We start from the raw sequence: 72089 nt of genomic DNA, 5'->3' as shown, positions 1-72089 counted from the left end.
TTAAATATAAACTAGCTCACCTAGAAATTATTTGGGAGCAAATGTACAGGAATTGTCAACTTTACATGAGAATAATGACAGTCTTCGACCTTTTTTAGCCTTCCCTACTGGCTCTCCAGAGTCTTCATTACTTATCTTTCGATTCCTAATGTTACTGATTCCCAGGTCAATCTAGATTAAGTGCACCAAGTAATCAGCAAATGCATTTGACATCTTTCAAATTGGCATCTCAACTTGGGTGTGGCAGCCTTTGATTCCCACAAACCGTGCTGCATGTTCTGGTTACTGGTGTGTTTGGCCAATGGTGCCATATTGAACATCTTTCACTGCTTGCCCACTGAGCTAAGGGAGAAAGGAATATCGACAAAGTAAGACAATATAATCATTTATTTTGAAGAGAAAGCTGGCTGTACGGAGAGGCTGTGTTGTAAAATTCAGTTTTTTTTTCAGTGTAAGTTAATATCAGCAGTTGAGCCAGCCATCATGGGATTCCCCATGTTCAGCTTGATCCTTGAATCACTTTATATTACTATATATCACAGTTCAATAGTCTGTCCCCCCCTTTAAGATTAACAGGTTTAATAATATTTTAAGCTTTTCATCGTCATAAATTGTCAACATGCAGTCATACATAATCTACATGTAATCTCCTTAGTTATTGTTAAGAATGGGGCACTCAGCTCTATATCAACAATTGCAAAATACAATCCTGAACTTAATTTTCATCTAGCATTGTCCCTGTTTTTCATTTTATACTTCCTATTGGAGGATTCCCTTCAATAAACTTTTGAAAACCCTGCCTTTATCGAGCATGCAAATCACTTCATCCTCCCCACTCTGGTGTGTTAACTTGACATTGAATTGACAATGTCGAGTCCAGTTGCAGCAGGCAGGAGCCCCCAAGGCAAACCAGCTGTAGTACACAATCTGCAGATTCCGTTTGCTGCTCCTGCTGGGTGTCATCTGTCTCCACCGTCTCACAGTGGATAATTCCTGTTCCTCTGACATCATTTGCTTGAACAGCTTCTGCCTCAGGCCTTGTCTGTCCAAGTTCACCATCAAACATTGGAGCCACATACTTGATTGGACTCGGCACGCCTCCAAATGCTGGTGCCTCAGGTCTTCTTTCTACCAGCATCAAGATCGGACCCCACCATTGCATAACCGTCATGACTGTGGCCTCGGCTTTCCATGGCAAATACCGCCCATGGACCTATTTTGCTCAAGCAAAGTGTGCCCCATGCTCTAAAGTTGTCATTCACATTACTCCTATCGCTGATGAAGTCTGCCTCAACAGGTTTGGATTTCCCCGCCTGTTGCAAGCAGCTGACCTGGACACAGCCATTTGGATGACAAAATCCTGCAGTAGATGATCATCGTTACATCGCCTGTGGGTAAACGTGACAAGACTCTGCAAATGAGTATAGGGAGATTTCTAAATAAAATGTCCTGCACACTAATCCTAAATGACACAATAGTTTCTGGAGGACAAGACGCTGTATGTTGAAAGGAGGAGAAAAGTGACAGAATTTGCTGTGGATATCTTTTGTTCTTTAAAAAATGATGATGACCACATATGCTGATATATACGCTCTAAGCAACTGAGACTACCATAATTCTTTATGCATAGATGAATTTTTAATACCACGTGACCAGTAGAGCTTCAAGAACATTTTGTTTTGGACTTATCTAGTCTGTTTTTATAGGGTTTGTTGAAAATAACCTACAATATTATGACATTTACACAATTGTTTTCTCAATAATTTTTGACCCATTGCAATAGCATTTGATTTACAGCATTAAGTCTGTGATTCAGTTTGGAACTAACGTCCTTTCCTTCTTCGTGGAAAAATTGATTACCTGCAAGTCAAATCCCATAATTATTACAACCAAATGCAAAGATGCAGACCTGTGTTATCAGAGTACAAATGCAGTCTGCTTACATTCACTTAAGAAAGGTAACCATGCTATTCTGTAAATAGCAGTGAAGCTAATGAAGGTTAATAATTACAGATAATGTCACCACAGCACTGAAATTGGACCACGACTTTGCAGTAAACATTTTATTAGGATATTGGAGAAATCGTCGCTTTTCTCTCCGGTAATTTTAGTTCCTTGCTGACTAATTCTGTCTTTCAGAAATGGTTCCAATAGTTACTGTACAATTGAGGTTAGACGAACTGGGTTGTAGTTTTCGGGTATACCAGAAAACTACAGCCCAGTTCATCTAACCTCAATTGTACGGAAACTATTGGAACCATTTCTGAAAGACAGAATTAATCTGCACTTGGACAGGCAGAGATCAATCAAGAATAGTCAGCAAGGTTTGGTTATGGGCAGATCATGCCTGACCAACTTGATTGAATTGTTCAAAGAGGTTTGTGAGAAACATTTGTGAGAAGGAAATTGAGAAACAAATTTGTCAGGAGATCATGTCTCACAAACTTGATATTGAGTTTTTTGAAGAAGTAGCAAAGAGGATTGATGAAGACAGAACAGGGGACGTGATCTATATGGACTTCAGTAAGGCATTCGACAAGGTTCCCCATGGGAGTCTGGTTAGCAAGGTTAGATATCATGGAATACAGGGATAACTAGCCATTTGGACACAGAACTGGCTCGAAGGTAGAAGATAGAGGGTGGGGTGGAGGGTTGTTTTTCAGACTGGAGGCCTGTGACCAGTGGAATGCCACAAGGAAAGGTGCTGTGTCCACTATTTTTCATCTTTTATATAAATGATTTGGATGTGAGCATAAGAGGTATACTTAGTAAGTTTGCAGATGACACCAAAATTGGAGGTATGTGGACTGCAAAGAAAGTTATCTCAGATTACAACGGGATCTTGATGAGATGGGCCAATGTGCTGAGAAGTGGCAGATGGAGTTTAATTTAGATAAATGTGAGGTGCTGTATTTTGGGAAAGCAAATCTTAGCAGGACTTATACACTTAATGGTAAGTTCCTGGGGAGTGTTGCTGAACAAAGAGACCTTGGAGTGCAGGTTCATAGCTTCTTGAAAGTGGAGTTGTAGGTAGATAGGATAGTGAAGAAGGTGTTTGGTATGCTTTCCTTTATTGGTCAGAGTATTGAGTACAGGAGTTGGGAGGTCATGTTGTGGCTGTACAGGACATTGGTTAGGCCACTTTTGGAATATTGCATGCAATTCTGGTCTCCTTCCAATCGGAAAGATGTTGTGAAACTTGAAAGGGTTCAGAAAAGATTTGCAAGAATGTTGCCAGGGTTGGAGGATTTGAGCTATAGGAATAGGCTGGGGCTGTTTTCCCTGGAGCATCAGAGGCTGAGGGGTGACCATATAAAAGGTTTATAAAACCATTAGGGGCATGGATAGAGTAAATAGACAAAGTCTTTTTCCTGGGGTAGGGGAGTCCAGAACTAGAGAGCATAGGTTTAGGGTAAGAGGGGAAAGATATAAAAGAGACCTAAGGGGCAATCTTTTCACACAAAGGGTGGTACGCGGATGGAATGAGCTGACATAGGAAGTGGTGGAGGCTTGTACAATTGCAACATTTAAAAGGCATTTGGATGGGTATATGAATAGGAGGGGTTTGAAGGGATATGGGCCAGGTGCTGGCAGGTGGGACTAGATTGGGTTCAGATATCTGGTCGGCATGGATGAGTTGGACCGAAGGGTCTGTTTCTGTGCTGTACATTTCTATGACTCTAGGTGACCAGGTGGGCAGATGAAGGCAATACTTTTGATGTCGTCTGCTTGGATTTCAGCAAGATTTTTGATAAAGTCCAACATGGGCGACTGTTAACAAACAACTGTTAACAGTCTATTGTCAAAACAAATTTAGCAAATTGGATCCAGTATTGGCTGAATGACAGGAAGCAGAGGATGCTGGTTAATGGGTTTTTTTCTGATTGCAGGTCTGTGGCCAATGGGATCCCACAAGGAGCAGTTTTGGGGCCCTTGCTGTTTGCGGTTTATTTAAATTATGTGAATTTGAATGTAGGAAGGTTGATCGGTAAGTTTACAGATGATACAAAAATTGGTGGTGTGGGAAATAGTGAGAGGGATGGTCTTAGATTACAGGAAGATATAGACTGGCTGGTAAGATGGACTGATCAATGGCAAATGGAATTCAATCTGGATAAATGTGAGGTGATGCACTTGGGCAGGACAAACAATGCTTGGGAATACTTGATGAATGATAGGACCCTGGGAAGCACCAAAGATCACATTATCCTTGGTGTGCATGTACGCTGGTTCCTTAGCATATTTGGACAGGTGGATGAAGTTTTTAAGAAGGTATACATGCCTTTATTAGTTGAAGCATGGAGTTTAAGGGCAGGGAGCTTCTGCTGGAACTGCATAAAATGTTTGTTAGACCACAGCAAGAGAATTGTGTGCAGTTCTGGAATCTACATTCCAGGAGGAACATGATGACACTGGAAAGGGTGCAGAAGAGATTTATAGAATGTTGCCTGGGCTGGCTAGTTTTAATTATGAAGAGAAATTGCACAGACTGAGGTTGTTTCCCTTAGAGCAGTGGAGATTGAAAGGCGGCATTATTGACATATATATAATGATGAGATGGCCCAGATAAGCTAGAGAGAAATAAACATTTTCCCTGTTGGAGGGAGCAGTGACCAGATTTAAGGTTAGAAGCAGAAGGTTTAGAGGGGATATGAGGAAAAGCCTTTTCACCCAGAGCATGGTAGGAATCTGGAACTCACTGCCCAGAGGGAGGTAGACAAGCAGTAGGCTGGAAGAACACAGCAAGCCAGGCAGCATCAGGAGGTGGAGAAGTTAACATTTCGGGTATAATCCTTAAGCAGAAATTCTCATAACATTTAAGAAATATTTATATGTGCGCTTCTGATGGCAAGGCATACAAGGTTATGGCCAAGTGCTCGGATTGGAATAGGTAGGTGGTTGTTTCTGACCAGTTTGGACATATGGGCCAAAGTGCCATTTTTCTGTGCTATAGATCGTTATGACTCTTTGAAGTCTCCTGAAAATAGCCTCATCTGTTTCTGCAATCACTTGTGTTTACATTTCCAATAGTCAATGGTCAATGCTTTACAACTCAAAATTGGAGTGCCTTTGATTTATGCACGTGCTCCAAGACATTAATCAGGCACGGGGCCACGCAGAGATTACAGCAGAAACCAAAGGTCTGCTCATTAAGACCATATAAACCAGGAACAGGAGTAGGCAATTCAGCCCCTTGAGCCCCTTGAACGATGAAGAGCTTATGCCTGAAACGTTGACTCTCCTGCTCCTCGGATGCTGCCTGACCTGCTTTGCTTTTCCAGCACCACACTCTCGATTCTGTCATTTGATATGATCACGGCTGACCACATCCTGACTTTGACTCCACTTTACTGGCCATCTTCAAAATTATTGAATCCATTATTAATTTAAAAATCTACCTATCTCCTCCTTAGAGATGATAGGTTTTCAGGACTGTCTGAAAGGAGAAGAGAGAGAGAGTCAGAAAATCCAATGGCCACCAATGGTGCAGCAATGAAAATGAGGGATGTTGGAGAGATCAGAATGGGAGTATCTCAGAGGATGGAGGGAACTGTTTTTGAAAACTGAAATAGAAAGAAAAGCTGACACTTTTACTGGCATGTTTAAGGGAGGGTGGAGGGTGAAGGGGGCAGTGTGAATCAGGATTTGAGAAGGTAGAGTGTTAGATAATCTGAAGCTTACAGGATATTAAAATGGGCGGCCGACCAAGAGAACACTGCAGTAATCAAGGAACAAGAACATGGACAAGGGTTTCCACAACAACAAACTTTGGTTATGCACTATAGAATGGTTAAAGAAGTGGGCATCAACCTTGGGGATGAAGTTTAATGGGTCGGTTATTCACTTTGGTTCTAAGATTAGAGAAACAGTCTTGTTAAAATGTTACAATGTGGAAAACTTGCAGAAGTTTAATTTCAGAGGATGTTTCATGTGTTTGCACAGAAACCACAAAGTTGGCATGTAGGTACAAAATGCAGCTAAGAAGGAAAATGGCATGTTGGTAATCATAATGGAATTGGAGTACAAGAACAAAGAAGTTTTGCTGCAAATGCACACAGCTTTGGTGGAGACCACATTTGGAATATTGTGTGTACTTTTAGTCTCTTTATTTAAGGAAGGAAATACTTCCATTGCAGATGGTACAGCAAATGGTCCCAAAAGTGAAATGATGAGATTCTGGGTACATTGGGTCTACCTTCCCTGTGGTTCAGAAAAATGAGAAGTGATCTAATTTAACTGTATACGATTCTGAAGGAACTTGACAAGGTAGACACTGAAATGTTTCCCCTGACTGAGGAATCAATCATTTAGGACTGAGATAATGAGATTTTTTTTCAGTCAAAAGACCATGAATCTTTTGAGTTCACTCTACAAGACAGTTACCACAATCCAGGAAGCTGTAAATTCTCACGACTGAACCCATCCTCAGTGACTACTCAGTACTCCTTGAAGTTTCTATTTTATATCTGTTATCACTCAATCCTAATCTCTTTCATGGGGAAGATGACGGTGTATTGCTAATTAATGAATTGTTACAGTGCAGAAAGATCACATTTGGTCCATCATATCTACACAGGCTTTCAAGCATTTTGACTTAGTGCCAATCTCCTGCCTTTTCTCTTGTGACCATCACCATACTCTCTTGAATGACTGAATTGAACCTACCTCCATCACACTTCCAGGCAGTGCACACCAGTCTGGAATATATGTGCTATACTTGCTATGTGAATAGGTTATTTACTCATCTTGCATTTGCTTCTTTTGAAATGTCACTGGAATGGTAGTCCAGAGGCTCTGGGAATTTGGGCTGAAATGTGATACCAGCAGCTAAGAACTTTAAATTCAATTAGTAAATTAGAATATAAAGTTGGTCTTAGTAATGTGACTGGGACAACTATCACTCATTCTTGTAAAGATCTATCTTGTTCATTAATATCATTTAGGAAAGGAAATCTGCTATCCTTATCTGTAGGTGACTCCACACCCATTGAGCTACAATCATATGGCCGACTCTTTAAGGTCACCTTAAATGATTGAACAAACTCCTCAGGTTAAGAACAATTAAGGATGGACAATGACTGCTGACCTGAACAGCAATACCTACATCCCATGAAACAATGATATTTAAAAATCATTTGAACAGCTGTATTTTGGTCTTCCTTTCGCATGGCTGCTCATCTTTGCTTCCATCACCATCCACACCACCTGACATAAATTCATTGCCAAGAACCAAGAAAGTCAGGATGCCTGTAGGGATTGTAACTTCACAGAATGTGAGTGCCCTTATTGGGGCTGTTAACCTGGTTCAATGGAGGGAGCACTGGCTGACAGATATAAACAGGAGTGTTAGACGCTGTGTTCACTCTGAGAGTTAGATCAGTATCAAGGACTCTGCACATTTCAATAAAGCGTGACTCAATGACAGAATACCGGCCTCTGTGGAGTTATTTCAGGAATGGTGTATTGTAGTTCTGAATCTCTTGCTGAATGAGGTTGAGATCACAACTTTAAAGTAGCAGAGTGCTACCTGTCAGCTCTACATGTTGGCCCTCAGGAAGGGCCTGTGCCCGAAACGTCGAATCTCCTGTTCCCTGGATGCTGCCTGACCTGCTGTGCTGTTCCAGCAATAAAGTTTCAACTTTGATCTCCAGCATCTGCAGACCTCACTTTCTCCTCGAATACATCACAATTCACAAGGCAAAAAATATATAGATACAGGAGTGTCAGAGGTTCTGTTCACTCTGAGATCTGGCTCTGAGAAAGCCAGACCCGTGTTGAGTACGAAACATATATAAATAAAGAGTGGCTTGCTGATGGACTCTAAGGAGGTATTTCAGTTGCAACGAGAGAGAAAAAATGCTCCTGAAGAAATCCACTCGCAACAGTCGTTCTTAAGTTGGGGTAAGCATTTCTGGCATCGTGCTGTTATTTGGGAATCTTGATTTGTTTGATCCTGCCTTCGAAGACTGGGCCCAGTTTGCGGAAAGATACTTTCCACTTGACATTGACATTGGCAAATGACATTGGAGCAGATGAAAAGCAAGAGTAGTTTTCCTGACAACTTGTGGACCCACAGCTTTTTCAGTTATTAGGAGTCTAACATTTCATGAAGCACCAGATACTAAAACCTTCCAAGAACTAAATTCCTTACTTAGTTAAGAAATATTATGACACCCAAGTCTCTAATTCTGAGATGCTATTGGTTTTACTCGGCAGTTCGAGAACAAGGGAAACCGTGTTGAGATTTTTGATGGGGTAAAGACCATTGGGAGAAGTATGTCATTTTGGTTTAACCTTAAGTGAGATGCTGAGAAAACATTTGGTATGTGGGATTAGTGATGTGACCATGCAAAAGCACCCACTAGATGAAGCCCAAAAGGATTTCAAACAGGCACTACAATTGCCTTCAACATTAGAAAATGCAGCAATCAGAGCAGATGAGTTACATGGTATGCCAACTGAAGTGGATACACTTGCCATGACTGAAGGCAATTACATACCTTTACTGAAGACATATCCTGAACAGATGGACTCTGGGTCAGCCCACAACAAAACTCAAAACAAAGCCAAGCTGCGGCCAAACAATTAAAAGTTTCTTCAGGATCCAGGTTGGCAAGCCATATTTGCTGCCAGTATGCAGACTTGAGACAGCAAAAGTGTCCCACTTAATCTAAACTGAGTAAGAGAACACATAGGCTGGTATCCAGAAGAGTGCACACCCTAGAAACTCCACCTACATCTGGTTTGGAACAGCTCAATTGCTCAGCAACATCCAAATCAGAACTAATCAAAATAAACGTCTGGTTTATTGGTCACCAGGTTCTAATGGCGATTGAAATCTAGCTAGCTGTATCAGCAATTGTAGAATCAGTTTTCAACAAAACTCGCTCTGGACTACAGTTTGCGTAGACCTTGGCTACACTAAGAACTTACACCAGGGAACCTTTACAGATTAAAGGTACAATGTCCATTCCAGTGTCGTACTAGAAGCAGCTGGTTCAGTTACAACAGATTGTAATAAAAGGCTTGGGGTCAAAATGGGTGGCACTGGGAAAGCAGAGCCAGTCAGGCAGCATCTGAGGAGCAGGAGAGTTGACATTTCGAATATAAGCTCTTCAGCAGGAATGTGGGATGGGGGGGGGGGCAAGGAGGCTGAGAGATAAATTAGAGGGCAGTGGGGCTAGGGGGTGATGGTAGCTAGGAATGGGATAGGTAGATGAAGGTCGGGTGTGATGGTGATAGGTTGGAGTGGAGGGTGGAGCAGATAGGTGAAAAGAAAGATGGACGGGATATGGTCCTCTACATTGGAGAGACAGGATGCCAACTGTGGAACGCTTCAGAGAACAACGCCGGGACACAAGCACCAATCAACCCCGCTGTCCTGTAGCCGAACACTTCAACTCCCCCCTCCCACTACACCGAGGACATGCAAGTCCTGGGCCTCCTCCAGTCAAATCCTAGCCACCCAACGCCTGGAGGAAGAATACCTCATCTTCTACCTTGGGACTCTCTAACCACATGGAATCAATGTCGATTTCACCAGTTTCCTCATCTCCCCTCCACCTACCTTATCCCAGATCCAACCCTCCAACTCGGCATCGCCCTCTTGAACTGTCCTACCTGTCCATCTTCCTTCCCAACAATCCGCTCGACACTCCCCTCTGACCCATCACCATCACTCTCCAACTTCATCTACCTATATTCCTAGCTGCCTTCCCACAGCCCCACCATCCTCCCATTTATCTGTCAGGCCCCTTGGGCCCCCTCCCCCCACATTCCTGATGAAAAGCTTATGCTCGAAACGTCAATTCTCCTGCTCCTTGGATGCTGCTTGACCAGCTATGCTTTTCCAGCACCATGCTTTTTGACTCTGATCTCCAGCATCTGTAGCCCTCACTTTCTCCCAGTAAAACCCAGTAACACACAAAAACCCACTTGCACACATATACATATATGTTTGTGGAGTGAATTTGTACTTGCAGAATTACATTATACTTTGCTCAAAAACTGCATGAATCCATGTAAGACTCTGTTAACTTACTTTTTAGATTAGAATCAGTCTAAACATTATGGCAGTAAAAGGCTTAGGCCCAAGCCTGATGGAGCAAAATTGGTTGAGATTCATTTGATTTGGCCCAACATTTTTTGATTAGAAATTAGCTGCCTAAGTGAAATCCTAATTAAATACCTGGGGTTTTTCAGGAAGGTCTAGAGACTATCAAAGGAGCCAAAGACACCTTGCATGCTGACCAGGAAGCAATTCCACGATTCTGCAAGGCCCACCTAGTACCATTTGCTTTATGGGCAAAAGTAGAGGCAGAAATCAGGAGGCTGGAAAGTAAAGGAATCATCAAACTGGCCCAGTTTGTGGAACATGGATCACCAGTCTTGCTGCTTATGAAACCCCACAGGTCAGTTCACTTGTGGGGATTTTAAATAAACTGTAAATGACTTTTTGCAGCTGGATAAATAACCAATACAGGAGTTATATGCAAAGCAGGGGGGAGCTGTCCTTCATGAAGCTGGACATGAGTCATGTGTACCTGCAATTGTGGTTGGACGAGGATTCCCAGACGCATGCTATAATTAACACTCATAAAAGTTTGTACCTATATACGAGACTGCCATTTGGGTATCGTTAGCCTGTGTCATTATTCAACAGACAATGGAGAAAATTTTACAAGATCTAACTTAGGTCTCCATTTGTCTAGATGACATGCTACTAATAGGGAATGATTTAGAGATGCCAGTGTTGGACTGGGATGGACAAAGTTAAAAATCACACAACACCAGGTTATAGTTCAACAGGTTTAATTGGAAGCACTAGCTTTCGGAGCGCCGCTCCTTCATCAGGTGGTTGTGGAGGACACAATTGTAAAACACAGAATTTATAGCAAAAGTTTACAGTGTTTTTTTTTTAAAAAGTTACATTCTCAGGTTAACTGTAACAATTGGTGTCAGCGCAGATATGATGTTGAGATATTGGAGGTGTTAGCCCCCTGTGTTCCCTGTCTATGCCATAATGTTTAGACTAATCTAAAAAGTGTTAACAGAGTCTTACATGGATTCATGCAGTTTTTCAGCAAAGTATAACGTAACTCTACAAATACAAATTCACTCCACAAACATATGTGTATGTGTGCATGTGGGTTTTTGTGCGTGTGTCTGTCTGGGGTGGAGGTTTGTCAGTGTCTGTGAGAGAGAGTGTATATGTGTGTCTGTGAGTGTAAAGTGCTCTAAGTCTGTGAGAGGGTGCATGTGTGAGTGTGGGAGTGTGTGGGGTTGTGAGTGCCTGTGACAGAGAGTGTATACGTGTGTGAGTGTAAAGTGTCTAAGTCTGTGAGAGGGTGCATGTGTGAGTGTGGAAGTGTGTGTGTCTGTCAGAGTGTATGTGAGTGTCTGTCTGTGAGTCTGTGTAAAGGAGTGCCTGTGTGTCTGTGTCTCTGTGTGTGTATAGTGCAATGGTGGTCACCTGTAGTGTGACATGAACCCAAGGTCCCGGTTGAGGCCCTCCCTATGGATACCGAACTTATCTATCAGCCTCTGCTCAGCCACTTTTCGTTGCTGTCGGTCCCCAAGTCCATCTTGGATTTGGTCAGCCAAAGGTGTGGAGATAGATACCACCATTACGGGTGGGGACCCTTCCACTATGTACGTGGCATGTACTCATGCAACTCAGCCAACATTGTCTGTCTCATACGCTGCAGGCAAGGATGCCCTGAGGCATGGTACATTGGGGAAACTGAGCAAAGGCTACGGCAACGGGTGAATGGGCACTGCACAACAATCAACAGACAGGAGGGTTCCCTCCCAGTTGGAGAACACCTTTAGCAGTCCAGGATATTCGACCTCGGACCTTCGGGCGACCATCCTCCAAGGCAGACTTTGGGACAGACAGCAGCGAAAAGTGGCCGAGCAGAGGCTGATAGCTAAGTTCGGTACCCATAGGGAGGGCCTCAACCGGGTCCTTGGGTTCATGTCATACTAAAGGTGACCGCCATTGCCACTATATACAAACACACACAGACACTCCTATACACATACATGCTCACAGACACTCACACACATTCCTACACTCACATATGCACCCTCTCACAGACTTAGACACTTTACACTCACAGACACATATAGACTCTCTCTCACAGACACTCACAACCCCCCACCCCAGACACACACACACACACTCCGACACACACACTCCCACATGCATCCTCTCACAGACTTAGACACTTTACACTCACACACAATTATATACTCTCACAGACACTCACAACCCCCCACCCTAGACATACACACATACTCCTACATACACACACACTCCCACACTCACACATGCACTGTCCCACAGACTTAAACCACTTTACACTCACAGACACACATATACACTCTCTCTCAGACACTCACAAACCCCCACCCCAGAGACACACACACATGCACACATATACGTTTGTGGGGTGAATTTGTACTTGCAGAGTTACATTGTACTTTGCACATAAACTGCATGAATCCATGTAAGACTGTTAACTCACTTTTTAGATTAGAATCAGTCTAAACATTATGGCATAGACAGGGAACACAGGGGGCAACATCTCAACATCTTATCTGCGCTGACATCAATTGTTACAGTTAACTTGAGAATGTAACTTTTTAAAAAATGTTTTGTGATTTACATATGATGGAAGTGAAATTAACATGGTCATTCTAACAGATGAGAGACTTAACAAACAATCAAGGTATTTTTCAATGTATAATTTCAGTTACATCCACTGTAAAGTTTTGCCATAAATTCTGTGTCTTACAAACTCCATAATCACCTGATGAAGGAGCGGGGCTCCGAAAGCTAGTGTGCTTCCAATTAAACCTGTTGGACTATAACCTGGTGTTGTGTGATTTTTAACTGTTGGACTATAACCTGATGAATTTTTAACCATTAACAGAGAAGACCAGTAAAGAACACTTGGAGACCTTGGAAATAGACCTTGTATGTTTCCTGAAGGTGGGTGTATGCCTTAGAAGGAAAAATGTATCAGACCCCAAAATGACCTACTTGAGATAAAGAGTCAAAAAGACTGGGTTACACCCTTAAGACGCGAGGGCAATCAAAGGTGCCTCAGTTCACACATCTGTACCAGAAATTGGGTCTTTCCTTGGATTGGTGAATTTATTACAGAAAGTTTATATGTTACCTGGCCTCCATCCTGGTATTCTTACATCTAGAAAAAGGATCAGTCTTGCAAATGATCTCATAGCCAAAATGTAACCTTTAGGGAAGTGAGGAAGCAGCTATCATTAGCTGCTAAAGTATTAGCACACTATTATCCCAAGCGAGATCTGGTGCTCACATGCAATAGCTCCTCGTACGGTATTGAAGTAGTGTTGGATCACAGATGCTAAAAGGAGAGGAATGCCTAATAGAATATGGTTGCATGACTTTGGCTGATGTGGTGCGCAAATATGCCCAGATACAGAAGGAAGGTTTGGCAGTCATATTTGGTATAAAGAAGTTCCACTAATACCTTTACAGATGTAAATTTATAATAGTAACAGACCACAAACCCCAACCAGAGCTATTGAAAGAGGACAAGGCCATGTCACCCATTGCTTCAGGTTGAATTCAGTGGTGGACTCTCATTCTAAGTACATACAATTACAAGTTTGAATACTATCTGGGTGGCCATGTAGTAAATGCAGATGCCTTGAGCTGCCTCCCACTGGCAGATACACCGCCATTGGTGCCGCCACGGGAAGAATCCATTCTGGTTTTAAAATTTCTGGTCACCTTCCAGTCAACGATGACAATGTCAGACTGTGGCAGCAAACAGATCCAGTCTTGGCAAAACTAAAACAGTTGGCGGTGATGAGGGAAACAAAAGGGCTATCACAACTCAAATTGAAACCTTTCTGGACTCGGTGAGACCAGATCAACATACAGCACCGCATATTATTGGGGAGCAAGAGTGATTGTCCTGAGCAAATATCGCCACCAGATACTGGTTGAACTCCAACAGGGTCATCCAGGGATTTCCAAAATGAAATATTGGCGAGAAGTTATGTCTGGTGGCCAAGATTGATGTGGACATAGCCGCATTGGTGGAGTAGTGTCCAGAGTGCCAACAAAGACAAACGTTACTGCCAGCAGTTACCCCACATTCATGGGAATGGTCAGGTAAACCATGGACTCAATAAAATGTCAACAATTAGAGTCATAGAGATGTACAGCACGGAAACAGATCCTTCGGTCCAATCTGTCCATGCCGACCAGATATTCCAACCCAATCTAGTCTCACCAGCCAACACATGGCCCATATCACTCCAAACCCTTCCTATTCATATAGCCAGCCAAATGCCTTTTAAATGTTGCAATTCTACAGCCTCCACCACTTCCTCTTGCAGCTTATTCCATACATGTACCAATCTCTGTGTGAAAAAGTGTGCCTCTTAGGTCTCTTTTATATCTTTCCCCTCTCACCCTAAACCTATGCCCTCTACTTCTGGATTCCCCCACCCCAGGGAAAAGACTTTGTCTATTTATCCTATTCATGCCCCTCATAATTTTGTAAACCTCTATAAGGTCACCCCTCAGCCTCTAGCTCTACAGGGAAATCAGCCCCAGCCTGTTCAGCCTCTCCAACCCTGGCAACATCCTTGTAAATCTTTTCTGAACCCTTTCAAGTTTCACAACATCTTTCCAATAGGAAGGAGACCAGAATTGCACGCAATATTCCAACAGTGGCCAAACCAATGTCCTTTACAGCCGCAACATAACCTACCAACTCCTGTACTCAATACTCTGACCAATAAAGGAAAGCATACCAAACACCTTCTTCACTATCCTATCTACCTGCGACTCCACTTTCAAGGAGCTATGAACCTGCACTCCAAGGTCTCTTTGTTCAACAACACTCCCAGGACCTTACCATCAACTGTATAAGTCCTGCTAAGATTTGCTTTCCCAAAATGCAACACCTCACATTTTCTGAATTAAACTCCATCTGCCACTTCTCAGCCGATTAGCCCATCTGATCAAGATCCTGTTGTAATCTGAGGTAACCTTCTTCACTTCCACTACACTTCCAATTTTGGTGTAATCTGCAAACTTACTAAGTATACTTCTTATGCTCACATCCAAATCATTTATATAAATGACGAAAAGTAGTGCACCCAGCGCCAATCCTTGTGGCACTCCACTGGTCACAGGCCTCCAGTCTGAAAAACAACCCTCCACTATCACCCTCTTCCTAGTCATGTGGACGCCCATTCAAAGTGGTTGAACGTTCATTGAGTTAATTCATCAAACACTGGTAAGATGATAGAAACAGCTGAAAGCATTGATTACAATACTCAGACGTATTGATAACAGATAACTGGCCATCATTCACCAGCAAGGAATTTGAGTACTTCCTAAGTCAAATATCATTTGACATACAATGACAGCTCCAAACCATCCATTGTCGAATGGTCTGGCAGAAAGAGCATTCCAAACTTTGAAGACAGGCTTAAAGAAACAACTCATCAATATCATCAACTGATACCAAACTGTCCCATTTCCTATTTGATTATTGGTTCATGCAACTACAGGGATAGCTCCAGCAGATTTGTTAATGCACCAGGTCAAATCTGATCTTCCCAGACCTGGGGAGGAGTGAGTGAAATGGCATCTGGAACTCTAATGCCAGACACACTCTTCTAAGCAAGACAGTCAGGTTACTTCAGGGGACTAAGTGTGGTGTTGAAACCAAGAGATGCCCCTGCATGGGTAAGAGGCATTGTTGATGCGAGGTCAGGTCCCCTTGCCACACAAAGTTTGAGTAGGTGAGGCTGTCCTGAACAAGCACATGTACCTCATGAAAGCTGCAAAATTGTAAACTGGATGTGAGCAAAACGTGTGCCTGGTCCCTCAGAACAGCCGATAAGGCTATCGGAACCTGTGGGTTCACTCTCTCTGTCTAGCGTCAAAGAAACCTCAGAGTCTGAGATCGACACAGTGAATGTTGCAGGTTCGACACCTTTACCACCTGTAGAAGAGAATGAATTTCTTCCAAATTGCTCCAGTTGAAAAAGGCAGGCTATGTTCCAGTACACACTGCCAGAATCCGAGGCTAAGTCGGAGCAACCGGACCTGGTGCGAAAACTCCCGTAGGAGAGGCTACAAGAAAAAGAATTGGCTTACATCCCTGGACTTAAAAGGGTAGAGTTGTAGCAATTGTAAAGAAGTCAGCCCATGAACCTCTTGAAATATGAGTTCCCTGTTTTGAGTTGTTAGTCTGATGTTTACCATGTGTAAATGAAAGGTGACTTGCTGATGCGATACCAGCCTCTGTGGCTCTATTTCAATACCCATGTGGCAGAAAAAAATCATTTGACTGCCATTAGGTTCATGCCCAAGTATTCAGTTACCACCTCTGATTGCATAAATTCCTGTAAGTGTCACCAAATGATGCCTTGTCCTGTCTGCCTTTGTTGCAAGGGGAACAGCGGGGAATTTTTCTTTGCAAATTAGTGGAAGACTTCAAACAAGTTTTGATAGGTATGGGTTAATTTTTATTTTCCCTGTGGTTTTTCTCCCTTTGTTCCTCACAGCCATGTCATGGAGCTGAATCTTGAATTCCTGCTAACTTTAGGTGAAACCTGGAGCCAGGGAAGTGGTCAAGTCTGAGGATAAATTGTTGTAGTCACCATGGGCAGAGGTTGGAATCTATCACCCAGTACGAGTAGCTCTGGCTGAGTTGTTTGTGCTGGGCCAATTCTGAGCATGATTAAGCATCAAGCATGGACCAGTCTGGTCAAGGATGACAGATTTCATTCCTTGAAGGACAATGTGACCAGCATTGTGGTATGATATGGAGATGCCGGTGTTGGATTGGAGTGTACAAAGTTAAAAATCACACAACATAGGGGTGGCACAGTGGTTAGTACTGCTGCCTCACAGCGCTAGAGACCTGGGTTCAATTCCCGCCTCGGGCTCCCTGTGTCTTATGGGTTTCCTCCTGGTGCTCCGGTGTCCTCGCACAGTCCAAAGATGTACAGGTTAGGTGAATTGTAGTGTTAGGTGAAGGGGTAAATGTAGGGGAATGGGTCTGGGTTGCTCTTTGGAGGGTTGGTGTGGACTTGTTGGGCTGAAGGGCCTGTTTCCACACTGTAAATAATCTAATCTAATATACCAGGTTATAGTCCAATAGGTTTAATTGGAAGCACTAGCTCCTTCATAGGTGGTTGTGGGGGACACAATTGTAAGACACAGAATTTATAGCAAAAATTTACAAAGTGATGTAACTGAAATTATACATTGAAAAATACCTTGATTCTTTGTTGAGTCTTTCATCTGTTAGAATACCATGATAGTTTCACTTCTTTCATATGTGAATCACAAAACTGTTTTTTTTTAAAGTTACGTTCTCAGGTTAACTGTAACAATTGGTGTCAGCCCAGATAAGATGTTGAAGGTGTTAGCCCCCTGTGTTCTCTCTGTGCCATTATGTTTAGACTGATTCTAATCTAAAAAGTGAGTTAACAGAGTCTTACATGGATTCATGCAGTTTTTGAGCAAAGTAACTCTGCCAGTACAAATTCACCCCACAAATGTTTGGCCTGATATAATTCAGGCGCTCGAATAGAAACAGGAACACAACTTGAGTACTTGGTAAAAACAATGACTGCAGATGCTGGAAACCGGATTCTGGATTAGTGGTGCTGGAAGAGCACAGCAGTTCAGGCAGCATCCGAGGAGCTTCGAAATCGATGTTTCGGGCAAAACCCCTTCATCAGGAATAAAGGCAGAGAGCCTGAAGGGTGGAGAGATAAGCTAGAGGAGGGTGGGGGTGGGGAGAAAGTAGCATAGAGTACAATAGGTGAGTGGGGGAGGGGGTGGAGTGGAAAAGATGATAGGCAGGTAGGACAGGTCATGGGGACAGTGCTGAGCTGGAAGTTTGGAACTACACAACTTGAGTACCTTGAGTATCCCGCCTCCCCCTATCGGCAATGCATTCCCACTGCAGGGATGGGGAGACTGCATCAGCCAATCACAAAGCTTCTATTTGTACCTGGCACAACAACCAATCGGAAACCGCCTTCTATCCAGGCTGTCCACCAATCAACATCGGAGGAACTATTATTGTCCATATCTAGGGAGGAGGGGGTGGTGTTGTGGACGATTTAAAATGTTTGAATGAACTGGGAGCACGTTTCACTTGTTCTGACTCTGACTTTTTTTTTCCCCGCCCTACCCCCTCCAATTTGCGGTCAGTGTTAATTGGCGCTGAGTGAGGTTTCCCCTCGGGACCGTGTTGAACACTCTCCCTCTGCACCTCCCCGCGGCTGGGCCGGTGGTTCTGGCTACTAGAGCAGCGGATCGGCGGAGCCGGAATGGAGCGCGCGAGGAGAGGTCAGAGTTCATCTCGGGGTTTGGGAGTGGGAGTGGGAGTGGGAGTGGGAGTGGGAGTGGGAGTGGGAGTGGGAGTGGGAGGGAGAGTGGGAGTGGGAGTGAGTGGGTGTGAGTGGGTGTGAGCAGCTGTGGGCACTTGGACTTCCCAAATGGAGGCTGGAGATGTTCAAATCGAGGTGTCTATCCCCAGGACAGAGAACAGCAACACAGCCCCGAGAAAGTGACGGTAAACCCAGATGGATCCTTACCACACGGAACATTCCATACGGTTGGAGATGGGAATATTGCTCCTGGGACCAATCCTGCTCTCAGAGCACGGCTTTGGGGATTTTTACAGAACCATGAAGACAGCGATGATCCTGGAATTCCTGACCTGGTCGGTGAGGCTCTGGTCGGTGAGGCTCTGGTCGGTGAGGCTCTGGTCGGTGAGGCTCTGGTCGGTGAGGCTCTGGTCGGTGAGGCTCTGGTCGGTGAGGCTCTGGTCGGTGAGGCTCTGGTCGGTGAGGCTCTGGTCGGTGAGGCTCTGGTCGGTGAGGCTCTGGTCGGTGAGGCTCTGGTCGGTGAGGCTCTGGTCGGTGAGGCTCTGGTCGGTGAGGCTCTGGTCGGTGAGGCTCTGGTCGGTGAGGCTCTGGTCGGTGAGGCTCTGGTCGGTGAGGCTCTGGTCGGTGAGGCTCTGGTCGGTGAGGCTCTGGTCGGTGAGGCTCTGGTCGGTGAGGCTCTGGTCGGTGAGGCTCTGGTCGGTGAGGCTCTGGTCGGTGAGGCTCTGGTCGGTGAGGCTCTGGTCGGTGAGGCTCTGGTCGGTGAGGCTCTGGTCGGTGAGGCTCTGGTCGGTGAGGCTCTGGTCGGTGAGGCTCTGGTCGGTGAGGCTCTGGTCGGTGAGGCTCTGGTCGGTGAGGCTCTGGTCGGTGAGGCTCTGGTCGGTGAGGCTCTGGTCGGTGAGGCTCTGGTCGGTGAGGCTCTGGTCGGTGAGGCTCTGGTCGGTGAGGCTCTGGTCGGTGAGGCTCTGGTCGGTGAGGCTCTGGTCGGTGAGGCTCTGGTCGGTGAGGCTCTGGTCGGTGAGGCTCTGGTCGGTGAGGCTCTGGTCGGTGAGGCTCTGGTCGGTGAGGCTCTGGTCGGTGAGGCTCTGGTCGGTGAGGCTCTGGTCGGTGAGGCTCTGGTCGGTGAGGCTCTGGTCGGTGAGGCTCTGGTCGGTGAGGCTCTGGTCGGTGAGGCTCTGGTCGGTGAGGCTCTGGTCGGTGAGGCTCTGGTCGGTGAGGCTCTGGTCGGTGAGGCTCTGGTCGGTGAGGCTCTGGTCGGTGAGGCTCTGGTCGGTGAGGCTCTGGTCGGTGAGGCTCTGGTCGGTGAGGCTCTGGTCGGTGAGGCTCTGGTCGGTGAGGCTCTGGTCGGTGAGGCTCTGGTCGGTGAGGCTCTGGTCGGTGAGGCTCTGGTCGGTGAGGCTCTGGTCGGTGAGGCTCTGGTCGGTGAGGCTCTGGTCGGTGAGGCTCTGGTCGGTGAGGCTCTGGTCGGTGAGGCTCTGGTCGGTGAGGCTCTGGTCGGTGAGGCTCTGGTCGGTGAGGCTCTGGTCGGTGAGGCTCTGGTCGGTGAGGCTCTGGTCGGTGAGGCTCTGGTCGGTGAGGCTCTGGTCGGTGAGGCTCTGGTCGGTGAGGCTCTGGTCGGTGAGGCTCTGGTCGGTGAGGCTCTGGTCGGTGAGGCTCTGGTCGGTGAGGCTCTGGTCGGTGAGGCTCTGGTCGGTGAGGCTCTGGTCGGTGAGGCTCTGGTCGGTGAGGCTCTGGTCGGTGAGGCTCTGGTCGGTGAGGCTCTGGTCGGTGAGGCTCTGGTCGGTGAGGCTCTGGTCGGTGAGGCTCTGGTCGGTGAGGCTCTGGTCGGTGAGGCTCTGGTCGGTGAGGCTCTGGTCGGTGAGGCTCTGGTCGGTGAGGCTCTGGTCGGTGAGGCTCTGGTCGGTGAGGCTCTGGTCGGTGAGGCTCTGGTCGGTGAGGCTCTGGTCGGTGAGGCTCTGGTCGGTGAGGCTCTGGTCGGTGAGGCTCTGGTCGGTGAGGCTCTGGTCGGTGAGGCTCTGGTCGGTGAGGCTCTGGTCGGTGAGGCTCTGGTCGGTGAGGCTCTGGTCGGTGAGGCTCTGGTCGGTGAGGCTCTGGTCGGTGAGGCTCTGGTCGGTGAGGCTCTGGTCGGTGAGGCTCTGGTCGGTGAGGCTCTGGTCGGTGAGGCTCTGGTCGGTGAGGCTCTGGTCGGTGAGGCTCTGGTCGGTGAGGCTCTGGTCGGTGAGGCTCTGGTCGGTGAGGCTCTGGTCGGTGAGGCTCTGGTCGGTGAGGCTCTGGTCGGTGAGGCTCTGGTCGGTGAGGCTCTGGTCGGTGAGGCTCTGGTCGGTGAGGCTCTGGTCGGTGAGGCTCTGGTCGGTGAGGCTCTGGTCGGTGAGGCTCTGGTCGGTGAGGCTCTGGTCGGTGAGGCTCTGGTCGGTGAGGCTCTGGTCGGTGAGGCTCTGGTCGGTGAGGCTCTGGTCGGTGAGGCTCTGGTCGGTGAGGCTCTGGTCGGTGAGGCTCTGGTCGGTGAGGCTCTGGTCGGTGAGGCTCTGGTCGGTGAGGCTCTGGTCGGTGAGGCTCTGGTCGGTGAGGCTCTGGTCGGTGAGGCTCTGGTCGGTGAGGCTCTGGTCGGTGAGGCTCTGGTCGGTGAGGCTCTGGTCGGTGAGGCTCTGGTCGGTGAGGCTCTGGTCGGTGAGGCTCTGGTCGGTGAGGCTCTGGTCGGTGAGGCTCTGGTCGGTGAGGCTCTGGTCGGTGAGGCTCTGGTCGGTGAGGCTCTGGTCGGTGAGGCTCTGGTCGGTGAGGCTCTGGTCGGTGAGGCTCTGGTCGGTGAGGCTCTGGTCGGTGAGGCTCTGGTCGGTGAGGCTCTGGTCGGTGAGGCTCTGGTCGGTGAGGCTCTGGTCGGTGAGGCTCTGGTCGGTGAGGCTCTGGTCGGTGAGGCTCTGGTCGGTGAGGCTCTGGTCGGTGAGGCTCTGGTCGGTGAGGCTCTGGTCGGTGAGGCTCTGGTCGGTGAGGCTCTGGTCGGTGAGGCTCTGGTCGGTGAGGCTCTGGTCGGTGAGGCTCTGGTCGGTGAGGCTCTGGTCGGTGAGGCTCTGGTCGGTGAGGCTCTGGTCGGTGAGGCTCTGGTCGGTGAGGCTCTGGTCGGTGAGGCTCTGGTCGGTGAGGCTCTGGTCGGTGAGGCTCTGGTCGGTGAGGCTCTGGTCGGTGAGGCTCTGGTCGGTGAGGCTCTGGTCGGTGAGGCTCTGGTCGGTGAGGCTCTGGTCGGTGAGGCTCTGGTCGGTGAGGCTCTGGTCGGTGAGGCTCTGGTCGGTGAGGCTCTGGTCGGTGAGGCTCTGGTCGGTGAGGCTCTGGTCGGTGAGGCTCTGGTCGGTGAGGCTCTGGTCGGTGAGGCTCTGGTCGGTGAGGCTCTGGTCGGTGAGGCTCTGGTCGGTGAGGCTCTGGTCGGTGAGGCTCTGGTCGGTGAGGCTCTGGTCGGTGAGGCTCTGGTCGGTGAGGCTCTGGTCGGTGAGGCTCTGGTCGGTGAGGCTCTGGTCGGTGAGGCTCTGGTCGGTGAGGCTCTGGTCGGTGAGGCTCTGGTCGGTGAGGCTCTGGTCGGTGAGGCTCTGGTCGGTGAGGCTCTGGTCGGTGAGGCTCTGGTCGGTGAGGCTCTGGTCGGTGAGGCTCTGGTCGGTGAGGCTCTGGTCGGTGAGGCTCTGGTCGGTGAGGCTCTGGTCGGTGAGGCTCTGGTCGGTGAGGCTCTGGTCGGTGAGGCTCTGGTCGGTGAGGCTCTGGTCGGTGAGGCTCTGGTCGGTGAGGCTCTGGTCGGTGAGGCTCTGGTCGGTGAGGCTCTGGTCGGTGAGGCTCTGGTCGGTGAGGCTCTGGTCGGTGAGGCTCTGGTCGGTGAGGCTCTGGTCGGTGAGGCTCTGGTCGGTGAGGCTCTGGTCGGTGAGGCTCTGGTCGGTGAGGCTCTGGTCGGTGAGGCTCTGGTCGGTGAGGCTCTGGTCGGTGAGGCTCTGGTCGGTGAGGCTCTGGTCGGTGAGGCTCTGGTCGGTGAGGCTCTGGTCGGTGAGGCTCTGGTCGGTGAGGCTCTGGTCGGTGAGGCTCTGGTCGGTGAGGCTCTGGTCGGTGAGGCTCTGGTCGGTGAGGCTCTGGTCGGTGAGGCTCTGGTCGGTGAGGCTCGGGTCGGTGAGGCTCGGGTCGGTGAGGCTCTGGTCGGTGAGGCTCGGGTCGGTGGTTGGTTGGGAATCTGGGCGATGGTTTGTCGATAGGGTGTCTAGTAAGCCCATCATGGTTGTCATTAAGTGTATTTGGTGTAGGATACGGGAAATTAGTTCCAGACCATCTGACCCAACAGCATCAACTGTCTTTGACTATTTTCTGCTTTCTCTTTCTCACCCTTTATTTTCTTCTGTCTCTCACTCCTGCTCCTTCCTTCATCTTGTTTCATTGTGTGTAATCAGTCTAAATTTACAGAAATTTTCATTACTGTTGCAGATTTGTGTGAGATTCATTCCAGGTTATTTGATCATCGACCCATCATTCAGGCAGAAATTCGCTATTTCATTAAAGAGTTTGAGGTCAGTACACCCATAAAATAATAAGTGAACAATGTGTACAAACTAAAATGGACTTCTCTGGCACTGACTCCATTTGTAATTTCTTGCTGCGTTTGTGTACTTCTGCCCTTTTTTTATTAAAAAGGCTGTTCACCTGATGTTAACCTGCCATATCTACGTAAAAATAAAACTGCTGCAGTGGTGCTGAAGGTCTGAATTTTAAGAAAAAAGTAATGTATTGGCAAAATTCAGCATTGCTGGCATCAGCTGTGGAAGGAGAAACAGTCAATATTTCATGTCCAATAAGACTCTCTCCTATGGAACTGGAGAGGTGGAAATAAGGTGTGTGTTATGCTGTAAGGTCAAGGTTTGATAGGCAAGTGGAAGGAAAATTAGACCTCAAAGGTACTGTAGAACAAAAGGCAAAGGATATGGCAGCTGACATATATTCAAATGCTACTGTTGTTCTCATGATGTATTTTAGTTTGGGTAGTTCACCTCAGCAATCTTCCTTTGTCAGTGCTGAGTGTACACTTTATCACAGCTGAGAGGTCTAATAGCACAGTGCCTGTCTTCTGGTTGATTTGGAATTCATGCTTAATGTAGTCAGAGTTTTGGAATTTGCGCTCTGAAGCTGCTCCCCTTAAGGAAAGCAGCTTTGATGATATTAAGGATGTTATCTATTTTTGTAGTTATGCATTGCAGGGTAAGCAATTTGCTTCATAATTATTTAAATATGTGAGTTTCTGCAGCTTTTTACCCTTTTGCGTAATGAAGCAAAATTGATTCGAGCTGGCTCTCTTGGACTTTTTGTTGAGTAGGGCATGAACCTGGAAGGGTTAATAAAGAAATTTTTGCATCATGACAACTTTTTGCTTTCTTTATTCTGTCATGGAATAAGGGCATGCTGGAAGTGCCAACACTTGTTGTCCATCCCTAACTATCCTTGAACTGAGTGACTCACTAGATCATTTCAGATGACAAGTCAATCACATTACAGAGTGACTGAAGTTGTACGTAGACCAGACCAGGTAAGGGCAACAGGTACTCTCTCTAAAAGTCATTTGTGAACTAGATGTGTTTTTCCAACAATCGATATTCTTACGGTCACCATTATATTTCTGATTTCTTGATTGATAATTAACTGTCAGCTGGGGTTTCAACCTGTGCCCCAAAAGTACAGTATTGGGCTGGTTCCTCTGAATTGCTAGTCAACTGTCCTTATGATTGTATCATCCTTGTGCTCAAAACAGTCTGAACACAGTGATCAGCATAAAACAGGGAACGCTGTCTTCGTTTCTTTTAATTAGTAACTACTTAAATTTAAAAGGTACAGCTGGGACTGTACTACAAAAACTTCACAGCTCCAGCCTACCAGCTATTGTTATTTAATGTACTGAATGAATAAATAACAGACCGCATGCACCAGAGCCTGTGGTGATCTTAAATGAATAGTTGAAAGGATGTCAACCCTGGTGAGATAAGGAAGTGTAAAGGCAGTTATGATCCGTGTTTCCAAATTACTTATTTTCCTTTGGGAATTGTCAGTAATACTTTCAGATACTTTGTCATACTTTGAAATGCTGTCTATGGTGAAACAGCCTTCCATCAGTGATCATTTGCATATATACTTCCATTTTAAAAAAAATAATTTTGATGTACTACCAGTAAGTTATTTGGTGAACATGGTAGGAATGGTTTTCAGAAGCAATTTTGGAGGAAAAGGCGCAATAACAAAAATACCATTTTCTGTCATCTTACTACACGTTAATCCTGTATTAACTCAACTCTGAGTACTTAATCCTGAAATAGAATTCTCTTTCTAAATGAAAGCATAAGAATAAATATTGAACATAGAAGTGTATAGCATATTTGGAGGCCATAATGCCTATGCCATCCCTTTGAAAGAGTTAACTAATTAATTAAACTTGTCCTACCTTTTCACAATTGCTCTTTTTTCCCTTCAAGTATTTATCAAATGCTCATGTTCTATTGAATCTGGTATTATTGCCCATTCAGCAAGTGCATAATGTATTCCCATCTGCATTTTTCAGAAGTAACTATTCCCTCATGTTACCTCTAACATAAGCTAACCACCTTTTTGTGTTCTCGGGTTGCCCACCCTTCTGTCACTAGAATAGCTTTCACTATCGTTTATGGAGGGTGACCACAAACTTGTTTGATCATTTGTGGATGTGACATTGACATACCCTTCCTTTCATTTTGTGAAACCTCTTTTTAATCCTCATGGGTTTACTCATAACAGTCATAGAGATGTACAGCACGGAAACAGCCCCTTTGGTCCAACTTTTCCATGCCAAGCAAATATCCTAACCTAATCTAGTCTCATTTGCCAGCACTTGGCCCGTATCCCTCCAAACCCTTCCTATTCATATACCTGTCCAGACACCTTTTAAATGTTATTGTCCCAGCCTCCACCACTTTCTCTGACAGCTCATTCCATACATGCACCACACTCTGCATGAAAAGATTGCCTCTCAGGACCCTTTTAAATTTTTCCATCTCACCCTAAACCTACGCTCTCTAGTTCTGGATGCCCCCACCCCAGGGAAAATACCTTGTCTATTTACCCTATCCATGCCCCTCATGATTTTATAAACCTTTTATATGATCACCCCTCAGCCTCTGATACTCCATGGAAAACAGCCCCAGCCTATTCAGTCTCTTCTTGTAGCTCAAATCCTCCAACCCTGGCAACATCCTTGTAAATCTTTTCTGAGTCCTTTCAAGTTCCACAACGTCCTTCCAATAGGAGGGAGACCAGAATTGCACACCATATTCCAAAAGTGGCCTAACCAATGTCCTGTAGAACCTCAACATGACCTTTCAACACCTATACTCAATGCAACACTGCCCTCATCAATCCAGTTTGTTTCTTCTTCACAAAACTTAATCAACTTTGTGAGATATGATTTCCCACGCACAAAGCCATGCTGACTAGCCCTAATCAGTCCTTGCCTTTCCAAATACATGTAAATCCTGTCCCTCTAGATTCCCTACAACAACTTGCCCACCACTGATGTCAGGCTCACCGGTCTATAGTTACCTGGCTTGACCTTACCACCTTCCTTAAATAGTGGCACCACATTAGCCAACCTCCAGTCTTCTGGCACCTCACCTGTGACTATTGATTTTACACATATCACAGCAAGGTGCCCAGTAATCACTTCCCTAGCTTCCTACAGTGTTCTAGAGTACAGCTGATCAGGTCCCGGGGATTTATCCAGGTTTATGCATTTTAAGATATCAGCACCACCTCTGTAATATGACATTTTTCAAAATGTCACCATCTATTTCCCCACATTCTCTATATCTTCCATGTCCTTCTCCACAGTAAAGACACCTTTTAAATGTTATTGTCCCAGCCTCCACCACTTTCTCTGACAGCTCATTCCATACATGCACCACAGCAAAATACTCGTTTAGTATCTCTCTCCATATCCTGCAGCTCCACACATAGGCTGCCTTGCTGATTTTTGAGGGGCCCTATTCTCTCCCTAGTTACCTTTTTGCTGAACAATCCCAAAATGTATTTATAACAACCCTTTGGATTCTCCTTTAACCCTATTTGCCAAAGCTATCCCATGTCCCCTTTTTGTCCTCCTGATTTCCCTCTTAAGTATACTCTGACTGTCTTTATACTGTTGTAAGGATTCACTCGATCTCTGCTGTCTATACCTGACATATACCTTCCTCTTTTTCTTAACCAAAACCTCAATTTTTCTAGTCATCTAGCATTCCCTATTCAACATTCCTTTCTGAGGTGATGGGGAATTCCAGTGTCATTGTAGTTTATCTATATAATAATATTGCTTGTTTTTTTTTGAACTGGTAAAAATATGAAGTTTTTACAGTTGATACCTTTATATACCTTGAAAGGAGAAGCGTGGATTTCGAGAACAAAGAGGGTTGGCATGTGTGAACAATTTGATCATCAAGCTCAATGACCAGGTCCTTCCTCAAACTCAAGAATCGATGAGCAGCAATATTCTGAGTGTCCTTGCCAAATGTGAGTTTACACAGTTATATATATATATAACTTAAGCACTGCTCTTCGCTTTTCTAGAAATGGTTTCCTGTGACAGGAGCCCAAATATCTGACTTAATTGGGTAGGTGGAGATGTGATTTCTGATGAAAGGAATTTATTTTAATGCATTAAGTTTTAATAGCCTGGAATGCACTCTGTGGTGGTGTGTTGGAATTAGATTTCACAATCCGCTTCACAAGGCAATTGAATTAATTTGTGTAAAAGGGAGAATTTTAAGGACTATGGAGAAAGCACATAGTGTGTGGGATTATGAGGGGAAAGCATTTGCTGAGGGACTGTTTTGACAGCTTTTAGAGTGTCGATATGGGTCAAATGTGCTAGTGGGTTGGTTCTATTATGATTCTACTATTATAGATTCAGCTCACTGCTTTTGCAGGAGCAGTAGACGTAAGGAAGAAATCTGTTGAACTTTGTGTTAGCTTCAATAGTGAAAAGAAGGAATAATTCTAACATGGGAATTTCAGTGTTGAGGTCTTGCCAGGTACGTAGGCACTGCATCCCAACGGTTGGCAAGTCATGTCAAACAGTATATTCCTTTAGCTGTTTAGACTGCTGACTACACTCAACCATCAGAATGGAATGTCGATCATTAGATGTGATACTGCAATTGGATACTTGCTGAACAATCCCAAGATTGTGCTAAGAATTATGCAAACAACAAATTAAAGATTGTCAGTCAAGCTCCTAATATGGCTCACTTGTGCTTGAAGCTACTTACAGTCGTATTCATTGACCTGTACTCTGTAGGCAAAATGGGCATGTCCAGGCATTATGCTTGTCTAATAATTTTTTTTAAAAGCACAGGAACGACTATGCATTTTCGAAGACAACATCTCAACCAATCAGCGCACTTTCTTGCACATTAAATTGGTGCTCCCTTTGGAATTTGACATTCTTCGTGTCAGTCAATAATTGTGTAAGATGAAAAGTTTCAATAGCTTGTCTCATCTGGTCACAATCAGAGACTTTTTTTCTTTGTAGTTGATATTTATCGTGAATTCGTTACAAAACTTTAGGTCTAGATGAGTCTGGAACACACATTCCCCTCAGCAACAATGTGTTTAGCCATTGTTTTATAGTTCCCATTGTGCTGACCTTTTTCAAACAGCCTACAACTAAAAAGTTAAATTCTCCTTTACTGGCAAAGGCTAGTAGCTTCTGAATGTGTGGATGTACGGACATGTGATCCAGAATATACCTAGTGTAACAAATGTTATTGTTAATGTGTAGTTCTCAACAAAGAAACATTAGTGAGAACATTGCTCAGAAATATGCAGGATGTTACCAAAGGATTTGTTGTGTGGACGTTGTTCTAGTGCTTCCATTCTACTGACATACAACAGTAAATTGAATCTGGAAACTTACACTCACAGCTGTGCTGAATGGCTGCACAGAATTGAATGGCTCTATCTATTCTCCCTTGTGCTCAATATAAGTTGTCCTTTTTCTCTCCCTGTCACCTTGCTTCCCTTTCCTGATGAAGGGCTTATGCCCAAAGCGGCGACTCTCCTGTCCCTCAAGTGCTGCCTGACCTGCTGTGCTTTTCCAGGTGCCACAATTTTTTTTAACTACTCTTGACTTTCTAGCATCTAGGGTCCTCATTTTCTCTCCCTCGTTTCCCTACTTGACCATCTCTATTGATGATTTGAGTTGGAGAGATATGTATTCCATGTTAGTTGACTCTTGGAGATGGACAATTCGATCTTGAATTTTGTCAATAGGTTGTGCCATTTGTCAAGATGGAGGCTCTGACTTTGGGTGTTTTCCCAGGAACATTGGACAGGAGTAGGGGTGTGTTGGCATGGATAAATTGGTATTGCTGGAGCAAAGAATTGAAAATAGCAGATTTGGAGGAGGTGTTCCAAATTAAAGTGCAAAATCATTAGTGCGAAAAATAAGGCTGAAGCATTCACAGCAATCTTGAGTCAGTAGTGTCAATTGGATGATCCATCTTGGTCTTTTTAGTATCCTCGGTGATCCCCGTCTTCAGCTAATTCGAATCACTTCACCTGATGTCTCAATGGTTGGAGGCATTAATGGTGTAAAGGTTATGGGCCCTGACAACGTTCTGGCAATATACTGAAGACCTGTGCTCCTGAACCTGCACTCCCCTAGCAAAGCTAGTGCAGTACAGTTACAACACTGGCATCTACCTGACAGTTGAAAATTGCCCAGCTATGTCCTGTACACAAAAGGCAGGACAGCACAGCCAATTACCACCCTATTGGGCTGCTCTAACTTGTTAGTAAGGTGATAAAAGGTGTCATCAGCAGTGCTACCAAGCAACACTGGCTCAGCAATAACCTGCTCAATGACACACCCAGTATGGGTTCCAGCGGGGCCACCCAGCTCCTAACCTCATTACAGCCTTGGTCTGAACATGGATAAAAGAACTGAATTCTAGAGGTGAGGTGAGAGTGACCCCCTCAAAAGCAAGTCCACGTTTGACTGAGTGTGACGTTAAGAAGCCCTAACAAAACTGGAATCATTGGATATGAAGGGGCACTCTCCGTTAGTTGGGGTCATACCTGACACATAAGATTGTGGTTGTTGGAAGTCAGTTATCTCCGCTCCTAGGCTCAACCATATTCATTAGATTAGATTACATTACAGTGTGGAAACAGGCCCTTCGGCCCAACAAGTCCACACCGACCCGCCGAAGTGCAACCCACCCATACCCCTACATTTACCCCTTACCTAACATTACGGGCAATTTAGCATGGCCAATTCACCTGACCTGCACATCTTTGGATTGTGGGAGGAAACCGGAGCACCCGGAGGAAACCCACGCAGACACGGGGAGAATGAGGCGGGAATTGAACCCGGGTCTCTGGCGCTGAGGCAGCAGTGCTAACCACTGTGCCACCGTGCCGCCCACATTCAGATGCTTCATCAATGACCCTCCAATTTAAAAAAAAGTCAGAATTGGGGATGTTTGCTGATGATTGCAAAATGTTCAGCACCATTTGCAGCTCCTCCGATACTGAAGCCGTTCATGTTCAAATTTAAAAAAAGATCTGGACAATATCCAGGCTTGGGTTCACAAGTAGCAAATAACACTTGTGTTGTACAAATGCCAGGCAATCTTCAGTTAGAAAGATAATTAAAACACTGCCCCTTGATATTCAATGGTGTTACCATCACCGAATCCCTCACTACCCTGAGGGTTACTGTTGACCAGAATCTAAGCATGAACAGAGTGGCTATATGAGCAGGTCAGCAGTGAGGAGTAATGTGGTGAGTAACTCCCCTCACTCCCCAAAGCCTGTCCACAGGTCAGGAATATGATGGAATACTCCCCACTTGCCTGGATAGCTGCAGATCCAACAATACTTCAGAAGCTTCACACCATCCAGGGCAAAGCCACCTGCTTGATTGGCACCACATCCTCAAGCATTCACTTTTTCTACCAATGATACTCAGTAGCAGCAGCATGTACTATCTACAAGGATCTGCAGAAATTGTCCAAAGATCCTTTAGACAACACCTTTCAAACCCATAATCACTTCCATCTAAAAGGACAAGGGAAGCAGATACATGGGAACACCACTACCTGCAAGTTTCTCTCCAAACCATTCACTATCCTGGCTTGGAAATATGTGTTGTTCCTTCACTGTTGCTGGGTTAGCATCCTGGAATTCCCTCCGTAATAGCATTGTGGGTTAACGTACAGCACGTGGACGTTTCACAAAAGGAAGCTCACTACCACTTTTCAAAGGCATCTAGGGCCAGGCAATAAATGCTGGCCAGCCAGTGATGAGTCTATAGACAGTTGATGGGGAGAAACTGTTCTGGGTGGTGGAAGATCAGTAACCAGAAGGCAACTTTAAGATGACCAGCAACAAAAGAAAAACATTGTAATATGAGGGAGATTATTTTTTGCATAGTATGTGATTAAGGTCAGGAATGTACTGCCTGAGAGTGTGGTGGAGACTGATTCAATCATGGCTTTTGGAAAGGAATTGAATAAGTTGAAGCTTTACAGGGCTGCTGGAGTAATCAGACCTGTCGGATTACTCTACAGTGAGGCATGAGCTGGTCAGCTTCTCTGTTATGAATGGGTCATGGCTGAAACAACTTCCCTTTCTGTCCCAAGACTGGAGAAAGGGCTAAAGCAATAGACATCGATATTCACACCTGTTTGTAGCTAGGGCTCTGTTTCTAAAACAGTGTGTAATCATCTGAAGAATGGGCTGTGGTTAGCTGGCTTACAAATATTTAACGTTTTTCAAGAAATATATTTTATTCATAAAATATGTAGAGGTGAATTGTATGACGGCTCAAATTTTACATGAAATGCCACACTGGTCCATTTCTTTCAACCGTATAAGTCAACTCTCAATGCCTCCTGCACATATGATTGAGAGTTATGTTTACACTATACATTCACATTTATTAGGGATGGGCAATAAATGCTGATCTAACTAACCATATCTACATCCCATGAACAAAGTTTTAAAAATAACTTGTTTTGAACCTTGTCTGGTACACAAAAACTCCTTTGATTGTAAGGGTTGCAGTCCATTAGCATGAGGTCAATACTTTTTTTTTCCTCCAGTGAGACTTTGTAGCACCTTCTGCAAGCTTTTGTGCATCCCTCAACACATAGTCTTGGACTTTGGAACATGTCACTCTGTAATGCACAGCTCTTTGCAGTGAATAAACGAAGAGTCTTCAGCCATATTCTTTCTGACTTATAGGCTGTTTTCACTCCCTGTACAATTGCTGCGACTATTGTAGAATATACATCGATCCACATCCGTGTGCAGGATAATTGCAATTATTACAGTGCAGAAGAAGGCCCATCCAGCACATGCCTGCACCAACTCTTTAATCCAATGCCAATTTCTTGCCTTTTCCCCATATCCCTACATATCATTATTGTCCAAATAAAAAATCCCATGTCCCCTTGACTGCCTCAATGAAACCTGCATCAGCACATTTCCAAGAGCATTCTAACTTGCTAGCTGAAAAGTTTTTTTTTCCTCACCTATTCTTGCTTTGTTTGCACATCACTTTAAATCTATGCCCTTTCATTCTTGTTTCTGTGATAAGCAAAACAGCTTTGCCCTATCCACTGCCTAGCCTACTCATGATTTAAAAATCTCACTAAGATCTTCTCAACCACCTTGTCTCCAGGGAGCACAGTTCCAATTTATTGAATCTGTCCTTATAGCTGAAGTTTTTCATACCTGGAATCATACTAGTAAATTAGTTCTGCACTATTAATACATTCCTATATTTCCCATATATAACTACACAGTATTCCAGCTGAGGTTTAACAAATGTCTTGTACAAGTTCAAAATCAATCCTTGCCCCCGTGAGTAAAGCTGAGAACACTGATATATTTACTGCTTTCTCCACCTTTCCTGTTATGTTCCATGATCTGTGCACATAATCTTGAACTCTGGTTTCCAGTGGTTGATTTAGTTTGCTAAAATTGGTGTGTCTCCTAATATTTTTCTTGGTGCTCACTGTTCATTGGCTTTTGTGTGTGGGATTTCTTTTCAGTGGAAGCTGCAAAGCAAATTACCAACAGGATCCAACAGAGGGAGCAGGAAGAAGATCAGGTTAGTGTTATTGTTTCATATATTGTATTCAAAAACAAATCTTTTCCACATCCAAATATTTTTCGGAATTGGGATGCTGGGACTCCATGCATAGTTGACAAGCTGGCTGTGCTTAATTTTCAGTTAGTAGTCTTGTTTTCCTTAGTTATTGTAATTAAAACTGCATTCTGAATAAACCAAGTGATTGTCTTCATTATAGTGACCTGCCTGAATGCGGGTTCTCTGCTCATTTCTCCAGGACCTGCAACGTATGCTTTTCTGTTCAATTGCTTGTAGATGTTTCCCATTTTCAATTTCAGTAAGCAGTATTACAATAAAAAGAATACTGAGCTTCTTACAACCAGTTGAAGGAAAAGTCCCAAAGTCATTGTTTAGTCTGTTTTTGACTTATTTACACAAAGTAAAAATTGCAAATAACTCTTTAACCTATGACCAATATCAATAAGAATCTCTTTATACTCTTTTTTTTATTTTGAAAGTACAATTATCTACTAAACAAATAAAGAAAAACCCCTTAAACAAGTAATATAGTAAAAAGAACAAAAACTTTATTGGAGCATAACCAAATAAGTTAATGGTTTGGATTAGATTCCCTACAATATGGAAACAGGTCAGTTGGCCCAACAAGTACACACTGACCCTCCGAAGAGTAACCCAACCAGACCCATTCCCCATCCAATATTTACCCCTGACTAATACACCTAGCACATGGAAATTGCTCCATTTCACAGTGGTGTTGGCATTAAATATAGCTTAAATTACAATATCATTTCCAGGTTAATGATGTACTCCAGGCCATGCAGCACCAGCAGTTGTGGAAGTCCTTGAGTGTATAGGTGGGCAAGGTGTAGACTTGAATGTAGCTGTAAAAGAAAGTCAGGCAGTAGAAAGATTCTTCTTTAATACTATTTTGAAAACCCACAAAAAAAAATTGAATTAACTCTTAAGCAATCCCTTTTTAAAGGAACATTTTACAAAACTGCAGTGGAAGCTTTTCAAATTATGATATGTTGATGGTAGGTGATGCATTACCTCCAGTTATCCTAGATGGGTAAGGTATCTCACACTGAAAGAGTCATAGCGGACTCAAAACATTAACGCTGCTTCTTTCTACGCTTATACTACCAAACTAAGTTTATAGATGATACAAAGATAGGTGGAGGGGCAGGTCGTATTGAGGAGGCAGGGACGCTGCAGAAAACTTTAGACAGGTTAGGAGGTGGGCAAAGAAGTGGCAGATGAAATAGTGTGGGGATGTGTGAGGTTGTGCACTTTGATAGGAAGAATAGAAGCTTGGACTATTTTCTAAATGGAGAAAATTCAGAAATCTGAAATGCGAAGTGACTTGGGAGTCCTCGTCCATATTTCTCTTAAGGGCAACAGTTATAGCTGGGGGAAAGGCAATTATGATGCGATTAGGCAAGATTTAGGGTGCATACGATGAGGAAGGAAACTGCAGGGGATGGGCACAATTGAAATGGGGAGCTTTATTCAAGGAACAGCTACTGTGTGTCCTTGACAAGTGTGTACCTGTCAGGCAGGGAGGAAGTAGTCAAGCAAAGGAACAATGGTTTACTAAAGAAGTTGAATTTCTTGTCAAGAGGAAGAAAGAGGCTTATGTAAATATGAGATGTGAAAACTCAGGGTGCATGAGAGTTACAAGCCAGAAAGGACCTAGAGAAAGAGCTAAGAAGAACCAGGGAGTGGGGGGACATGAGAAGTCTTTGGCAGGTAGGATCAAGGAAAACCCTTGGGCTTTTCAAGTTATATCAGGAATAAAAGAATGACCAGGGTAAGATTAGGGCCAGCCAAGGACAGTAGTGGGAAGTTGTGTGCGGAATCGGAAGAGATAGGAGAGATGCTAAATGAATGACTTTTCCTATGTGAAGACTGACAAAAAAACAATGTTGTCGAGGTGAATACTTAGATACTTGATGGGAAATTGAGGCTCATAAGGAAGCGGTGTGAGTAATTCTGGAAAGTGTGAAAATAGATAAGTCCGCTGGGCTGGGTGGGAAGCTAGGGAGGAGATTGCAGAGCTTTTGTCTTTGATCTTTATTATCATTGTCTACAGGAATAGTGCCAGATGATTGGAGGATAGTAAATATTGTCCCCTTCTTCAAGAAGAGGAGTAGAGACAACTCTGGTAATTATAGAACAGTGAGTCTTGCTTCGCTCATGGGCAAAGTTTTGGAAAGGATTACAAGAGGATTTATAATCCTCTAGAAAGGAATAATTTGGTTACGGATAGTCCAACATGGTTTTGTGAATGGTAGGTCGTGTCTCGCAACCTCGTTGAGTTCTTTGAGAAGGTGACCAAACAGGTGGATGAGGGTAGATTAGATTCCCTGTAGTATGGAAACAGGCCCTTCAGCCCAACGAGTCCACACTGACCCTCCAAAGAGTGACCCGCCCAGACCCATTCCCCTACCCTATATTTATCACTGGACTAATGAACCTAACACTATGGGTAATTTAGCATGGCCAATTCACCTGACCTGCATATCTTTGGATTATGGGAGCAAACCCACGCAGATATGGGAAGAATGTGCCAACTCGATGCACAGTCGCCTGAAGTGGGAATCGAACCTTGGGTCCCTGGCGCTAAGGCAGCAGTGCTAACCATTGTGCCCCCCGTGCTGTAAAGCAGTTGATGTGGTGTATGTGGATTTCAGCAGAACATTTGATAAGGTTCCCCATGGTAGGCTATTGCAGAAAATATGGAGGCATGGGATTGAGGGTGGTTTAGTGGTATGGATCAGAATTTGGCTAGCTGTAAGTGGTGTGAAATGTTCAGCCTGGAGTTCGGTTACTAGTGGTGTACTGGGGTCACTGCTGTTGGTCATTTTTATAAATGACCAGGATGAGGGCATCGAAGGATGGGTTTGTAAATTTGTGGAATTGTGGACAGTGTAGAAGGATGTTGCAGGTTACAGAGGGACATAGAGAAGCTGCAGAGCTAAGAGTCTAATGTGGAAAAGTGAGGTGATTCACTTTGGAAGGGGTAACAGAAATACAGAATACTGGGCTAATGGTAACATTCTTGTTATTGTGGATGAGCAGAGAGATTTTGGTGTCCATATGTGTAGATCCCTGGAAATTACCATCCAGGTTGATAGGGTTGTTAAGAAGGCGTGCAGTGTGTTAGCTTTTATTGGTAGAGATTGAGTTTCTGAGCCACAAGGTCCTGTTGCAGCTGTACAAAACTCTGCAGCCGCACTTGGGAGTATTGCATTTAGTTCTGGTCACCGCATTATAGGAAGGATGTGGAAGCATTGGAAAGGATGCAGAGGAGATTTACTAGGATGTTGCCTGGTATGGAGGGGAGGTCTTACGAAGAAAGGCTGAGGAACTTGAGGCTGTTTTCATTTAGTGAAGGAAGTTAAGAGGCTACTTAGAGGCATACATGATGATCAGAGAGTTGGATAGGGTGGACAATGAGAACCTTTTTCCTTCGATGGTGATGGGTAGCACGAGGGGAGATAGCTTTAAATTGAGGGGTGATAGATGTAGGACAGATGTCAGAGGTAGGTACTTTACTCAGTAGTAAGGGTGTGGAAAGCCCTGCCTATAACAGTAGTGGACTTGCCAACTTTAAGGGCATGTAAATGGTCATTGGATAAACATATGGATGATAGTGGAATAGTGTAGGTTAGATGGGCTTCAGATTGGATTCACAGGTTGGCGCAACATCAAAGGCTGAAGGGCCTGTACTGCACTGTAATGTTCTATGTTCTAAGGTAAAAAACTTGCAGGTTGAGTTGTTAGTTAGGGCGGCAAATACAATGTTGTCATTCATCTTGAGAGGACTAAAATATAAAAACAGGATGTACTTCTGAGGCTTTATAAGGCTCTGGTCAGACCACATTTGGAGTATTGAGTAATTTTGGGCCCCACATCTCACGAAGAATAAATTAGCCCTGGAACGGATCCAGAGGAGGTTTACTAGAATAAGCCCAGGAATGAAAGGCTTAATAAACGAGGAACATTTGAGGACACTGGGACTATACTTGATGAAGTTTAAAAGGATGAAGGGGGATCTGATTGAAACTTACAGAATACTGAACGGCCTGGACAGAGTGGATGTTAGGAAGATGTTTCCACTTGCTGGAGAGATGAGGACCCAAGGGCGCAGCCTAAGAATAAAGGGAAGACCCTTTAGAACACAAAAGGAGAAACTACTTTAGTAAGAGAGTGATGCATCTGTAGGATTCATTGCCCCAGAAGGCTATGGAGGCCAGGTTATTGAGTATATTTAAAACAGAAACAAGTTCTTGATTGCCAAGGAGATCAAAGGTTATGGGGAGATGGCAGAAAGGTTTTTCAACCAGATTTTCTGCAATGATTGAATGGCAGAATATGCTCAATGGACCGAATGGCCTAATTTCTGCTCCAATGTCGTATAGTCTTACCTACAGAGTTTTCTAGCATTTTCTGTTTTTGTTTAAGTTATCTCAGAAGTTTGAAAACCAGGTGAAGCTAGCTGTTTCACATTGCTACTATGCAGTAACAGCACAAATTAAACTCGACACTAGCAAAAAGACATCTGCCTAAAACAAAAATTATTGATGTGGTATACGAATTTTGGTGCTCATGTGATGCCAGATATCTGGTCCTTATGTTCCAAAGACTGATCAATCAAACCAAACAGCATTTCCTTTTACTATTTGCATCAATCAAGATACTGCCTGTACCCAAATAGTGTGCACTTATAAACCTTTCAGCACAGTATCCAATATTGGATGTAATTCTGCAGTCGGACACCATTTGCTGGATAATTCTGATTATATGAAAAATTACATTGTCAACCAATTTTGGATTGTCAGTTAGACTTGCATTGGGGTGCAGCTGCATCTACTGGAAGCTGCATGTACCTGAGCACCAGGCATAAACAAAACCTGACAGCTGACTGAATCAATTAGACAAACCAATGGGATTAAAGGCAGGTAAGTTCCCTAGCCCTGATGGCTTGGATCCTAAGGAAAAGGATTTGTTGCTTGTAATTTTCTAAAAATCATTAGATTATGAAGAAGTACCAGAGGATTGGAAAACTGCTAATATGATCTCCCTATTCAAAAATAGGAGGCAAAATTCACATAAAATCTATTGTTGGAAAAGTATTAGAATCAATTATTAAGGAAGTAATGGCAGAACATTTGGAAACTCATGATCTACTCAGTTTAAAAATCTGAACACTAGATTATATAGTCCAACAGTTTATTTAGAAGCACTAGCTTTCAGAGCACTGCTCCTTCATCAGATGGCTGAAAAAGGAGCAGCGCTCTGAAAGCTAGTGCTTCCACGTAAACCTGTTGTACTATAACCTGGTGTTGTGACTTTTAACGTTTTCCATCCCAGTCCAACACTGGCTCCTTCACATGATAATTACTCAAGCAGAGTCAGCATGGTTTAATGAATGGGAAATCATGTCTGACTAATTTATTGTGAGTTATTGAGGAAGTCTCAATGAGAGTGGATAGAGGGGAACTATAGATTTTGTATTTCCAGAAGGCATTCTGCAAGATACTTGTCAAAAGACTAAATCATGGGTTAGGAGCCCATAGTGTTGAAGATGGTATACTAGCAAGGGTAGAGATTTGGCTAATGGACAGGAAACAGCAAGTTGTACTTAAGGGGTTCTTATTGGGGTTGGCATTTGCAACCAGTAGGTACCACAGGGATCAGTACTGGGACCACAACTGTTTAAAATATACATTAATGACTTGGAAGGAAGTAAATGTATTGTAGCCCAATTTGCAGAGATGACACTGAAATCGGTGGAATGGCAGGTTGTGAAATGGTTACAAGAGTAAAATGAGATGTTGATAGGTTAAGAAAGTTGGCAAATGGAGTATAATGTGAGAAAATGTGAAGTTCTTCATTTTAGAAGGAAGAACAAAAGAACAGGATGGGAAAAATTTCTGGCTGTAACAGGCTGCTTTTTCTTTCTTTGAGGTATTTTATGTGTTGGAGGTGATTTCCTCGAATTCCAGGAGCAGCAGTTACTGTTTTAGATGGTACTGCATTGTTTTGGAACTTTGTGGAGGAAAAAAAAAGTCAAAACAACAGCATTTTTTTGAAAGGAGAGGGCAGACAAAGGCAGCAAATGGTCAGTCAGTGCAGGGGAGAGAAAGAAGGAGGGAGACCCACACTTCTAACTGACACAGTGAACCTGCGCAATTATTGCCTTTGGTGTTTGAATTAGTGTATGGCTGGACATCGTAGTGCATCTAGGAATATGAAGTGAAATTCACAACTAATCTTGGAGGAACCTGTTTGGGAGAGGTGACAGTGCAGAAACTGATAAGTGAATGTATTAAGTGTGGCCTTACACTAAATTTGCAGTAGTGAGTAGAGTGGGTTCTCTCTTGATTATGTTTCACTGAGATATGTTTCTTGATTAAACTTAAAAATATAAGCCATAAGTATTAAGTTAGCCTGGAGCAATGTTTTGTAGTGGAATAAGACCGTTTTCTATTTTATGGGTCTGTAGATTGAAGGAAGCAAAAATAGCCTTGAGGAGGCTGATCAGTCTACAGAATGCTGGATGACTAAAGAAATTGAAGGTTTGGTTAAGAAAATGAAGGAAGCATATGTCAGATAGGTATAAAAATGTGTTCAGGATTCCTGAAGAAGGGCTTATGCCCGAAATGTCGATTCTCTTGCTCCTTTGATGTTGCCTGACCTGCTGCTCTTTTCCAGCAACACATTTTTAAGCTCTGATCTCCAGCTTCTGCAGTCCTCACTTTCTCCTAGTCAGGTAGGTATAGACAAGATAGATCTAATGAATCCTTAGAGTATAAAGGCATAGGAGTATACTTGAGAGGGAAATCAGGATGGCAAAAAGGGGACATAAGATAGCTTTGGCAAATAGAGTTAAGGAGAATCTAAAGGGTGTTTACAAATCCTTTAAGGACAAAAGGGTAACGAGGGAGAGAATGGGGCCCCTCAAAGATCAGTAAGGCAGCCTTTGTGTGGAATCACAGGAGATGGGGGAGATACTAAACAAGTATTTTGCATCAGTGTTTACTGTGGAGAAGGGCATGGAAGATATAGAATGTAGGGAAATAGATGGTGACATTTTGCAAAATGTCCATATTACAGAGGAGGAAGTGCTGTATGTCTTGAAACACAAGTGCATAAATCCCCAGGAGCTGATCAGGGGTACCCTAGAACTCTGTGGAAAGCTGGGGTGGTGTTTGCTGGGCCCCTTGCTGAGATATTTGTATCATTGATAGTCGCAGGTGAGGTGCCAGAAGACTGGAGGTTGGCTAATGTGCCACTATTTAAGGAAGGTGGTGAGGACAATCCAGGGAACTATAGACCAGTGCGCTTGATGTCAGTGGTGGGCAAGCTGTTGGAGGGAATCCTGAGGGACAGGATGTACATGTATTTGAAATATTTGGAATAGTCAGCATAGCTTTGTGCATAGGAAATAATATCTCTCAAACTTGATTTTTTTTTGAAGAAGTAACAAAGAGGATTGATAAGGGCAGAGTGGTGAGCGTGATCTATATGGACTTCAGTAAGGCGTTTGACAAGGTTCCCCATGGGAGACTGATTAGCAAGGTTAGATCTCATGGAATACAGGGAGAACTAGCCATTTGGAGACAGAACTGGCTCCAAGGTAGAAGACAGAGGGTGGTGGCAGAGGGTTGTTTTTCAGACTGGATCCCTGTGACCAGTGGGGTGCTACAAGAATCGGTGCTGGGTCCTCTACTTTTTGTCATTTATGTAAATGATTTGGATGCGTGCATAAGAAGTACAGTTAGTAATTTTGCAAATGACACCAAAATTGGAGGTGTAGTGGACAGCAACGACGGTTACCTCAGATTACAACAGGATCTGGACCAGATGGGCCAATGGGCTGAGAAGTGGCAGATGGAGTTTAATTCAGATAAATGCGAGGTGCTGGGTCTCCTTCCTATCAGAAAGATGTTGTGAAACTTGAAAGGGTTCAGAAAAGATTTACAAGGATGTTGCCAGGTTTGGAGGATTTGAGCTATAGGGAGAGGCTGAACAGGCTGGGGCTGTTTTCCCTGGAGCGTCGGAGGCTGAGGGGTGACCTTATAGAGGTTTACAAAATTGAGGGGCATGAATAGGATAAATAGACAGAGTCTTTTATTTGGGATCGGGGAGTCCCGAACTCGAGGGCATAGGTTTAGGGTGAGAGGGGAAAGATATAAAAGAGACCTAAGGGGCAACATTTTCAGAGGGTTGTACACGTATGGAATGAGCTGCCAGAGGATGTGGTGGAGGCTGGTACAATTGCAACATTTAAGAGGCATTTGGATAGGTATATGAATAAGAAGGGTTTGGAGAGATATGGGCCGGGTGCTGGCAGTTGGGACTAGATTGAATTGGGATATCTGGTCGGCATGGACGGGTTGGACCGAAGGTTCTGTTTCCATGCTGTACACTTCTGACTCTAAGTTCAGATAGGCTGATTCCCAGTATGAAGTTATTGCCTTATGAGAAAAGGCTAAACAGTTTGGGTTGCTATTCACTAGAATTTAGAATAATGAAAGGTGATCTATTTGAAACGTATCGAATTCTTAAGGGGCTTGACAGGGCTAATGCTGTGAGGATGATTCCCCTCATGGGGAGTCTAGGAATAGAAAATAGAGCCTCAGAATAAAGGAGTACAATTTAAGAGGTAAAGCAGAATTTCTTCTCCGGGTTGAGTGTCTTTGGAATTGCTTGCCACAGAGAGCTGTAGAAGGAGTGTCTTTGTGTGAAATTAAGGCTGAGATTGATAGACTCTTGAACAATAGTGTTATGAAGGTGTAGACATCCTGTAGCTTTGAGAGTTGAAAAGCTAGCAAGGCCTGCATGATACAGCATAAAGTGTTCTGAACAAGTTAACAATGTAAACTTTTGTTGAAATAGCAAGCAGAAGCTGGTTTGCCATGAGACAAAACAAATTCAAATTTGGCCAATCATTTTAAATTATGCCCCAAGATACCAATCAAGTTTGAATTTAGTATTTTGGTAATATTAAAAGCAATGAAATGATCTGAAGTTTTGAAGTATAAAACCAGACATTTCTCAACAGTTGAGAGAGAACTGCCAAAAGGCCAACAGATTAAGGCTGCTAGTTTAAGAGCTGTCTGAGATGTACCTGTCTGTAGAAGAAGTTTGCACACAAAACATAGAAACTGACCTGGAGAGAATCTATAAAGGAGATTCGGCAAAATTGGATTTGAAACATGATTTGTTTTTCATAAATCGTAATTGGGATTTTTTTATTGGACTAGGTGTTGTAGATTAGGAGGTAAAAGAGATTTAAGAGAAAGGAGTTGTAAATAGTTACTAGTTAATATTCTCTGTTCGCCTTAAAGAATAAAGTTGTTAACTTTTACTTTAAATAGTGACTTTTGGGATAGTTCTTTGCCCCTCTAATTTTAACAATACAGCACTGGGTGAATCTTTTGTGTTGCTGGTTTAAATTAAGAGGGGTTTGCCTCTTATCGTAACAGTCGGGAAATCGAGAGTTTGGAGGCAAGAGCAGGAAAGTGACCATGAGAAATGTCAGGTCTGCCACGATCCTAGTGAATGGCAGAGCAGGCTTCAGGGGCCGAATGGCCTGCTCCTGTTCTTAATATTTATGATCAATCATTAACTGTTCTGTTACCTTTGGCAGTGCCCCTGCCAATCAGTCAACATGCCAACCAAACTGTACCCTCCTCTCAGTATGGTTTTCCATTTCATTGGCTTTCTTGTGGACTATCCTAATAAGTGAAAACTGAAAAGCTTTGATCAAATTATATTTTTTCCAGCAAAAGGGTCAATTAACATGAGATGGTTTCCCCCATTGCATTTCTTGTATACTTTCTTTAGAAATCACAGAACCCCTTCCCATAGCATTCTCTATCTGTAAGTAGCCATTATCTCTCTGGTCTAATTCTTCTGCCCTCCTCACCAAAACATCTCTTATTTCACCTCTGGCCATGGCTCGCAGATCTGACTTACAGCACCTTTTCCAGAGCCCCTGGTGACTTGAAAGCAAGAGTAGTCATTCTTGACTGAAATCTTGACTGAAGCCACCAAATTTTCTGTATACTGGAATAGATTCTGGAGCAGTTATTGAATGCAATGTTAATATTTTAGGGAATGAATCTTTCCAGCTGCTCCAGAAAGATCCATGTAGGCTCGCAGAAGGCAAAGTGAATTACTCGGCTGAGCACTCTGCCAACTCGCAGACCTTGCAAGCTAGCTCCAGAGACCACATTTCCTATTTGCTATTGGTTATATGGATAAGGTTCATGACTTGGTAGGAATGAATTGGCACTGAGGTCTCGTGAGCTGACAGCATCATTTTATATTATCCAGTTTCGGCAGCATCAGTGCAGTACAAATGGAGCATCAATCTCTGAAGCAATTGTTCACACACCAAGAATCGCATGCTATAATGGAATTTTGATATATGGGCAATCCAATTTCCATTGCATGTAGACTTGGTTTGTTTACTCGTGTGAAACAATCTCACAGCAAGAATGATTTTAAACAGTCAGCACGACTCTGAGGCAAATCAAAATTTATCATTCTTCATGCTCCAAACAGCATGTACTGGGAGTCCAATCAGTCTGCTGAAGGAATAGTCTAGGAAATGAAGGAAATTAGAATCATGTAATTTTTAAAATCAGCTACATGGCACTTGCATCGCAGAATTGATCATCCAGCCCAACTGGTCTATACTTTTATTAAGGCTGCACTTCATACTCCACCTTGCCTAACATCACTTAACCTCATCAGTATACCCTTCTATACCTTTCTTCCTCCTCATGCTTGTCTTGTCTTCCCTTTTAAGGCATCTCTTCTCCTTCCTTGTAAGAAGTTCCAATTCTCACCACCCTGAAATTTCTCCTGAGTTCATTATTGTATTTGCGAGTGGTCTTATCTATCATCCCAGATTCTGGTCTTCCCCACAAACGGAATTTTTTTTGTAACTTCTAAGTTCTCAATCCCTTCATAATTGCGAAGGCCTTGATTAGGTCATCTGTGTCCTTTAGAAAAAAGCCTGTTCAATCTTATGGTTATAGCTTGAAGTTGATTGATTTGAGTTCTGGATTAGTGATCCAGAGCCCAGGCTAATGCTTTGGGAAAATGGGTTCAAATCTGGAAGTGAAAATTAGTCTTAGTAATGGTGACCATGAAAGTATCATCAATTGTTGCAAAAGCCCATGCCACCACTAATGTACTTGTGACTGTCAACCCACAGTAATGTGGTTGACTCCTGTGTATCCTCTGTCAAGGCCATACAAGGCATTTAACTGAAGGGCAACTAAGTTGAGCCACAAATGGCATCCTTGCCAGCAATGTCCACATTCCATGAAAGAATAAAACAAATTACTGAGACTGTCACTAGCTTATTGTTTTGGCAGTAACCCTGACTTAATTTTGTTCAGTGCCATCTTTTTCTTTAGTGGACATGTGGTGAAAAGATTTACAAGCAGTGTATCTCACGCTGACCATTAGCAAGTGATTTTCAAACTTGAGAATTTGCTGAGTTTTTAAAAAAAAATAAATCTGTTTGCTGATTTTTGAAGTCATTTTTCTGTATGTAAAACTTGCAAGTTTTTAATTCTGAGGGTGGTTTAAATATATCTTGGAGAACGGCTTTAGGTGGGAAGAAGCTTTTGAGGAAGAGAGGCTTTAAGTTGAAAGCAGTTCACATCACATGCAAGATAGAATACAAGACAATACAATGGATCAGGAGATATTTGTGTTTTGATTTGGTACATTGCTTGTAGTGCAAATGTCCAAACCTATTTGTACTCTACTCTGCTATGTATACCAGCTAACAGTCTTTATACATATTACTAAATAGACTTTCCAGGACATAGCATTGTTGACTGGACCAACATTTATTGCCCATTCCTACTTGCCATTGAAAAGGTAGTGGTGATCTGCCTTCTTGAACCTCTGCCTCCCAAGTGCTGTAAGTAAACTCAATGCCATTAAGGAAGGGATACCAGGATTTTGACGCAACTGCCATTCAAAATATAAATAGAATACAAATTTTCTCGAGTTTATATGGAGAATACTTAGGCCCATAAGTTGGCTTAAAATATTACAGTTAGTATTTGCAGTAACAGTAAACTTTTTATATTTTTTGATGTCAAATATAATCATCCCATGAAGGAATAAAACATTGCTCACATTACAGCAGAGAAGAGGGTAAAAGGGGAAATGTAGTACAGACTGGGTTTGACACAGTAACTGTGGGAAAACTGATTCTTGCCAGCTTTCACTAGTTTTTCTCCATATGTTTTCCTATTGCGTTGGATGGACTTCCTAAATGCTGGCATATACATTGTGAAGAGTTTTTATTGGTGAGAAATAGAATTGTTGGGTTTTATAATGCAAGGAGAGACACAGATGTCTTCGTATTGTTAGTTTTATGTACTATGTCCAATTAAATTGTGTTTTTAGAATCCTGATCTTTGCTGTTGAAAGTTTTAGTTCGAAAATCCATTCATAGAGCTTTCTCCCATTTTTACATGATTGGCAATTTGCATTAAGTACACAGATCTCACTCCCACGGCACACATGTGCATGCATTAGCAGTAACTTTGGGTGCCCCTGCTATTTTGCCTTGACCTCTTGGTCCATTAGAGGTCTGAGTGACTGTTTGTTTGTGGCCAAATTGATCGCATTGGCTTCTGGAAATTTCCATTGAGAGATGGCAAATAAAAAGAAAACAGCAGTAGCCAGAAATCTGAAACAAAAACAGAATGCTTGACAAGTCAGTCAACGTCTATGGAGAATGCAAGAGTTAATGTTTCAACACCGCAATTACTAGAAATCAGAAATTGAAAATGTAGAGCAAGTTTAACTTAGCTTACATCAGTGTGGAAACAGGCCCTTCGGCCCAACAAGTCCACACCGACCCGCCGAAGCGCAACCCACCCATACCCTTACATTTACCCCTTACCTAACACAGGCAATTTAGCATGGCCAATTCACCTTACCTACACATCTTTGGACTGTGGGAGGAAACCGGAGCACCCGGAGGAAACCCACGCAGACACGGGGAGAACGTGCAAACTCCACACAGTCAGTCGCCTGAGGCGGGAATTGAACCCGGGCTAACTACTGTGCCACCGTGCTGCCCACTACCACCGTGCCGCCCACGGTCTGTCTGCTTCTATAAGAAGTAAAAATATATTACAATTTTTAGATGTGCTCACTTAATCAGATCTCCTGGATACAAATGGTGAGTGGCCTATGCAATCACATAACTTTGTTTTTGTATAGTCAATAGTCCACTCCTGAGATTGCAGAAACTGACCTAAATGAATCTAGCTTGCTGTGGAAGCTTGCAGCTAACAATTCACCTTTAGAATACCTTATTGTGAGGAACGAAGGTGTTTTTTGTAGAACATAGAACATTACAGCGCAGTACAGGCCCTTCGGCCCTCGATGTTGCGCCGCCCTGTCAATCTAATCTGAAGTCCATCCCACCTACACTATTCCATGTATGTCCATATGCCTGTCCAATGACAACTTAAATGCACTTAAATTTGGCAAATCTACTGATGACAGCTCCATCATTCAAGGAAAATATTTTCAAAATAAAGTCCTGCATTCAAACATCCTGGAAATGTTTTTTTGAAGGATGATTCCAGTGAATGAAGATGAAAAGATGCATGTTAGGGTTGGCATGGCAATCAACTTCTCAGGTGCACAGGCTCTCATGATCATGAGCACTGATGGAGCTGTACCTTCAGTGACCAGCAACCAGAGGAAGTGTGATCCTGTTCTCTTCTATTATTCTGTGCTTACCTTATATTACTTAAAAGCTGAAAATATGTTGCTGGAAAAGCGCAGCAGGTCAGGCAGCATCCAAGGAACAGGAGAATCGCACCTCGGGCATGAGCTCCTCCCCAGGAATCCTGAAGAAGGGCTCATGCCCGAAACATCGATTTGTACTTTTGGTTCACCACACTGAAGGGGTGTGGGTCAACTTTTTATTGTTCTTATCTTAATGAAGAATATTGATTATCTTTGACTCGCCACCGAACTGAAATTTATGCTCAACCTTGTTCATATTGGGCTTCATCTGGCAAAGTGTGCCTCAAAGTAAGCCTCACTTTGCATAACCTATCTAGAAAATAAAGTTCCTCAGTCTGGCTTGATCTGTTTAGTTATCTAAGTACTGTGTGAGATTTTCATCTTCTGTATAAAATTTCCATTTTTATTTTCAGATCCCTAAGGCTGGCTATCCTCCTCTTTAAGATATCACTTCTTTTCCTTTTTGACCAAGATTTTGGTCATCTGACCTAATACTACTTGTGTGTCTCTGTTCATATTTTGTTTCATTTCTTCCAAGCAGCATCTTGATATTCCTTTTTACTTTTAAGGTCTTTTATAGATGTAAGTTGTTTTATTAGTTTTGAATGAGTTACTAATCATTTACTAATCATGGTGGAATTCAACCTTCAGTACTTCTGACAAATAAATGTTTGTGTCACAGATGAAAACTAAACAGTTAGAGAGCAAGCACAGAAAAATAAGTTCGGCAAGAAATAGAAAAGGCAAACCTAGGAAGGAAGAAAACTGAATTACAAAGGCAGCCATTTACAGATCACCTAAAATGAGGGTCTTTGTAAAAAGTAGCGTTAACAATTCAGGATATGTTTCACCATTCCTGTAGATTTTAAGTTGAACTTGCTTAACCTTCTGAAGTAATGTCACTTTTAACAGTTGTGTTTCTGAATTGACAGGAAAGCAGACAGAAGGAAAGAGTTGCATATACATTCATGCCTTGGACATCCTGAGGATGTCCCAAAACATTTCAGAGCCGATGAATTAGTTTGAAGTGTAATGACTGTTATCAAAATAGCACACTTGATGTGTTTTCAGAAAATTAACATGACGGTTTTCTTGATCCAATGCTCCAACACTCCCAAAATTACAACAGTACAAGGAACTGCTAGGAAATTGACTTTTTTAAATTTTGTGGTGTTCTCATTGAAATTTAGTAACTTCTGAGCTAAAATCATGGTTACTTGTTGAGTTGCACAATATGAGCTAAGTTGCAGACAACAGTTTCAAATCTGAACTGTCTGTTTTTGCAAAGTGCACACAGTTATTTTTAGTGGGATTAGACTTCATAAAGCTCTCCAGTTTTGGAAGTGAGATTTTCTTTTGCTGAAGACTGATTGCTGCAAAGCAAGTTTTACATAATCAGGTAAAGGGCCAATATTTAGGGGCTAATTTTGCGTTCTGAACAAGAATGGGTAACAAGAATGTGTTTATAAAAGTTGCCAGCTTATATCTTTAGAAAGTCCGAGATATTTACATCTGGCCAAATACGCCTTTCCTCCTTGTTGTTTACAGAATGATCGGCTGCAAGCCAATAGAGAAAGGCGCAAGGCTGAATGGGAAGCCTTTGTGATTGAACAGCACCGCAAAAGTGCAGAGGTGGATGAGGAACATGTGAAAGCAGCGGAATGGTTGAAAGAACAATATGTGAGAATGGAAAAGGACTTGGCAAAGTTCAGGACTTTCTGACTTCACAATGTCATTTTTGGCCTGTGCCCACAGCTGACTACGGCTGTTGAAAGTGATGATGACATTCAATATCTTCTAAACCTACCTGCTTATTCGGGTGTGTAAAGAAATATAACACTTAAAATAATGTCATTCTTCAAATAGTCTATATTTGGTGCCTGCAATGCAGATTTTAAAATTGTTTTGATTCTGTCAACAGAAGAGATTATACAGAATTTTCCATCAAGTTGCATCTGACTCCTAAATATTTACAAATTAGCTGAGTGAGAAATGATAATATTTCCATAAGCTTTATCACCAACATCCTGAAGGGCTTTGTAATTATTTTTAAAAGGCAGTGACTGTTAATATGTAAATAGCTTATGATTATGATTTAACTTCAAATTGCAATAAGATTTTTCAATACTTTAGAATCTGTTCCATGTTTAAATGTTCTGCTGAATTTAAACTTTGAAAATTTATATGATCCTTATTTCCAAGATATTAGAACATAAGTGAAAATATGAGCTTATGAAAGGAATTGCCTGTGAATTTATGGCTTATTGTTAAGCCACATTCTTGGCAGCATGTTGAAATGGTGATTAAAGTACTGGAGCAGATGGAATAAATATTTTAGATTAGTTTTGATAACACTGAGCCAAAGCCAAGTTTTTCATCTACCACAGTGTTTTGACAGCCTCATCGATCACCTGCTGGTACCCAGAGTAAAAACACTACCAGCACATAGTCGCTTGGGGTGTTAGGAGCCCACTATTGTGTAACTTGAGATAAAAGCAAAAGGTTTGGGGTTATTTAACTTTGTCGTGTCAGTGAGGGGGCTGGAGGGAAATGAGAATCCTTATTCTCTTGTTGAGCTTAAAGAGCTCTCTTAGAAACTTTAACAGCAAGACTGAAATGTGAAACCCTGACTCGAAGCAGGTGGAAGTTCTTTCAGACTTGCTGTTCAACTTGCTCTGTACTCCTAAAATGTTATGAAAAATACCTAGTGGTAGTCCTTTTGAGTGTAATTCATTCAGTCAAGCACCTGTCAAACGGAATGGGAAGATTCCTGTTGTGGCATCTTTTTATTGGTCCAGAGGGTTTCAATAAACAATGTTAAGTCTCTGTGTTAAATTAATTATCTGAAATTTGGCTGTGATTAATTTCCCAAGTTTGAAAATTGAGCTACCCTAACCCAGATGTGGAGTTGGCCCTGAATGATTGACAACTCTGACCCAGATGTGATATTTGCATCTGACTGACTAAGTCCAGGCTTTGTGTCCTATCAAAAAGATGTTGACATTGAATCAATAGCTTGGGTGATTTCCAGACATTCCTCACTCAACTGGCTTGTGTCTCTGTCGCTTGTAAAAACTAAGATCCTTTGAAATAACAATTAAAGGATGTGTTTGAAATCTAAACTCAACAGAACTTATTTTATCTTGACTTTTTCACTTGTGAAGAAGTATCACATGCTTAGAGCAAACCAATGTGTTCATCACAGATTAGAACCAGCTGCTTAACCTATTTTTCAGTTTGTGCTTCTAAAGAAAATGTAAAGTGAATATAAAACATTCACAATGTAACATTGTATAACATCAACTCCTTCGTCAGTGTTTTGTGAAACCTTGAGGCATTTGTAGATGTTCAATCATTTTCTCTTCACAAGGCTTATGCCATTAGCCTGTTTTTACCAGAGTTTTCTGTATCATGCTTTTTTTTTGCTTAAACTTGTATTTCCATTACATGAAAATCAGTGCTGGGATTGCCTAGCTTTGAAATTTTTCAAGTTGCAGTATCATAACATATTCTGCCCACTTCTGAAATGTGTGCTAATTAACACATGTTGCAATTAGCTTTGGTTTTGGATGTTAATTACTTTCCTAATAAGATCTCTGATCCCCGATTGTTATTGCAACATTTACGATTGACCTGTATGAAAGAGTAAATACTTTTCATTTTCAATTAACATTTAACTCTTTTGTCTGCAAGCAGGTTGTATCAGAGATCTTGTTTATTGTATAATTATTGTAATCCAGCAGTTAATAGGAGCCCACATTTAAATCCAGTTGCCGATTAAATCAAAGGACTCCAAGACTTGACTGTTGTTTTTAGTAAATGGAAAATTTTTTAGTCTTACCAGGCAGAGCGACATGACTGTCACCACAACCAGACAAGAGAAAAGATTGAGCAGGAGTGTCCCTGTCATGGTAAACTCCGTTAGTGTGGAAATAGAATCCATGCTGTTGGCACCACTCTGCTGTCCAGCTAACTGAGCTAACTAAGCCCCTTCGTTAGTGTTCCTGCTGCAAACCGTTTCTTTTCAATTAGACTGGATTTTATCGGGGTGGGGTGTCCACATTTTACATGTTATTTCAGATCAGTGTGTGTTTAATGCAGTGGAATTTGAGGAAGGAAATGGACTGGGGTGTGGAGAGTAGCTGGAATTTAGGACAGTGGGACATAGAAGCTGACTTACCCTCCGCTTCAGTAGCTGGAGACATCTAGCAGCTTAAATTGTGAACCAAATAAAATATAAGACTTTCCAAGTAAGGACAGCAGTCTTGTAGATGAGTCGGGGATTGCATGGACTTAATTTAGAGCATTACCTATGCCTTGTGTTTTCTCTGGCAGTGTTTTCAGTTGCAATTAGTTGTCTGATCAGCAGAATAGCCACTGTATTTAGACCATTGCAGCACCGCAGAATTGCTACAGTGTGGGAGGCTGAAATAACTCCAGGAAGGTCATACCCCATCACCAAGTCATCCTTTATTTACATATTCACAATGCATGTAACCGAGCATGCTAGCTCAGACCCAGCTCCTAGAGTGAACATGACCTCTGAAACTCATGTTTTTTTTTTGTCTGTGCTCAATAAAAAAGGAATACCTGTTAAAAAAACTGGCTTTGTAAACCAGCCAGTTTAGGAAGATAATCCTGTTATATCTGTCAGCCAGGACTCCCTTATTGGACCAGGTTAGCAGCCCCAATCAGGAAATTCTTATCCTCAGGTCAACCCAGCTGACCTCATTCCAATCACTACATTCAACCCATTGTGTCAGTATCCACTGTCTGAATGAGTGCCATCCCTATGCCTTCTCTCAGTTCAGCACCACACCCCATCCCCTACCCTGTACATCCTTTTACAAATAACAGTATAATTCCCCTTTGCATATCGCAATTGAACCTGACTTCTCCATACTCTGTGTGATCCTCCCTTAACCGTTCATTTGTGTGAAAAGGTTTTTTTTTCCTCGTATTGCTTTTTGCATGAAGTCCCCAACATTAGGTAGTTCTTAAAGCAAATGGAGCTGTGAGCAACACTTATTTTTGAAAACTTCATATACAGCTAGGAAGTATGGGGGAATTGGATTACATTACCAACTGGGAAAGGTCAGGAACGATGAAGAAAATTGAAACAATTTCCCTTTTGGTCTTTGGGATCTGGATATAACTGTATCAGTTGGAGATCTCTGTGCAGGTTTGACACCTGTGTTTATTAAGTAAGTACCTAATGTGATCTAAATGATGGGATGCATCATTTAGGAAAAAGACTTAAAAAGATAGCAACAAAGAAAAATTGCTAATAATTACAATTTTGTACATTCAATGGAAACTGAAAGAACAACAGATGAGACAAGGATTGGAAATCATGAATAATTGACAAAACCTGACAGGAAAGAAAGATGCCTAATTTTGCTTTTAGAATTGTAACAATTAAAGGAACATTAACATTTCTGATTATATGTTAGTTATACCTCCTGGTTTTGCTGCTTTGGTGTATGCATAAATGAAGTTCTGTTTATCAGCAAATAGGGTGCAACCAGAAACATGGGGGGGAGGCAATGGGCTTAGTGGAATTCTTGCTGGACTGTTGATTCAGAGATCCAGGTAATGTTCTGAGAATCCAGACTCAAATCCTGCCACAGTAGATGGTGGAATTTGAATTGAATAAATATCTAGAATTAAGATTCTAATGATGATCATGAATCTATTGCAATTATTGGGGAAAAACTCATCTGGTTCACTAATATACATTATGGAAGAAAACTACCATCCTTACCTGGTCTGATCCACGTGACACCAAACCTATAGCAATGTGGTTGGCTCTTAACTGCACTCTGGGAAATTAGGGATGGGAAATAAGTGTTGTCCTGACCAGAGACACCAATATCCCATGAAGTGAACAAAAAAAAAAGAAAGTTTAACTTGTCATTATTGGAGCACAGAAAGATCAAAAGAATTTTTATTCTAACTATGCCTTTATTTGGAGCTGTTACCAGAATAAAATGGTGCTTCATAAATGTGTTATGAAACCTGGTCAAAGAAATACGTTGGAGGAATTAATTTAATGAATGAGAGAAGGGGGAAACTTCAGAGTTTGTTTCTTCAAAATCTGAAATAGAGATATGAAAGTGCAGAAATGCTGAAAAAGTAGGAATCATGAGAATAGTAGGGCTGGAGTCGATTCAGAAACAGGAGTAAGGGGGTGTTGAATGATTTAAAAGCAAGGATGAAATGTTTAAATTATGGTGCTGACAGACTGGGGACCTGTAAACATAGAAAATAAGAGCAGGAGTAGGCTATTCGGCTGTTTGATTGCTCCACCATTCAATGTAGCTGCTGATTGGTCAGTGAGCTGATGGGTAAACAGAACTTTTGGATATGAGCAGCAGAATTTTGAATGAGCTTAAAGTTCGTATCTGGTGAAATGTGGGAAATTAACCAAGAGAGCCCTGGGAGTGCCAAAAACATGAGTGCTTTGGCAGCAGATGAGATGATTTGATCATTTTTGAGGAATACATACAATGGATGTAATAATTGTAATTGGACTTTCCAATGACCAGGCTAAGGTTTGTTAAATCAGGAACTGACCAGTTCTCCACCATAAATAGTTGGTTTCCTCAAGATATGAGTGGCTTTTACTTTGTGCAAGGGAGCAGGGTGGGGGGTCAGCTGATGTTTCGGACTGTGTGTAATAGTATCCTCAATGTAACCACTACTAGTGGACATTCCAGTGCAACTAATGACTTTGTATGTTTATGTGTAACTGAAATGTGTTTATATGCACCACAGTTTGTAGTTCTCAGTTTCTGTGTCAGTGATAATGCATTGTGATGGAGTCTTAGTGTCTCCTGGTAGGAGCAGATGCAAAGACTTGAGGTATGACAATGTAGTAGTTATGTTTATAAAATCATGAAGAGGATAGGAAGGGTTAATGGAGGTGTCTTTTCCTTTGGATGGGGGAATTTCACAACTACGAGGCATATTTTTGAGTTGAGAGGAAAAATTTTAAAAAGACACGAGGGACAATTTATTTTACACAGTGAGTGGTTCGCATGTGGAATGAATTTCCTGAGGAAGTGGTGAATATGGACACAGTTATAACATTTAAAAGACACAGATAAGTATATTCAGGAACAATTTGGAGGGATATGAGCCAGGAGCAGGCAGATGGGACTAGTTTAGTTTGGCATTATGTTCAGCATGGACTGGTTGGACTGAAGGGTCTGTTTCTGTGCTGTATGACTCTACAACTTTTTATTACTGGATCCAGCAACTGGACTAATGACTAGAGACGCAAATTCATATCCCACCATGGTGACAAAATTCAATTAATTGAATGAAAAGTTTGTATCAATACCACTAATTCTGAACCTACTGAGTTCTCATAAAAACCAGTAAGGTTCAGCAGTGCCCTGCAAGAAAGGAAAAATGCTGACATTAACTGGCCTGGACTACATGTGACTCTGGACTCAGAATAATGGGCTTTGCTGTAAACTGTTTCCTGGAGCAGCACAGCAAGCCATTCAGTTGTATCCAAAGAAGTGAATAACCACCATTTTCTGAAGGTTAATGAGAGTTGGGCAATAAATGTAGGCCTAGCTAGTGACACCCATTAAAAATAGTTAACACTATCTGAGGGCTGAAGAAGGTGTTACTAGCTGCCAACTTCCACCTCTGCATCACCTGCTCCCATATAAACTGTTGTCTTAATTCACCCAGCTCTCTCTTTGTGAATACGTCCACTTTCTCAAATCTCCTTTCTATCTAGTGTTCTTCATCAGTTAGCTTCTTTGACCTGCATTGCTCTTAGTACAACAAGATGAGCAATTAGATGGGCAAATGTGCCGAGAAGTGGCAGAAGGAGTTTAATTTAGATAAATGTGAGGTGCTGCATTTTGGAAAGGCAAATCAGGGTAGGACTTATACGCTTAATGATAAGATCCTGGAGAGTGTGGTGAACAAAGAGACCTTTGGGTGCAGGATCATAGCTCCTTGAAATTGGAGATGCAGGTATACTGAACATGTTGGTGAAGAAGTTGTTCGGTATGCTTTCCTTTATTGGTTAGTGCATTGATTCCAGGAGCTGGGAGATCATGTTGCGGCTGTACAGGACATTGATTAAGCCACCTTTGCAATACTGCAAAGATGTTGTGAAACTTGAAAGAGTGCAGAAAAGATTTACAAGAATGTTGCCAGAGTTGGAGGATTTGAGCTATAGGGAGAGGCTGAACAGGCTGGGGCTGTTTTCCCTGGAGCGTCAGAGGATGAGGAATGGCCAATTAGATGTTTATAAAATCATGAGGGGACATGGATAGCATGAATAGCCAAGGGTCGGGGAGTCCAAAACTAGAGGGCATAGATTTAAAGTGTATGGGGAAAGATTTAAAAGGGATCTGAGGAGCAGCTTTTTCATGCAGAGGGTGATGCATGTATGGAATGAGCTGCTTGAGGAGATGTTGGAGGCATCTGGATGGGTGTATGAATAGGAAGGGTACAGCTCATATGGGCCAAATAGGAATAAATTTATTTGTATCTACCTGGTTGGCATGGACAAGTTGGACTGAAGGATCAGTTTTCGTGCTATATATCTCTATAATTCTATGACTCTTTGAGCTGTGACTCTGTCACTGTATTCCCAAGATCGCTCTGCCATCCTGCACTCCTGCCCAATGTCTGACTGATCTCCCAGATTCAACTAAATACTTCAGTCTGTGGGGGACTGAGGTCACCCTATAAAGCTATGCAAGCACATTAAAGCCCAGTGCCATCAATCACAATCCTTGTAGTCTCAATTTACAGCTCAGATAGATTATCAGAACACCAAAAACACAATAAGCTGAGATCTATTTCATTTACCTCTTTATGTGACAAATACTCTGCAAGGAGAATTTATGAGGCAATAACATCTGGTTGCTGATAAATTACTTAGTACTGATCACAATGCAGATGTTTTTGTCTCATGATCCACCCACAGAGTATTTTTTCTACCCAATTAATTAAAGCATCACCAGACAGAGCAGTTTATTCAACAACCCTTTAATAACTCAGCGTGGGCTGAGATAGGAGCTACAAAAGTTTCAATGGGACTGTTAATTTTTTTAAATGCTGTCTGACAAGATCATTGTTGCTACACATAACCTATTAACTACAATCTGGTATAATGCCCTGCTACTGTGAGGCAGGCCAAAACTCCGCATTTTCTATGCAGGCTCATTGTTTTGTTTCTCTGGCTTTATTGTTGGAATACATCAAAGTAACAACGAAATGCAAGGTACCTGACAATATTTCTTTCTCGGGTCTGTAATTTTTGTTTTGATGTTTATTTCAGAATTATGCTCTTAACTTTATGTTCCAGTTTTCACCCCATAAAATACATCAAATATTTGTTCTGTGTGCAGATTAAATAACTTTGGGGACAGAACATGGCTTCAATCTATTCCTCTCTTCACTTGAGGCATGACCCTCTTCTAGCCTGCTGTATTTTATTTGGTCCCAGTGTAAGCTCTGGATAAGTCACACTTTTGTCGTCAACACCACACTTCAGCAGCATGTCCATTAAATTTTAGTGAAAATGTCATGAAACATATTTTCAAAGTCTGGGAAGCCTTGGTAAATATGCTTGTTGACTGAAAAAATCTTGATCAAGAATGATTGATAATCAGATTTGCAGTTCCTTGTCCCTGTAAATTCTTAGTGTTGACTGTTCACATTGTCACAGCATCCTTAAGGAACAGAGGATATCCACACAGTATTTTGTTTATAGGAGATAATGGCAGACAAAATAACAATGTGAAGCCCATAGACTTTGCAGTTGTTCTTTTTAATATGTCTTGATTTATTTTAAAACTTCCTTCAGTGAGCAAGAGACAGTGTAACATTATTCCCCATAATGGTGCTCGAAGCAACATGAAGCCTCGCTCGGTTCAAAACATTAACTTTGTTTCTCTCTCCATGGAAAACCCACAAAGTTTTCCAGCACTTCCTGTTTACATTTATTCATTCCAGCATCTGCAGGATTTTGCTTCCCTGGGTTTACTGATGATTAAATGGTGCCTTTACTCCAGACACTAACCACATGATGTTGGCAATACAAATACCTTTATTAACTAAAGATGACATTGCACAATAAGTTTAAAGAAGGCACAGTTTTCTCGATGTTGTCTTTGGTGGTACAGTGGTTAGCACTGCTGCCTCACAGTGCCAGAGACTCAGGTTCAAATCCCACCTTGAGCCACTGTTTGTATGGAATTTGCACTTCTCCCCGTGTCAGCGTGGGTTTCCTCTGGGTGCTCCGGTTTCCTCCCACTGTCCAAATATGTGCAGGTTAAGTGAATTGGCCATGCAGTGTTAGGTGAAGGGGTAAATGTAGGGGAATAGGTCTGGGTGGGTTGCTCTTCGGAGGGTCGGTGTGGACTTGTTGGGCTGAAGTAAGTAATCTAATCTGATGTCTTAAGGAGTGAAATGTATTTGAATAGCATCTTTCAGAATGTTCAAAAATCAATTTTTGCAGCCTATTCATTGTTGTAAAGTGGTTAATGCAGCAGCCCAATTGTGGACAGAATGATCCTACAAATACCAATGTGATAATGAGTGGATAATGAGAATTTTGGAATGTTGTTTGGGGGATAAATATTGACAAGGACATTGGGGAAAAGTCACCTGCTTTTCATCAACAATAATGCCATGAGGATCTTTTAGCTTCACCCATGATGGCTGACGGGACTTCTAACCCAAAAGAAAGCACCTTCAGCACTTAGCCTTCCTCAATACTGGACTGAAGTCTCAACTTATATTTTGTGCTCAAATCTCTGGAGTTGGATGACGAGCACCCAGCTTTCTTTTGTCTCATGAGGTGAATGTCCTACAAAGTGACCCAAGATCATAGGAGAATGTTCCATAGAAGTGAATGCATCAAAACCTCATGCAATATTCCAAATGTTCCCTCCCTGCTGGGTTATACTGAGTTTTTATTTAACTTATTAACCAAATTTAAGATACATTTGGAATATCATCCACCACACCCACCTCACATTAATACCTTTATTGACTGGTCAATAAGAAAATGCATTTATTGTTTCCTTTTTACCAAACCTGTTGGGGTATGAAGAAGGATCAAGAGCAGATACCATACCTAGGCCAATTGTAGTTGTTTTCTGTTGTTCATCAGCTCAGATTGCAGTAATAGGATTTAGAATGACTGTGTAATATGTTAATAATGCACAGTATAGATCATCACCAGAGGTGATGAAAATAATCACATAATCTTGTTCTCTTATTGCCTTACGGCACGATGAAGCCACAGTAAGATGTTTCTTAAATAAAGTTTATATTTTTTTTTACTGCTGCAGATTCTGTAAATATTCTTTAGCAGTACAGTGACACCAGGAATATTACAAGGGCCACTATAATTTTCCTCTTGCCTGGCAGAATTGTGAGCTACAGCTCCACATGGGCTAAGGATTAGATCCTGGAATAACCGGATGTAGCTGAACTGCATGGGAAGAGTAATCGATGGTAAGTGGAAGAAAGATCTCAAACGGTACCATGCTCTGGAGAGATCACGTGGGTGCTGCATTCACCTCAGGTTGTGAGAGATAAATACTTGGGCACTGGAGATAATGCAAATGAAGAGGCTTGAAATTGATCCTTGGAAACAAGATAAGAAAGATGGCATTTTCATCTCAGGACAGGGGGAAAACTATGCACCTATATAATTAACGGAAAAGGTAAAACTGACCATCAAAACAATGTTCAGGATAATAATGTTATAATGATAATAATACATGGTCTTTCTCATCCATAGGCATCTTGTTGTTATGACTGTGTAGGTTAGTAATATTAGTGACCATCACCCCCTTTCAATCAATACCAAGCTCAGCAGGTTACAAGATGCTTTTTCTCCTCTCTACTTAATTGAAATGTGAACAGAAAATGTCCATTATTGCTCCACCAATAACAAACGAAGAGTGTCACTGTTCAAAATCCTTAACAGTCAGAATAATTCAGCTCCCTAAGCTGCAGTGTAAGGGCATTGCCACTAGAGGTCAGACTTACACAAATAGAGACAATGTCACTGCAAATATACAAATTCAGTAGAACTGTGAAAGTTATACTACACAATGTTATATTTTTAAGTAAATTAAACTTTCTGAAAGCACAATAGTTTTTCTCAAATAACATCAGAAAATATTTCATTTAAATACATGTTCACCATTGAATAAGCAATATGTTTGACCATAAACAGGATAAACTGATACTCCAACTGAAGAAATATGAGATTAGATTACTTACAGTGTGGAAACAGGCCCTTCAGCCCAACAAGTCCACACCGACCCTCCGAAGAGCAATCCACCCAGACCCATTCCCCTACATTTACCCCTTCACCTAACACTATGGGCAATTTAGCATGGCCAATTCACCTAACCTGCACACCTTTGGACTGTGGGAGGAAACCCACGCAGACAAGGGGAGAATGTGCAAACTCCACACAGACAGTAGCCTGAGGTGAGAATTGAACCCGGGTCTCTAGCGCTGTGAGGCAGCAGTGCTAACCACTGTGCCACCTACAATGGTTACAATGCTGGATGGGGTGAATTGTTGAACTAAACTGTGTGCTGGAGTGCAGATGACGATTTAAAAACATGCAACTAGTTTTGAGTAAAAACTTCCTTGAAAAATATTGATTTGGAGGAGCCGGTGTTGGACTGGTGTGTACAAAGTTAAAAATCACACAATACCGGGTTATAGTCCAACAGGTTTATCCGGAGGCACTAACTTTCAGAGGACAGCTCCTTCATCAGGTGGTTGAGGCTTTCCCCTCAACCTTCATGTATGAACCAAGATGATTGATCTGAAGGGGACTTCACAGGAGGCTCTTCTCATCTGACATATAGCTGCATGCACTTTCCAGCCCTGCTGCACTGCTTGGAAATAGGACTAGGATGGTATGCACCGACATAACATTTGGCATTTAGGCCTCACTTCTACCTAGTGACAGAGAGGCTGTAGTCAGGGCAAGAGTGTTTTTGTGTACCTTTCAGTGGCTAATTCGAGAAAATGCAGCAGCAATACACAGCACAATCTTTATCTTTGCAACCTCACCACTGTTTGTAAAATATCTATTTAGGATAAACAGGAGGAATTTTTGCTTCACTTTAAGGAGTTGTGAGTCTGAGATTCTCTGTCCCATGTAGATTCTCCGTTGTTGAATATATTTAAGAGCTAAGATCTTTTCAGCCTCAGGGAATCAAGGAATCTGGGAGCAGGCAGGAAAGTAGAGATGAAGCCCTTGGTCAGCCATGAACAGACAGAACAGCAGAGCAGGCTCGCTGGGCTGAATGGGCCACTCCTGTTCCTATCTCTTGTTTTCTTGGGAGCAGAACAACAAACTTCATCCCAACTGATGAAACTTTTCTAGTACAATAACACATATAAAACAAGCAACAAACTCTTACCTTCAATCAGTGGTAGCAGCAAGAAGGAGCAACAATTTTGAGTGATACATTATAGATAAAACTTGACTGACTTTCTAGTTAGGTTTGAGGAGATCAAACAGGATCCAGCAGTCAACTAGTGTCAAAATTGCAACTTCACAATTGCCACTGCTACAAACTTCTAGTCAATGCCTGTCACAGTGACAATTTGTCTCTGTTTGTAACTAGCCTGAAATTAAGACTCTTTAAGAATTCAGACCATGGTTTTAATCATTTCGAGAGAGATATGGTATTAGGTGACTCTAGTGTGGAAAGTGATTGAATAGTACTAATTTGTGATTTGTATTGAGACTACTGATCTCAAGGGTCAAGGCACTGGACTTCAAAATTGGGACAGGTTCTCTAACCCTATCATGGGCCTTCCTCATTTACTGTGTTTTTTGTTTTGTTTGAATTATTGGAGGATTATGATAATAAGCAGTGAATCAAAGAGAATGGAACTCTTCAACATGCAGTAGCAACTTCTCGACATTTGATCTAACTGCTGATGTATCTCACAGATTCCTCTTCTGTGGTTGAGCATTGGTGGCACGCATCTCAATCCTGTAAAGCAGAGCTCGGAAAACCTGGGCCGTGTCTCCACCTTGATCGAGAGTAGAGCTAGAACCAGACCTGTATCTTCATCTCAATCTCTAAGGAAATTAGAACCAGCAGAACTTACTGCCTGAGTTCCTGCAAAATGGTTGGTAGTTAACAGACAATGTCTTTATCAGGTGACTTGACAATGCTCTTTCCAGAGATACATTGTCCCTTTTAATACAAGAGGTCCCCAACAGAACATCCCACTTTGAAATTGGTCTATGCACTTATCCAACACTCAAATGCCTGGGCTAATGGACAATACCATGGGGAAAGTTGTCAGATGCTTGTCAAATATTGGCCAGACATTCCAGCCATGTGATCAGTCAAACAGGATTGCAATAGCCTGTTCAGGCCAGAGGGGGTGTGGGAGGCAGATGTGAGCTGAAATCTGTCCCTGCATCTGGACACCCCATACCCTATTTAAAAGCCAAAGGAGGCTATATTTGATCATAATGCAAGCTTATCCCTTGCCTGGTTAGTATAATATCAGCAACATGCAAACTTTGTGCTGTCTATTTGCTATCAGCAATTAGCAGAGGACCCACTCGTTAGCACTACTTAAAGCTAGACTTCACCTCTTAAAGGGAAGCACAGTGTCAGGAGTTTTGGCATCATTCAGAATGATTTTACCTGCCACTTCAACACACCACTATGTTCCCCAGCCAACATCTCTGTCTAAGGCTTTCTGCAGTGCTCCAGGGAGCCTTAGCATAGACTAGAAGAACAGCAACTCATTTTCCACTTGGGAACCTTTCAGCCATCAGGACTCAATCTCAAGTTCAACAATTTTGGGACTTGAGCACCTTCTTCCATGTCCTTACCCCACGCCCCACACACCAGGCCCCACACATGGGCTGCTACCATAAACAAACCATTATCAGCCACTAACAGTCCCCATTAGCAGCTATTAAATTTCCCACACTGACCTTTACTCATTCTTTAGTCTGGCCAACTATTTCTCTTTCTCCGAGCTCTATCTCAACCTATCATTTACTCTCTGCCCACCCCCACATCTCATCTTTAACATATATATACCAAACCTTTCCCAGCTACAATCAGTTCTGAAGAAGGGTCAGTGGACCTGAAACATTGACGACAACAGCACGCCCATTGTCACAGTTTGAGAGACAGAACAAGTTCAGCCAGGTGGAGGGGAGTGGTGGTGGATGGAGAATGTTCGGGACTCTTTTCGAGAAAGAAGCAAAGAGCTTTCAAGCCATCTTGGTGTGGGATGGAGGTTGCACATCCATAGTGAATAGAAAGTGGTTAGGGCTTGCAAATTGAAAGCTGTCAATATGTCGCAGGGCATCAGAGGAATCTTGGATGTAGGTGGGGAGGGAGTGAACCAGAGGAGTGAGGATGGAGTCAAGGTAGGAGGAAATAAGTTCAGTGGGGCAGGAGCATGCTGACACAATGGGCCTGCCGGGACAGTCCTTCTTGTGGATTTTGGGGAGTAGGTAGAAACAGGCTGTCTGGGGTTGGGAGACTATGAGGTTGGAAGCTGTGGGGGGGGGGAGGCATCCAGAGGAAATGAGGTTAGTCACGGTGTTGGAGACAATGGCTTGATGCTCAGTGGTGTGGTCATGCTCCAGGAGGAGGTAGGAGGAGGAAGCTGTGAGTTGGCGCTCAGACATTGACTCTGCTTTCTCTCCACAGATGCTGCCAGACTTGCTGAGCTTTCCCAGCAACTGTTTTTGTTTCTTTTTATTCAGAATAGTGCTGTGCTACAAAGATTTCTGGTTGACCATGTACACCAAAGTTTTCCATGCTCCTCATGTGACCTTCGTAGAGGAGATGAAAAGGAGAAAAAAAATCACACAACACCAGGTTATAGTCCAACAGGTTTAATTGGAAGCACACTAGCTTTCAGAGCGTCGCTCCTTCATCAAGTGATAGTGGAAGGCTTAATCCTAAGGCACAGAATTTATCGCAAAAATTTGCAGTGTGATGTAACTGAAATTATACATTGAAAAATACCTTGATTGAATGTTGAGTCTTTCGTCTGTTTGAATACCATGATAGTTTCACTTCTCCGCCTCCGCACTCCGCCTTCCCAGTCAAACAGCACAGGACACCTTCATCGTTCACGTGTGTTCTCACTTTCACTAAGTGCACAATGACTTACACTCCGCCAAATGCACTGCCAAAGTTTGAAGTAGAGTCACTGGACCCTAACATTAATTCTGTTTTCTGTCCACAGACCTGCTGAGATTTCCCAACAGTTTCTGCAGCTCACTTCTCATTGTGGTCCGTGTTCTCACTCTTTCTCTCTCACCAAAGCATCTCATTTCCATTAACCTTTTCACACAGAGGGTGGTACGTATATGGAATGAGCTGCCAGAGGAAGTGATGGAGGCTGGTACAATTGCAACATTTAAAAGGCAATTGGATTGGTATATGAATAGGAAGGGTTTGGAGGAATATGGGCAGGGTACTGTCAGGTGGGACTAGATTAGGTTGGGATATCTGGTTGGCATGGTTGGGCCAAAGGTCTGTTTCCATACTGTACATCTCTATGACTCTATAACTCTATCATGGTATTCAAACAGATGAAAGGCTCAACAGACAAAGTATTTTTCAATGTATAATTTCAGTTACATCACACTCTAAATTTTTGCTCTAAAGTTTGTGTCTTAGGTTTGAGCCCTCCACTATCACCTGATGAAGGAGCGTCGCTCCGAAAGCTAGTGTGCTTCCAATTAAACCTGTTGGACTATAACCTGGTGTTGTGTGATATTTAACTTTGTACACCCCAGTCCAACACCGGCATCTCCAAATCATGAAAAGGAGAGATATTCTGCATTTGTACAAGGACAGAAGTACTCCCAGACAAATGCTCACAAAGTAATGGGAACAGATGGCTACAGAGGCCAATACCGGTTAGTGAATGGGGAAATTGGGTTGCTTTTGTTTTTGTTACAATGAGTTGATAATGGACAGGCCAGCCAGGAGAGGGCAGTTTAGACTGCTGCATCTCCTCCTCTTTCTCCAGCTCTTCAGCTGCTCAACATGTAGCCAACAGCGAGGATGTACAGGATGCAACAGATAACTATCGAAATTGAAAGGTTGGTTTACTGAATATGGCACAGCTCCTCTATTGCAGTCCTAGTAATGAAGCATGCCGCTGGGTGTAATCCTGTATGGTACATTGGCCTCTTCCAGCTGGATATCAATATGGTGGCATTCAGGACGTGGCAGAGGTGACATTATGAATCCCATGAAGCACTCATTGTCCAGTCAATGTCTTCCTGCACTATGGGGACGCACTCTCTCTCCCTCGCCTCTCTCTCTCTTTAAGTGGAGAACCTCAATAATTTTTCTTCTCCAATAGTGCACCACAAACTGTAACATTTGCAAATATCTTTATACTTGTCTATTAATTTTGTCAGTCTAGGTTTGCTCCATTGATGGATTTTGTTTGGTTCACACTGTAATCGCTGGACTGCTGTCTTTAATTCTACTGTCCCACCAATGTTGGTAACAACTGAAAATTTGATCTATTTGCATTGGATTTCTCAACCCCAGCAATTTATTAGAAACAGCAGTGACCCATCAGGTAACAAACCAGTAAACCCTCACCTCATCCCAATATAATTCTTTGAACCAATTATTAGAACTTGTCACTTATTGTTTCATACCTTGCAGCTAATTTTACATTGACACCTACATTTTACCCTAGATCCCCACATATTCAAACTTAAGTTGTAGCCTTCTGCTTTGAACTTTAGGAAAAGCCTATTAAAAGGTGAGATGCAAATTATTGTAGGGTTTACCGTGACTTCAAAGAAAGCAAGTTGGTTGTTCAAGTGAGATCTTTCCCTTCTAAAGCTAGTTGACTGCTGCCTATAAGTTATTATCAAGATAACACCAGGTAAGATGTCAAGACAATTGATTCTGTTATATTACAGTGAAAATAATACTTGTGGGCCTTCTAAAACATAAAAATCCAACAGGAAAAGTGAATCAAGCATGGCAAAAAAAAGTTAAAAGGTTGTATTCAAGAAAGGGTTAACTGACATCATGTGACAAGTTCCCGTAACAAGATATAATAAGCTGCCTCTGCGACGATCTAACCCGTTTTTGAGCTGTTGGTGTTCTGTGAATGCAGTGCTAGTTGTCCCTTGAAAGTTTCATTAGCAGTAAAGTGCATCAAATCATTAAATGAATCTGACATCTAACGAGAGGCCAGTTGTAACATAACTATTACGTAATAGGTAATAAGCATATTCTGTTTATCATGACTGAGCCTTTCTGTGGCCTATGACTTTGTGTGGGTATCCTTTTCCACTTGGCATCAGCAATGTTGACTAATACCAATTAGACGTAAAAGCAGAAAGTGCTGGAGAAGCCCAAGACAACTGGCAACACTTGTGAAGAGAGAAACAGAATTAATGTTTCAAGTCCAGTATTACTCTTCTTCAGAACTGAAAGGAGCTGGAAAATTGTGTTTTTCTGCCATTTAACAGAAGAGGTGCTAAAGCTAGTGGAATTAAAAAGATTGATTTAGATAACCAAGAAATCTCAGATGCTTCCTGAAGATCACACGGGCCAATGGGCTGAGAAGTGGCAGATGGAGTTTAATTTAGATAAATGTGAGGTGCTGCATTTTGGGAAAACAAATCTTAGCAGGATTTATACATTTAATGGTAAGGTCTTGGGGAGTATTGCTGAATCAAGAGACCTCGGAGTGCAGGTTCATAGCTCCTTGAAAGTAGAGTCACAGGTGGATAGGATAGTGAAGGTGGCATTTGGTATACTTTCCTTTATTGGTCAGAGTATTGAGTACAAGAGTTGGGAGGTCATGTTGCGGCTGTACAGGACATTGTTTAGGCCACTATTGGAATATTAGGTGCAGTTCTGGTCTCCTTCCTATTGGAAAGATGTTGTGAAACTTGAAAGGGTTCAGAAAAGATTCTTTTCCCTGGGGTCGGGGAGTCCAGAACTAGAGGGCATAGGTTTAGGGTGAGAGGGGAAAGATATAAAAGAGACCAAAGGGGCAACGTTTTCACTCAGAGGGTGGTTCATAAATAGAATGATCTGCCAGAGTAAGTGGTGGAGACTGGTACAATTGCAACATTTAAGAGGCAATTGGATGGGTTAATGAATAAGAAGCGTTTGGAGGGATATGGGGTGGGTGCTGGCAGGTGGGACTAGATTGGTTTGGGATATCTGATTGACATGGATGGGTTGGGCTGAAGGGTCTGTTTCATGCTGTACATCTCTATGACTCTAAATGGAGGAGGTTTGTATATTTGCCAAAACAAAAGCAGAATGTCAGAGAGTTGACAGCATTTTAGAATTCAGCAAAGGCAGACCAACAAACAAGGAAGATGATTTTAAATTGGCGATAAACATAGAAACAAATTATCATAGTTTCTATAAGTATATTCAAAAGAAAAGATTAGCTAAAATATGCATCAGTCCATTATAGGCAGAGATCAGGTAACTTAGAATAAGAAATAGGGAAATGGTAGGAAATGGCTAAATAATGGCTTTGATTCTGTCTTTACAGGGGAATGTTCAAGAAATCACCCAGACATAACAGGTATCCAAGGGTCTGGTGGGAATGAGGTACCAAAAGAAGTTAATATTAGTAATGGGACTGATAAATTAACAAAGCCAATGTTCTACATCCCAGAGTGTTGAAAAAGGTGTCCACAGAGATAGTAGATGTATTAGCAGTCATTTTTCACAATTCAGAGTCGAGTGTGTTGCTGGGAAAGCACAACAGGTCAGGCAGCATCCGAGGAGCAGGAGAATCAATGTTTCGGACATAAGCCCTTCATCAGGAATGAGGCTAGTTGGCCGGGGCTGAGGGATAAATGGGAGGGTGGTGGGGTGGGTAGCTGAGAAAGCGATAGGTGGATGGAGGTGAGGGATAAGATGATAGGTCAGAGCGGGGAGTGATGGACAGGTCCAGAGGGCGGAGCCAAATTGGAGGCTTCAGACTGGGGTAATGTGGGGGGAGGGGAAATGAGGAAGCTGTTGAAATCCATGATTTATCTTGTGTGGTTGCAAGGTCCTAAGGCGGAATATGAGGCATTCCTCCTCCAGGCGTCGGGTAGTAATGGTTTGGCGGTGGAGGAGGCCCAGGACCTGTATGTCCTTGATGGAGTGGGAGGGGGAGTTGAAGTGTTCAGCCACGGGGCAGTGGAGTTGGTGGGTGCAGGTGTCCCAGAGATGTTCTCTGAAACGATTCGCAAGAAGGTGTCCTGTCTCCCTGATATAGAGGAGACCACACTGGATGCAACAGATACAGTAGATGACATTGGGAGAGGGGCAGCTAAATTTCCGACGGATGTGGAAGGATCCCTTGGGGCCTTGGACGGAGGTGAGCGGAGTGGTGTGGGCACAGGTTTTGCACTTCCTGCAGTGGCAGGGAAAGGTGCCTGGAGTGGGGTGTGGGCTGGTGGGGGGCGTGGACCTGATAAGGGAGTCGCGGAGAGAAAGGTCTCTCCGGAACGCTGATAGGGGCAGGAAGGGAAATATATCTTTGGTGGTGGGATCTGTTTGGAGGTGTCGGAAGTGGTGGATGTTGATGCTATGTATATGGAGGTTGATGGAGTGGAAGATGATGACCAGGGGTTTTGTCTTTGTAACGTTGGGACGGGTGGGGTTCAAGGGAGGTGATGCGTGAAGTGAAGGAGATGAGCTGGAGGGCATCGTCAATCACATGGGATGGGAAGTTGCGAAAAAGGAGGTCATTTGGGACTTTCTGAGGTGGAAATGGTCATCCTGGGAACAGATACGACAAAGGCGGAGGAATTGGGAATAAGGGATGGCATTTTTACAGGAAGTAGGATGGGAGGAGGTGTAGTCTAGGTAGCTGTGGGAGTCGGTGGGCTTGTAGTAGATGCCTGTGGCTAGTCAGTTGCTGGAAATGGTAATGGAGAGGTCCAGGAAGGGGAGGGAGGTGTCTGAGATGGTCCAGGTGAATTTGAGGTTGGGGTGGAAAGTGTTGGTAAAGTTGATGACCTGTTCAACCTCCTTGTGGCAGCATGAGGCAGCACTGATACAGTCATCGATGTAGCAGAGGAACAGGAGGGGTTTGGTGCCGGTGTAACTGTGGAAGATGGTCTGTTCCTCGTATCTGACAAACAGGCAGGCATAGCTGGGTCCCATGCTGGCGCACATGGCTACCCCTTTGGTTTGCAAGAAGTGGGAGAATTGGAAGGAGAAGTTGTTGATGGTGAGGACCAGTTCAGCCAGGTGGATGAGGGTATCGGTAGAATGGTACTGGTTCAGATGGCATAAGAGGAAGAAATGGAAGGCTTAGAGACCTTTGTCGTGGCAGATCGATGTGTACAGTGACTGGATGTCCATGGTGAAGATGAGGTGTTGGGGACTGGGGAACCGAACATCTTGGAGGAGGTGAAGGTCATGGGTGATGTCACGAATATAGGTGGGGAGCTCCTGGATTAAGGGGGAACAGGACGGTGTTGGGGTAGGAAGAGATGAGTTCAGTGGGACAGGCGCAGACTGAGACAATGTGTCGACCGCAGAAGTCAGGTTTGCGAATCTTCGGTAGGAGATAGAATCGGGCAGTGCGGGGTGCACAGACAATGTGGTTGGAGGCTGTGGATGGGAAATCCCCAGAGGTGATGAGGTTGTGGATGGTCTGGGAGATGATGGTTTGGTGATGGGAAGTGGGGACGCGATCAAGGGGCAGTAGGAGGAGGTATCTGCGAGTTGGCCTCTGGCTTCAGTGGTGTAGATGTTGGTGCGCCAGACTACTAATGCACCCCCCTCCCCTTGTCTGTGGGTTTGATGGTGAGGTTGGGGTTGGAACAGAGAGTGTGGAGGGCTATGCATTGTGAGGGCGGGAGGTTAGAGTGGGTGAGGGGGCTGGACAGGTTGAGGCGGTCAATGTCATAGTGACAGTTTGAAACGAAGAGTTCAAGGGTGGATAACATGCCGTCACTGGTGTCCAGGTGGATAGGGGGTGTTGGAGGCGGGATAAGGGGTGCTCACTGGGTGGGCAAGTGTCCTGGTTGAAAAAGTGGGCCCGGAGGCGGAGGAAGAAACATTGAAGGTCTTTCACAATTCTACAGATACGGCAACGGTGCCTGCTGGTTGAATGGTGCCGTTATTTAAGAAAAGAGTGAGAGAGGAAGTGAGGCAGGGAAGGTTCTTGATTCCATAATAAATGATATGCCACCTGGTATTTAAAAAGTAATTATCTAATTGGGCATTGTCAGCCTGGACTTATCAAAGATAAATTCTATTTGGCACACCTATTTGAGTTTTTTTTTAATGAGTGTTATAAGGTGGAGCCAGTGGTTGTGGTGTATTTGGATTTCCAGAAGGCCTTCCCTAAAGGTGCACACAGGTGGTTAGTGAAAAAAAGTAGAGCAATTGGGATGAGTGTTAATATACTGGCATGGATTGAGCATTGGTGAACGGAAAGAAGACAGACTAAAAATAAACAGGTCACTCTCGGCTTGGTAGTTTGTGACCAGTGGCATATGGGAAAGATCAGTTCGCGGGCTCCAGATATTGACAGTCCTTCGATGATTTGGAGGCCAATTGTAAAATTTCCAAATTTGCAGATGACAGAAAACTGGGTTGGAAGGTGTGTTGTGAGGATGATGCAAAGTGGCCTCAAAGAGATTTGGCCAAGTTGAGTAAGTGGTCAAGAAAATGAAGAAATGGAATAAAACATAGATAAGTGTAAGGTTAACTATTTTGGAAGCAGGAAAGATGGTAAAGCATATTTCTTTAAAAGTAAGAGATTTGGAAGTGTTGATGACCAAAAGAACTTGGGTGTTCATGTTCATAAGTCACAAAATGCTAAGACACATTTGCAGAAAGCAATTGGGAAGGATAATGGAATGTTGGCCTTTATTGTGAGAACATTTATTTTCTGTGAAGGGTTACATCATGAGGAAGCTATTAGCTCTCAGCCAGGGTGTCAGAAAGGCATGATTGGAATTTAACCTGGCTCTGCTGTAATTTTCAAAGGATTGGTACTACTTTTAAAATAACATGTATAGCAAGGACAAATGTTTAGTCAGTCAGCCGCAGTATAAATAAGGCTGACCAGAAATAGATTGACGATTTGAAAGCGAAATGAAGAGACAAATGATGCCTACAAACACCATTTCATGTAGAAACATGTTAAAAGAGTCATCAGGGCTAAAAGCGATATTCAAAAGAAAAGCACAGCCGCAGAGAAAAAGTAGATCAGTGAAGAATTCTTTTAGCATGACAAAAGGAAGAGAGCAGACAGAGGAGAGGCAGGAACATTAATAGATGCAGGCAGGTGATAAAAGGAAATATTCTGAATGAGTGCTTTTTCTGAGCTTTGCCTAATAGCTATTCCTGTTCCAGGTTTTGGCATGTCCACAAGGACTCTCACCAAATCTTGTAGATGGACCAAAGGAAGCATTCTATCTGGATGCATCACAGCCTACTACAGCAACTGCTCTGCCCAGGACTGTAACAAACCACAGAAAGTTGTGAACACAGCCCAGACCATCATGCAAGTCAACCTTCCATCTATTGGCTCCATCCAGACTTCTCAATACCTCAGAAAGGCAGCCAACATAATCAAAGACCCTCACCCTGGTTATAATCTCTTGAAACTTCTTCCATCAAGCAGAAGATACAAAAGTTAAACACACACGCCAACAGGTTCAAAAACAGTTTCTTCCTTGCTGTTATTAAACTTTTGAATGGACCTCTCAAATTTCAAATCTAATGTTGATCTTGCTTTTTGTGCACCTTCTTTGCAACCACAACTTGTATTCCTCACTCTGTTCAATCACACTATGATCTTTGTATTTTATGATCTACCTGTACTACATGCAAAACAAAACCTTTCACTGTCTTTAGGTGCATGTGACAATAATAAATCAAATCATAACCTCCAACCCACTTCTCTATACCAGCTCAGGGCTGAGTATCTACCTCAATGCCATTTTTCGGCAGTCTCCATATTTCCACAATGTCAGTCATGTCTAGAAACTCATTGATCTCTGTCATGAATACATTCAATGACTGAGCTTCCCACAAACCCCTAGATTCCTCAGCGTTGCTGGTATGAATGTTCTGTGCAAGAGAGAGGATTGTCATTCAGAGCCTGTTGCTGTTGTGTCTCTCATACACTTAGGACCTGATTTCAAATACCAGTCAGGGAAGTGTTCGGTAGATTGGGGGATCTCAGAGACCTTGAAGGGGGGAATTTTGCAGTGAAGGGTAGCATACACTTTCTGAGGACCATTTTCCAACTGAAAGAGATAGGACTATCAGTATGACATTAGGCATGCAACCAGTCCCATCTTAATTACACAACATGATTGTGTTTGCATTGTTTGGACATATACCTGTTCGAAGTGGGGCTCTTTGGCCAATTTTCTCAAATATACAGGATTTCTATATCTTTTTGAACTGCACTACTGCTAAAGCGACGTTTTCACATCCCGTGAGCTGTAATTCAGTTGCCACTCAAGAGACTCTAGTCAAGAAAGATGCCAAACTATGTGAGTTAACAGGACTTATTAGCTATTCATCACAGAGCTTCCCTGGGAAATTCTGAGACGGTTTGGCTGACAGTAGGCGTTTTCTGTGAATGTCGAGATTCTGCTGAGACCTGACACAGTAGGTTGAACTGGACAGGAATGAATGTTTGTAATGAAGTGACCGGAACATTGCTGGCGAGGTTCGAGTGAGTGGAACACATATCCAAGATTGTTAACGTGAGCGCAGGAAACTTTCTAAAACCATGCTTTCAGTAAATTGATGTGAACTGAACTGCTGGATGTACACATTTCTTCACTTTACCAGTTCACAAGCTACTTAATGTAGAAAATGTGTGTTAATAACTCAATTTTGTGGTTGGTACAATAAACAAATGAGAGACCACAGGTCTGATGGAAGGAATTTTGGTCAACTGACCATTTTGACTGGCAAAGTATCTAAATAAAACTGGAAAATATTAACATCAAGGGCTAAAAAACAAACAACATAATGGAATGACTACAGTAAATAAATTGCTTTTGCAATTTGTTAAATATATTATGTTGCCCTTAAAGAGTCAATTTTGATTTCCATAGAAAAGCATTACAATTCCCTTTCTTCCATTTATTGCCTCTTCCTTGATTTTTTTTTTACACACTTCAGTCGCTGTCTCAATCAGCCTCTCTCCTCTATTCTTGCTGTCTGGCTTATTGTCTTCACAATCTTTAGCCAGATTATAGCGCATGGTCCATCCACTTGGCATTTCCTCACATTGATCTACAGGGGTCAAATGGGCCTTTATTCTAAGCTTATTAATGTGGCAGAGATGGAGATCCTTTGACATCTTGAACATGACAGTCCAACATATTTTCAACAGTAAATTCCCAGTTACTGAGGAAGTGGGTCTCTTGGAAATAAATATAACAATTACACCCTGCCACCAAAAAAGGCCTCTATGTCTCGATAGCGAAACACTCCCTCGCTCTCAACGTCTGGTGTGAAAGAATAACGCCAATTTTTTCAGACGCCAGTTTGCAAACAATGCAGTATTAATCATTTTTTTCCACAAACATGCAAGGTGGATTGAAGCCAAGAAACTAACTGAAATGTTAGTTCCTCAAATTCTTTGGAAATTTGTCAACTTCCTAACCAGCCCAGATAAAATGGCTACAGTATGAATGAACTTATGACACTATGGTCTC

At 43.0% G+C, this 72089-nt stretch overlaps 1 protein-coding gene across 2 annotated transcripts; it reads left to right on the top strand.

Annotated features, from left to right (window-relative positions):
- Positions 1-18136: 18136 nt before the first annotated feature.
- bloc1s5 (biogenesis of lysosomal organelles complex-1, subunit 5, muted) lies at positions 18137-49488 on the top strand. 2 transcript variants are annotated; one of them, XM_043688586.1, is made up of 5 exons: positions 18137-18382; positions 22867-22949; positions 26829-26958; positions 32511-32569; positions 47915-49488. In XM_043688586.1, exons 1-5 carry the CDS (start codon positions 18364-18366, stop codon positions 48086-48088), a joined length of 465 nt encoding a protein of 154 aa, XP_043544521.1. In that variant the 5' UTR covers positions 18137-18363; the 3' UTR covers positions 48089-49488. The 2 variants fall into 2 exon arrangements, with proteins under 2 accessions (XP_043544521.1, XP_043544522.1); XM_043688587.1 differs by lacking the exons at positions 18137-18382; positions 22867-22949 and adding an exon at positions 23831-23959.
- Positions 49489-72089: the final 22601 nt, after the last annotated feature.

The sequence above is a fragment of the Chiloscyllium plagiosum genome, chromosome 4 (assembly GCF_004010195.1).
Source record: "Chiloscyllium plagiosum isolate BGI_BamShark_2017 chromosome 4, ASM401019v2, whole genome shotgun sequence".
NCBI classification, from domain to species: Eukaryota; Metazoa; Chordata; class Chondrichthyes; order Orectolobiformes; family Hemiscylliidae; genus Chiloscyllium; species Chiloscyllium plagiosum.
Note: the sequence above shows the minus strand (reverse complement) of the source record. Positions and strands in the feature narration are given on the sequence as shown.

Excerpts from the sequence above, each read along its gene's own strand:
- bloc1s5 (XM_043688586.1), top strand. Across the intron at positions 26,959-32,510 it reads TCTGAGTGTCCTTGCCAAAT|TGGAAGCTGCAAAGCAAATT; the intron begins GTGAGTTTACAC and ends ATTTCTTTTCAG. Across the intron at positions 32,570-47,914 it reads GGGAGCAGGAAGAAGATCAG|AATGATCGGCTGCAAGCCAA; the intron begins GTTAGTGTTATT and ends TGTTGTTTACAG.